This window comes from Schistocerca cancellata, chromosome 5, assembly GCF_023864275.1.
Source record: "Schistocerca cancellata isolate TAMUIC-IGC-003103 chromosome 5, iqSchCanc2.1, whole genome shotgun sequence".
NCBI lineage: Eukaryota > Metazoa > Arthropoda > Insecta > Orthoptera > Acrididae > Schistocerca > Schistocerca cancellata.
In genome coordinates this window covers 557,244,182-557,316,270 of record NC_064630.1, presented here as the reverse complement: position 1 = coordinate 557,316,270, position 72,089 = coordinate 557,244,182, and positions in this window count along the sequence as shown.

The following is a 72,089-nucleotide window of genomic DNA, read 5'->3' as shown; positions in this document are numbered from 1 at the left end:
GTGTTACAGTGTTTTTGGAAACTGAACCCCTAATGGGATGAAATAGGGGATGAGATCTTTAATTAAAATATTTCATTATGAAAGCATATTAAGGTTAAATCCATGGAAAATTTAAATTTGGCTTCTCAGTTAGAAATAAAAAAATAAGTGTATCACTGTTTTTGGAAATTCAACCCCTATGGGGTGAAACGAGGCATGAAAGCTTTTATGGAACTGTTTAGTTTTGCAAGCATTTTTGAAGTTAAATCTTTGAAAATCTGTATTTGGCGTCTCTGTTAGAAATGAAACATACGCGTGTACTGATTTTGGAAACTCGGCTTCTAGGGAGTGAAATACAGTATGGAACATATTATGAAAATTTTCATTGCGAAAGCATTTTTGAAGCTAAATCTCTGAAAATTTGTATTTGGCTTCTCAGATAACGATGAAAAACTACGTCTTTCACTGTTTTTCGGAATTCAACCCCTATGGGGGTGAAGTAGGGTCAGACTGATTCACCCACTCATCATCTCTCAGCCTACACCGCTAAGAATAGAAAATTAAAATTTGGAGAGGAGGTGGATCTTATACTGTAGGAATCGCTTAAGAAGTGATTGTCCGAAATTCCACACATAAAATCAGGAAATGAAGGATGAGAGGTTTTTTGAAAATATATCACTATTAAGGGAGTTCTGAAGCTAGAACTAATAAAATTGGTATTTGGTTTCTCAGACAAAAAATAAAAAATACGTGTTTCAGTATTTTTGGAAATTCAGCAACCAAGCGGCTGAAATAGTGGGCGAAAGCTTTGTTGAAAATAAATAATTACTAAATGATTTTAAGGCTACTTCTATGAGAATTGGTATTTGACTTCTTGGTTAGAAATAACTAATACGTATTTTAGTATTTCTGAAATTTCAACCTCTAAGGGAGTACAATGGAGGATGAAAATTTTTAACAAAATATTTCATTACATTAAAGAATTTTAAAGCTAAATTTCCGGAAATTGTTACTTCACATCTCGGTTACGTATAAAGAAATATTTGGTAGCGGATGAAATTTGCTATGGAAATATCTCCACATGGACGCATAAATAAAAACTTTGGACTCCAGCTACCAGAATCGCTTTTTTGTCAGAAGTACACTACTGGCCATTAAAAGTGCTACACCAAACAGAAACGCAAATGATAAATGGATATTTATTGGACAAATAAATTATACTAGAACTGACATGTGATTATATTTTCACGCAATTTAGGTGCATAGATCCTGAGAAATCAGTACACTGAACAACCACCTCTGGCCGTAATAACGGCCTTGATACACCGGGGCATTGAGTCAATCAGAGCTTGGATGGCGTGTACAGGTACAGCTGCCCATGCAGCTTCACCACGATACCACAGTTCATCAAGAGCAGTGACAGGCGTATTGTGACGAGCCAGTTGCTCGGCCATCATTGACCAGACATTTTCAATTGGTGAGAGATCTGGAGAATGTGCAGGCCAGGGCAGCAGTCGAACATTTTCTGTATCCAGAAAGGCCCGTACAGGACCTGCAACATTCGGTCGTGCACAATCCTGCTGAAATGTAGGGTTTCGTAAGGATCGAATGAAGTGTAGAGCCACGGGTCGTAACACATCTGAAATGTAACGTCCACTTTTCAAAGTGCCGTCCATGCAAACAAGAGGTGACCGAATGATGTAATCAATGGTACCCCATACCATCACGCCGGGTGATACGCCAGTTTAGCGATGACGAATACACTCTTCCAATGTGCGTTCACCGCCATGTCGCCAAACACGGATGCCACCATCATAATGCTGTAAACAGAACCTGGATTAATCCGAAAAAATCACGTTTTCCCATTCGTGCACCCAGGTTCGGTGTTGAGTACACCATCGCAGGCGCCCCTGTCTGTGATGCAGCGTCAAGGGTAACCGCAGCCATGGTCCCCGAGCTGATGGCCATGCTGCTGGAAACGTGGTCGAACTGTTCGTACAGATGGTTGTTGTCTTTCAGATGTCCCCATCTGTTGACTCAGGGATCGAGACGTGGCTGCACGATCCGTTACAGCCATGCGGATAAGATGACTGTCATCTCGACTGCTAGTGATACGAGGCCATTGGGATTCAGCACGGCGTTCCGTATTACCGTCCTGAACCCACCGTTTCCATGTTCTGCTAACAGTCATTGGATCCCGACCAACGCGAACAGCAATGTCGCGATACGATAAACCGCAATCGCGATAGGCTACAATCCGACCTTTATCAAACTCGGAATCGTGATGGTACGCATTTCTCCTCCTTACACGAGGCATCACAACAACGTTTCACCAGGCAACGCCAGTCAACTGCTATTTGTGTAAGAGAAATCGGTTGGCAACTTTCGTCGTGTCAGCACGTTGTAGGTGTCGCCACCGGCGCCAACCTTGTGTGAATGCTCTGAAAAGCTAATCATTTGCATATCAGAGCATCTTCTTCCTGTCGGTTAAATTTCGCGTCTGTAGCACGTCATCTTCGTGGTGTAGCAATTTTAATGGCCAGTAGTGTATTTTTGTCACAGGTAATGAAACGAGGATAACTAATGTAAGAACTGTAAACGGTTCCTAAAGATGAAACCAAACGATTCCAACGTCATTAACCAATAATAATTTTGTGACTAAAGGCGGATTTCATTCAAAACTGCATTAAAATAAAAAGAAATTATTGTATTATAGCTACTGTAATTTTTAATGGATTAAAACAATTGAAAACGCGTATGTGTTACACTTCCGCAAATTTTTTACGTGAAACGCTGCTTGTTTTAGTTTTTTATCATTGAGTTTGCCATTTGTCTTTGTCATTTTAAAAAGGTAGAACGGAACTGGTCCAGAACCACAACACCACATGCTATCAACAGCTTTTTAGCAGTAGCAGCCAACAAAAAGTCGTTATTCAGTCCAGCCGAGAAAAGCACATGGCCGTAGTAGAAGTCAGGTGACGTATCGTTCATGATAAACACTAAATCCACTTAGCCTCAGTATGGTGTCTTTGTACACAGCGCCTTTATAATTGCGTTTAGTTTAATTTCGCTGGTAGTAAAGTAGAAGCCACACGAAATAAATATCAAAAAACAGCTGAGGGTACCTTTCCCCCTTTTCTCTTCAGATATAGCTGTAAATTTAATGAGGACCTCTGAAAGTTTCATTTCCGCAGGCTGGCTTCAGCGTTAATTACGAGAAGGAACGAAAGTGCATTTCTTTGTAGGACTAGTTCCCGTTCAAAGCAGCCTGCAACCCGGGCGTGAATTTTCACAGCATTTCGGTGGGAACCAGCTTGTGTTTATCCGATGTATAACGGCGCGGAAAACTTTTTCCATCTCCTAGCCACTCATCTTTCTGCCGCTTTAAGTGACTCTCGTATTGCCTCTTTCGTTCTCTTGGTTTTCCCGGATCTTTCTGCGATTTTTTATGAAACACTTCATTACCGGATCATAACCAGATTCACTTTACACATAACCAAGTCTGTTGTATTTTCCTGTTTCTACACAAGTATATGGTACTCGTCTATGGATACTTCTTCCTTATGCGTTTCGGCATTTGGCCATTGTCAAAAGAACTGAATGTACAAAAAAGGTCAAGAACACAGTGAGAAGGTTTTCTACATCACAAATCGAACACAACACTACAGACAGTAGAACCTGTACACCAGAGCACTGTTGATAGAAAGTATCCCATCCAGCTACACCACTGGCGATCAAAATTGCTACACCACGAAGATGACGTGCTACAGACGCGAAATTTAACCGACAGCTAGAAGATGCTGTGATATGCAAATAATTAGCTTTTCAGAGCATTCACACAAGGTTGGCGCCGGTGGCGACACCTACAACATGCTGACATGAGGAAAGTTTCCAACCCATTTCTCATACACAAACAGCAGTTGACCGGCGTTGTCGGGTGAAACGTTGTTGTGATGCCTCGTGTAAGGAGAAGAAATAAGTACCATCACATTTCCGACTTTGATATAGGTCGGATTGTAGTCTATCGCGATTGCGGTTTGTTATATCGAGACATTGCTGCTCGCGTTGGTCGAGATCTAATGACCGTTATCAGAATATGGAAACGGTGGGTTCAGGAGGGTAATACGAAACGCCGTGCTGGATCCCAACGGCCGCGTATCACTAGTAGTCGAGATGACAGGCATCTTATCCGCATGGTTGTAACGCATCGTGCAGCCACGTCTCGATTCCTGAGTCAGCAGATGGGGACGTTTGCAAGACAACAACCATCTGCACGAACAGTTCGACGATGTTTGCAGCAGCATGTACTATCAGCTCGAAGACCATGGCTGCGGTTACCCTTGACGCTGCATCACAAACAGTAGCGCCTGCGATGGTGTACTCAACGACGAACCTGAGTGCACGAATGGCAAAACGTGATTTTTTCGGATGAATCCAGGCTCTGTTTACAGCGTCATGATGGTCGCATCCGTGTTTGGCGACATCGCGGTGAACACACGTTGGAAGCGTGTATTCGTAATCGCCATACTGGCGTATCACCCGGCGTGATGGTATGGGGTGCCACTGGTTACATGTCTCGGTCACCTCTTGATCGCATTGATGGCACTTTGAAAAGTGGACGTTACATTTCAGATGTGTTACGACCCGTGGCTCTACCCTTCATATGATCCGTGCGATACCCGACATTTCAGCAGGATAATGCACGACCGCAGGTCCTCAAAATGGTTCAAATGGCTCTGAGCACTATGGGACTTAACATCTGAGGACATCAGTACCCTTGAACTTAGAACTACTTAAACCTAACTAACCTAAGGACATCACACACATCCATGCCCGAGGCAGGATTCGAACCTGCGACCGTAGAGGTCACACGGTGCAGGTGATGTACGATCCTGACTGGATACAGGAAATGTTCGACTGCTGCCCTGATCGGTACATTCTCCAGATCTCTCACCAATTGAAAACATCTGGTCAATGGTGACCGAGCAACTGGCTCGTTACAATACGCCAGTCACTACTCTTGATGAACCCTGGTATCGTGTTGAAGCTGCATGGGCAGCTGTACCTGTACACGCCATCCAAGCTCTGTTTGACTGAATGGCCAGGCGTATCAAGGCCGTTATTACGGCTAGAGGTGGTTGTTCTGGGTACTGATTTCTCAGAATCTATGCACCCAAATTGCGTGAAAATGTAATCACGTGTCAGTTCTAGTATAATATAATTATTTGTCCAATGATTTCTTGTTTATCATCTGCATTTCTTCTTGGTGTAGCAATTTTAATGGCCAGTAGTGTAACTCTTACTGAACATAACTGCAAACTGTGTCGTATGCGGTCATAGAACGATAAAGATAACAGCGACACTATGAGGCGCTAACGTACGGTAAATGGCACTGTCGTGAAAGGAATAAATATTATCCTGCATTTACAAAAAAACAACAAGTGCATATTTCAATATCATATATACGCTATATGTCATTCTCTTAATACATGAAAAATAAGACACTGTACGACATTGCTTTTTGTTCTTGAGTGCATTACGTAATAGTTCTATAAAATAATAGCATCATGTAACCAACCACCCTCGAACCATTACAACTACCCACAGTATTGAGTGAATTTGGTTTCATGATGTCATTAGGTAAATCGAACTGTTATATAGCGCACACCATAGCATAAAAATATGTCATGCGGTGCCTTTTTTATGTAAAAGGCGTTAAGTGAATGACTTATTGCAAGTAAGGTAACATATGATTATAAAATATACATTTGCCACTTTTTGGAAATGCAGAAAAACACGTATTAATTTCACGTCAGTGTCAACTACTGTAGGTTAGCGCCATCTGGTGCTACTGTTATCTTTATCGTTCTATGGTCGCAGACGAGACAGTTGCACTTATGCTTAGTATGTGTTAGTTGGACGCGATACATTGTATGAACAATGTTCTGGCTGGTGCAAGTACTACTGTCTGTACTATTGTGCAGGTTGATTGTAATTAAACTTTTGCTACTTGTCAAGGCCCTCATGGAAAGCGTGTTGTCGTAGACTGTGAATCTTTGTGGAAACATTTGTAAGGGCATGCGGAAAAGAAATAACGAATAAAGCACTGAAAGAAACAAACTTCATTTCCACATGAGAGGGTAACATTTGTTATTTGCGTACCCTGTTTATGTTCCAACTTCCAAACTTTCTCAGTGGGACGACCCTCTGCATGCACTACAGCCTGGAACCTCACTAATGGTTCAAATGGCTCTGAGCACTATGGGACTTAACAGCTATGGTCATCAGTCCCCTAGAACTTAGAACTACTTAAACCTAACTAACCTAAGGACAGCACACAACACCCAGTCATCACGAGGCAATCCCTGACCCCAAAGGGAAACGAACCCGGGAACCCGGGCGTGGGAAGTGAGAACGCTACAGCACGACCACGAGCTGCGGACGGAACCTCACTAGATTGCTCTACTATTGTCCAAAACATCTCAAGCGGGATGTTGGCTACCACCCTCGCTACACTCATCTTCAGCCCCCACCATTTGTTAGTGCCTCTTGATAAACCCTGTCCCACACCCATAAATCACAATAAATCACACGGGTTGAGGTCTGGTGATATTGGTAGCCACGCACTTTGCAACGATCGGCCAGTGATTCAATGCTCTCCAAATGCTGTTCTACATCAGTGGAAAGAGGACCTCTCCATAATGCTTTAATCCGTTGACACTCGCGAAGAGCAACAGCACTATTACTGCTGTTTTGCTAAAACAGCCTTACGAATAATGTCCTGCTCACCTTCTGCAGACCGGTATTGACTGACGGCTACTGTGATACAAAGTGATGCTTGTGTTTCAGCCTTCATGTCACGGTACCACTAGCACCGCCTAATGGCAAGGTATGACACTAACACCACTAACAACACAAATTCTGCAGCGCACAGTCTGAACATCATTCCCATAAAGTTGAGTACCCATATGGCAGAGGCGCTCAAGCATTCGGCTCACGAAAAGTGTCTTGGCATGTGTGACATGGCGCTCAGCCTCGCAGTCATTTCCCCCACCGCCTTGGTACGCTGCCTGGTCGTGTGGAGGGGGGAGAGGAAACTGCGAAACCACTGCATTTAAATGCAATACAGTCGCACTGCGTACGATTTGGTTCTATATTTCACATTTCTCAACAGTGTAGATCAGAAACAAAACAAATGCTAAGTATTATTTAATTATTTTTGGCAAGCTGAAGACAGTTAATTTTTATCTAGTACAGATATTTGGTACGGACAGACACATATAATTTCAAAAATTTTCACTCCCTGATTGCCACGTAATCACAACTTATTTAGTTTCATAATCGAAAAATGTCTTTCACACACATATGTTGATAGAAATATTGTATCACTTTTGCAACTTCACTATGGACACGTGAAAAATCTACCTGAGGAAAACAACGAAGATGTCATTGACAGTTTTAATGTAAACGATTTGTCTTTAAAGCAGGACTGTAGATGAGTCAGATACATCTGCATGTGCTCGGTGGCGCTTTGAAATGAAACAGCGACCGGTCTCGAAAACAGATATAAAATTGAAGTTCCCTCAAAACGTTTAGAAAACTATCCTTTGTAATTCTTTCAAGATCACAATGAATTCTTCAAAACTCGTGTTTTGTTTAACGCTGGTGAGCTTTGGGAAGTGGACGGTTTTTGTCATAATTTGTCCCATCTACTAGGTGATTTTCTTTTTCAGTGTATCCCCATCAAATTACCAATGATGATGATGATGTTTGATTCGTGGGGCGCTCAACTGCGCAGTAATCAGCGCCCGTACCAAGTCCCAATTTTTGAGCAATCCAACTTACACACAGTCCAATTTAGCCACTGTCAGGAATGATGATGATGAGGACGAAACGATGAGGACAGAGCAAACACCCAGTCTACAGGCAGAGAAAATCCCCATACGGCCGGAAATTGAACGCGGGACCCCGCGATGCAGAAGCACCAAAGCTAGCCACTAGACCAAATCACACATTTGTTTCTCACCTTGTAGTGACGTACTGTAGGCAGTGTGCAGTTAACTATACTTAAAATTCGAGGCCTGTAATCCATTCCGGGTGTTCTGATTTCCGTTATTACACTTGTTTGTCCTTCACAAATTTAACAAAGGCGGATTTTAATCGAAAAGGCGTAGCTTTAAACTTGAACAACGTACTTTGCGGAAATACACTCATGCTCATAAATTAAGGATAATCCTGATGCATGGCGAAACAAAGCTCTGGTGGGCGGTTCACGGGTTTAAATCACCTCAGGGTACGATCCACATACGCAGAGGTGTGTTGGTGCATGTCAAAGTACGGTGCAGCGAGTAAGTGTGCAGACGTTTTCAGACGCGCTAATGGTGACTGTGTGTTGAAAATGGCTCAAAGAACACATATTGATGACGTTATGAGGGGTTGAATACTAGGCCGACTGGAGGCTGGTCAAACACAGCAGGTCGTAGCACGAGCCCTCCGTGTGCCACAAAGTGTGATTCAAGATTGTAGCAACGATTCCAGCAGACAGGAAAGTTTCCAGGTGCTACAGAACTGGATGTCCAAAGTGTACAACACCACAAGAAGACCGATATCTCACCATCAATGCCTGCAGACGGTCACGGAGTACTACAGGTAGCCTTTCTCGGGACCTTACCGCAGCCACTGGAACAGTTGTCTCGAGACACACAGTCTACAGACGAGTGGACAGACATAGTTTATTCGCCCGGAGACCTGCAAGGTGTATTCCACTGACCCCTGGTAGCAGGAGAGCCCGTAAAGCCTGGTGTCAAAGACACAGTACGTGGTCACTGGAACTGTGGTCCCAGATTATGTTCACGGACGAGTCCAGGTATAGTCTCGCCAGGTTTTCATCTGGCGTGAACCAGCAACCAGATACCAACCCACTAATGTCCTTGAAAGGGACCTGTATGGAGGTCGTGGTTTGATCGTGTGGGGTGTGAGTATGATTAGTGCACGTACACCCCTGCATGTCTTTGACAGAGGAACTGAAACAGGTCAGGTGTATCGGGACGTCATTTTGCACCAGTATGTCCGCCTTTTTCAGGGGTGCAGTGGGTTCCACCTTAATCTTGATGGATGATAATTCACGGCCCCACCGAGCTGCCATCGTGGATGAGTACCTTGAAACAGAAGATATCAGGCAAATGGAGTGCCCTACCTGTTTTCCAGACCGAAACCCCATCGAGCACGTCTGGGATGCTCTCGGTCGACGTATCGCTGCACGCCTTCAAACCCCTACGACACTTCAGGAGCTCTGACAGGCACTGGTGCAAGAGTGGGAGGCTATACCCCAGCAGCTGCTCGACCACCTGATCCAGAATATGCCAACCCCTTGTGCGGCCTGTGTACGTGTGCATGGTGATCATATCCCATACTGATGTAGGTACATGCGGAGGAAACAGTGGCGTTTGTAGCACATGTGTTTCGGGATGGTTTTCTCAACTTATCACCAATACCGTGGACTTACAAACCTGTGTCGTGTGTATTCCCTATGTGCCTATGCTATTAGCGCCAGTTTTGTGTAGTGTCACGTTATGTGGCACCACATTCTACAATTATCCTTAATTTATGAGCATGAGTGTGTATAAAGTCTCCATATTCTTCTTTCATTTCCAGCAAGAAGTGTTGCGACAGAAAGTGGAATAATGCTTGCGTTATTGAGAATTCTAATCACTCTCTTGTCATTTATCGTGGGCGGCCGTACCTTATGATAGTTTTCCGCCTACACTGACTCAAGTAGTGACAGTTTAGTTATAACGACCCTGTATTCAGTCTGTGATGTAAAAACGAGTCTCGCTGTGTGATTTTTCTTCCTTTGATAACGGCGAAATGCCGAAACACAAAAGAAAGAAAGAAAATAAATATTTTGCAATCAAGAAGACACTTTCATTATGAATACGTTATAAATAATCGTCTATCTTTCTCCCATTCCTTACTCTCACATTTACTATCTCACTCCGTCTGTTCCTGTATACGTTACTGTCCCTCGCATTTGCACATTAGCTCGTGTGCAAATACTGTGAGACAACTTACACGCCACCTGGGATACGACCATCATATCACAGCTTTTGCTTGGTTCCGCATTGTATTACACGTAGACGTGGCGGCGCTAGCTAGCGTGGAGCAGGAAATTTAATACACTGCTCCTGGTAAGTGTTAACACATGTACAAATTTCGCGCCATAGTAAACCGTCGCCCGCAGAGTAAATTTGCAGTGTTACGGAAACATAAACAACTTTCAGATGTAAAATATTCGCACTTCTGGGGAAAAACATCTTAAAGCTTCATGGTCATGTTTCACACGGGTAATGTGAATATGTCTCTTGTTGTGGTCTTCAGTCCAGAGACTGGGTTGATGCAGCTCTCCATGCTACTCTATCCTGTGCAAGCTTCTTCATCTCCCAGTACCTACTGCTACCTACATCCTTCTGAATCTGTTTAGTGTATTCATCTCTTGGTCTTCCTCTACGATTTTTACCCTCCACGCTGCCATCCAATACTTAATTGGTGATCCCTTGATGCCTCAAAATATGCCCTACCAACCTATCCCTTCTTTTAGATAAGTTGTGCCACAAATTTCTCTTCTCTCCAATTCTATTCAATTCTCCCTCATTAGTTTTGTGATCCACGCATCTAATCTTCAGCAGTCTTCTGTAGCACCACATTTCGAAAGCTTCTATTCTCTTCTTGTCTAAATTATTTATCGTCCACGTTTCACTTTCAAACATGGCTACACTCCACACAAATACTTTCAGAAACGACTTCCTGACACTTAAATCTATACTCGATGTTAACAAATTTCTCTTCTTCAGAAACGCTTTCCTTGCCATTGCCAGTTTACATTTTATATCCTCTCTACTTCAACCATTATCAGTTATTTTGCTCCTCAAATAGCAAAACTCATTTCCTACTTTAAGCATCTCATTTCCTAATCTAATTCCCGCACCATCACCCGATTTAATTCGACTTCATTCCATTATCCTCGTTTTGTTTTGTTGATGTTCATCTTATATCCTCCTTTCAAGACACTGTCCATTCCGTTCAGCTGTTCTTCCAGGTCCTTTGCTGTCTCTGACAAAATTACAATGTCATCGGCGAACCTCAAAGTTTTTATTTCTTCTCCATGGATTTTAATACCTACTCCGAATTTTTCTTTTGTTTCCTTTACTGCTTGCTCAATATACAGATTGAATAACATCGGGACAGGCTACAACCCCGTCTCACTATCTTCCCAACCACTGCTTCCCTTTCATGCCACTCGACTCTTATAACTGCCATCTGGCTTCTGTACAAATTGTAAATAGCCTTTCGCTCCCTGGATTACCCTGCCACCTTTAGAATCTGAAAGAGAGTATTCCATTCAACATTGTCAAAAGCTTTTTCTAAGTCTACAAATGCTAGAAACGTAGGTTTGCCTTTCCTTAATTTATTTTCTAAGAATATGAATATATGATGTAATTTTTTCTTTACCATGAAAAAAATGTTCGATATTGGTCAAGAACAGGGCCAAACACAACGTGCCAATTGCAGTTTTGCTAGTGATACTATCATTACATTCTGCTTTGATACGATATCTGTTGTTGATTGCAAACGAAATATAACTACATGTGTTCTATAATTTATGTTACTGAAACGTTCACTCTTCAAACAACTGGGACGCATTGAGTATTCTACTGATCATATTAGACGACTTTTCAAAATTTCTGTGGTTGTACCGCATCACTTACCTTATAAACCTTTATTCTCACTATTAGTGTATTTCAGATTGCCATTGTGTACTTTGAATAATTATCTTATTACATGTTGATGTTGTTCTTTTTTTCGGTGCTTGCTGAGAAAAATTGGAGAGTTATTCCACCTTCTGCAAGACAATCTTTTTTTTCGGACTTGTTTAGGTACTTTTTTTCTGTGGGGCTTTTTTTATTTTTCTGTTTGAAAGTTATTGTAGTATGACAACATTTGAATTACAGCTTAAAGTTATACACAAGTAAAAGCGCACTAATTAGTAGCCGTATTGGCTTACATATGTAGTTAATCACAGATTTCGGTGAACTCATAAATGAAATATTCCATGTTTTTGCTGTGGCGTAAATTAGGCTAGAGCGCTGGGTTTGACTAACAAATAATTATACACATTGTCACAGACCATTATTGATCCAAACAAGTTGTTTTTATGGTGATAGCTTTACAACTATGGTCTATTTTTAAAAAAAAACACACAAACATACAAAACTGTTCTTATTTTCTGTTCCTCGTCCGGTTCATATCGAATACCGCGTTATTAAGCTTCATCCATTCGGTGTTTCATTCCATTGCCTTGTTTACTATAATTTTAGATGTGTTAAGAAACTTACTTTCTTCATAATGGGGTCCACCGGAGTGGCCGTGCGGTTCTAGGCGCTACAGTCTGGAGCCGAGCGACCTCTACGGTCGCAGGTTCGAATCCTGGCTCGGGCATGGATGTGTGTGATGTCCTTAGGTTAGTTAGGTTTAATTAGTTCTAAGTTCTAGGCGACTGATGACCTCATAAGTTAAGTCGCATAGTGCTCAGAGCCATTTGAACCATTTTTTTCTTCATAATGGGAGTTCTGTTTGTTTCACACACACTTTTATTTATTTTTGCACAAAACACAGAGTTTCAGTTTTAATATGTCGTGTTATAGAGGCTGTTTGCTTGTCACTTGTTTAGTTGTGCGTTTACTTGAAGTGTGGCGCACCAATTTCAAAGTGTTAAATAATACAACGTAGGGCTTCAAGGCTGCTTTTGCAATATTCCTGATATTTGTTTAGTGGGCGTAAGACAGTGGTTAAACGTATAATTCCCTACCTAACGTTTCGTCCCTAACGTTTCGTCTTCTACAGCTGGAGATTTCATCTGATGCATTAACGACTCACTATTAAAGACTCATAACAAACTCGTCAATCCGAACACTGTTAATTTTTGTTGCAAGCTATTGCTGATTTCAAGAATTTTCAAATCGCCTTCTATGTTTGTTGGACGGTGATCCTTTGCCATTACATGGTCTGCAACTGTTGAGTGGGAGCTGTTATTTTAATGCCCTTAGATATTCCATGTATCTGATTCTGAAACTCCTATATATTGGCCTACATATACAGACTGACAGGAACTGCAGTGGTCACATGAATGATGAATTTATTTGCAGGATAATTGCTAGATACCAGATTGTCCATACTTACAGTGTGGGTGGTTTGTCTTCCCAGTTTTTTCTGTACTGTGCTATTAGTTCTGAATGCTATGTTGAGGCCCAGTCTTTGTACTGTGTTTCCTATCCTGTTTGTGATTTTTTGTTATATGTTATTATGTGCCATTTGTTGCTCAATTACTGTGGATTTGTTAAGTATTGCGTTGCGTCTGTCGGTGTGCATGGATTATGATTGTTATGCCTCATTCTGTCTTCTGTTGTTTATTTTATCTACTGTCTTCGTATCATAGCCACTCTCCAGAGCTATTTGCGCTGATTGTGTTTAGCTCCACTATGTAGTCATTTTTATTCATGGATGTTCTGTTCAGTAGTATGTATCTGAAGCTAGCTTCCTTATATTTTATTGGGTGATTAGATTGATTGTTGATTATTGTGATACTCGTGGTAGGTTTTCTGAATATTATGAATTCATTTATATATTCTTGTGTATGGTGACGTCCAGGGAGCTTAGTCTTTCTTCTGTTTCTGTCTCTGTGGTGAACTGTGTTTGTGTATGTATAATGTCCATGTCATTCAGAAGCTCGTGTAAAAGTGTGTGGTTAATCTAATAGGCAAATTACGTCGACTACGTACCGGTATCAACATTTTATTTTTTACTTCATAGGTTTTACAGTTTTGCCAAATATCTGTGTTTCTTCGAGTTCCATAAATATGTCTGCCGAGGGCCACTCATTGGTGGCCCACATGTTAGCCCTGCTTGTTGAGAATTAAAGTTGCTATTGAAGCTAAAATAGTTCTGTTTTATGTTGAGCGTGAGAATGGTCAACATTTCTTGTACGTTGTGTGTTTCCTTGTAGCTGCAACCCTACAATCAAGCATCTCCTGACGATGAAGGCGGCGCAAATCTTGGAAACCTCGAGTGTCTACTTCGGTGTCACAGGGTATGAATGTCAAGAGAGTTTCATAGAATACCATCACAAAAAGCTTCATTGTTATGACAAAAGGATACGCAAACACCAGGCCAGAGGTAATAATGTTTCGAAAGAAGTCACTTTTTGTAAAGAGGTAGCAACAATAAACCTCTCAAGCTTCCCTCAGACTTACCTGCCCTGACATTCCGGTGATGTGTCTAAAGTGAGGAAATGTGCTGAGTCCTTCTTGACTGCTTCTATGCTAAACACTCGTAAAACGTATCATCAGTTATTACATCTCATTCTTTATTCACAATATTAACGATCAAGTTTGACCATTGGTTAGGAAATTTGATTTCTATTCTGGGAAGACAGTGATTCAAATACCCGCCTGTCCACCCAGATTCTGGCTTTCCGTGGTTTCCCTAAATCAATAAAAGCAAACACTGGAATTGTGGCTTTGTGAATAAAGTGGAAAATTTTCTTTCATCTATTCGAGCTTGTGCTCCATCTCTGATAGCGTCGTTGCCGACAATACCTTAAATCCTGACCTTCCTTCGGTCTTTGTACTCTGGTCTCCCGTCTGTTTTTCTGTTAGAAAGCTATTAAAGACTTTGACCCTGTCGTTCATTTCTCTTACCTTCATCGTTCCTCCCAGATTTGATTTTGTATCAATATGATCTTAAGAATTTTTAAGGAAAAAAACTAATTTAGTCACAAATGATAAACGAGAAACAGTTAAACTATAATTGAATGGTCTTAAATGGAAATGAAAATGATACAGGTGAAATTTGCAAAAAATAAATAGTATGTTTATTAACAGATCTCATCGAATTTGTGTTACGCAAATTCATTACAGAAAACTGATGTGCTTAATGCTGATTCAACAATAAGAGAGAGGTACAGCGTTATCTCACTGCGTCACAAAAGTATACAGCAGAATGAGGCGTAAAGTGCACCACGCCGTCATGAAAGAAGAATTTTAAAATTACTTCTCAGATCTCCCGCAGCGCTGAACATCGCGGGCTTGTGGCCGGATGATAACGTAGCAAAACAGCAATTAGGGAGTAACGCCTTCATCTTATTTTAATTACGAGGAATCCCTTGGCATAAAAGCGGTTCAGGACCCCTGGATAATCGCATTATCTTTCTTCCCTCGTTTTATGTTTCTTCGCGATGAAGGGTGGGTGCTGCCTTTTGTGGCGCACCCGGCGAAAGATAGCGAAACTGGTGAAAGCGAGCAGGCTTTGTGATGCGTTTAAGACCTTTGATACTAGTTTTTAGGGAGATAAGATGGCAGAAAATTTTGATATGAGTGTCATATTGTTTAATGCAGAGTACGAGATCGTGAAATACACAGTGCATTTATTAAAAGAAACAGTTTAAAGAAACTCTTTGGTTGGCCTTCAGTCCGTATCACAAATTTAGCTTATCTGCTTTCTTCCAGCCAAGTTAAATCGCATACTGGCTAAACGTCTGTTATTTTCCACTCCAGTGTCAGAGGTGGAAATAAATAAATTGTGAGATGCTTAAAACCACACTGAAGATGATATTACACTGTTTGTACTCTCTTTAGTTCCTGTAGCTAATCAGGAAGCTTCACCCAACTGCTATAAATATATAATAAATAATAATAAATATCATGTGTCGATGATTTGTACAGGTCGCTGCTATGTGTTTCTTCCAAACATGTAAAATAATTATCAGTCTATAGCGGTGGCAGTTTCTGCTATGTGTCGTTGCCCTCACGGACTAATCTATAACTATCAGAGCGGGAAACCTCCGCTGTCGGAAAAATAACTTCCACCAAACTGCCCCAATAAAAATTCGATTCTCCCGTCACCCGGGGCACACAATGCACAGGCACCCACAGTTCTTCCCCCGCTTAAAAATTTTCTTCAGTCTTCTCGTCGGCAGTCTGTTTAGCTCTCAGTCACGTTTCGGAGCTGTGCTGACGACGCATCTCCGATTTCTACACTGGATGACCTCTCTCCCAGAGCTGTCTGCATCAGGACATGTCGAGCCGCCTCTGCACTGCACCTGAAACAATTGAAAAGGAATTCTCATTGCACAGCGTCTTGCGCAAAATATCTGACTATCGTGAAAAAATTTCTCTATTTTACATCAAGAGGTGCTATACGTAATGTTAGCATTGTTTTTCAAATGATGTAGCTGTCGTCTGTCGTTTTGTCACATTGGATGTATGAATGCTCTAACTGAAGGGCCATAAACGTAATGACTCCACATATTACAAAGACTGTGGGAAAGATACCAGTAAACGAAGTAAAATGTTTGTAGAGTTCTAACTTACCACATGATTTATTTTTTAGTCTGGGAAAAGAAGTTGTCACTTAAGACCAAAGACAATTCCTAACAAATAATGGAATGAAGAACTGAAGTTGACGAGCCAAAAGTTAATACGTACCGAGGGCATATTATTAAGGAACATAGCGGGAGAATATCAAAGCGCACAACGCAGTCAAACAAACAAACACTCACACACACACACACACACACACCAGGGCGTATTTTTATTACGAAATTCGAAATTCTGGTCCAGAAAACGCAAAAGAAGACGGTGGAACAAGTGAATATCACGAAAAGACTATGATGGTACTTCACTGACTGCATGCTCAACATACCTTGTACAGGAATAAAAAAGCGGTATCAGCTAAAAGTAAGTACACTCAATTTACATACATAGCCAGCCCCTCCCACTTACCACTTTAAAAAGTCATTCATATTTAATACATCCCCAAACACTTTTTCGAAAACTATTAAAACTAACAAACCATATTTAAATAATGAAGCAACAAATTGGGGTTCACACAGAATGTACTATGAAGACATTTCTATAATCTATCAGTAGCAAAGCAGAAGAAAGCAACAGTTTCATTTTCGGGCTAACATTTTAGTAAATGCACGTACCATAATACTGAAATATCCTGATACGTTGCACATGACAAACTGGATACGTACACAAATGCCAGACAGACACATAAACATCAGTACTTGATAAAAAGCCACACATTTTTTCTGTTAATAATTTTATAGATGTAACTACCATAATTTCAAACTGCATGCATTATCAAGTATGAATTCTTTACATGTTATTTGACAGATAATAAATGAATCCACTGACAAAGGTGAAACTTCTTCGAAACATGTTTGGGTGTTAAACAAGAAGAATTTGTGTTTGCTCAAGGCAAATAATTATGGAAGGTACAACGGGCATAGGTGCATGTATTTAGATTGGTGACTGAAAACGGTGTGCTGCAAAGCATCAGTATTTACATCATTTGCAGACTAATAATTACAGCTATCACCAAGTCACGTGTTTTCAGGTTAGGTGACATCTCCAGGTACGACTGGCAAGAGAAAGCCATTAATGCATATTTTCCCCGGGCAGCAGGTCAAGTATTTCAGTGGAGACGCGTCGATGTTAAACGGTTAGCTTATACTGTCGGGTGTAGTCCACTTGGAGTTGCAGTTACGACAACGCAGGAAACATCCGGTAATAAGGTTTGTGACGTATATGTGGGGAGCGACGCAGGAAAAAAAAATCATGTGTGTACAAGTTAAGGTACCACATACGAGAATATCTGCACTTGTACTCGTTACATCTCATATATTTTGAAATTCCTTTAGTGTGACACATTCAGCTGTTAATGCTAATGTGAAGGACCTAGACACCTGCTGCAAGATCACTCAAGACTTTGGTTGTGAGTGTTGGTCATTGTTGGCAGATGAATGGTCCGATCCAGTTAAGTGACAGCCACACACAGAACATACACTTCTGCTGTCTCGCATGAAAGCAACGAGTCACTTAATGACAATGCACTGTCCACACAATGCACAGTAACGAAATCCACAGCCAGTGTCCCATTTGTCTCAAAGTTACGGGTAGCTAACACCTAGTTAACTTCAAGAAGATTGCCATTAATAGAATATGCATATTATTTTGTGGTCTTCAGTCCGAAGACTGATTGGATCCAGCTCTCCATCCTTACTCTATCCTGTGCAAGGCTCTTCATCTCCGAATAGCTTCTGCAAGCTGCATCCGCTTGAACCTGCTTACTGTATTTATCTCTTGGTCTCCCTCTACAATTTTTCCTCTTCCCCTCTCCCCAACACACACACTTCTTTCCAGTACTAAACTGATGATTCCTTGATGTCTCAGACTGTGTCTTATCAACCAGCCCCTTCTTTTATTCAATTCCTTTTCTCCCAAAATCGATTCGAAACCTCCTCGTTAGTTATCTTACTTACCCATCTAATCATCTGCAACGAGTGAGGTGGCGCAGTGGTTGGTACACTGGACTCGCATTCGGGAGGACGACGGTTCAAACCTGCGCCCGGCCATCTTCATTTAGGTTTTCCGTGATTTTCCTAAACCGCTTCAGGCAAATGTCGGGACGGTTCCCTTGAAAGGGCACTCCTCCCCTAATCAGATGGGACCGATGACCTCGCTGTTTGGTTCCCTCCCCCAAATCAACCAATCAACCATCAGCACGCTTCTGTAGCACCTTCCCTTGTCAGTCTACGTTTTATATCATGTCTTGTTCAGGCCATCATCAGTTATTTTACTACCTAAATATGAAAACTCATATATTACTATTTGTGTCTCCTTTCCTACTCTAATTCCCTTAACATCGTCTGATTTTAATCGACTACAGTCCGTTACCCTTGTTTAGCCTTTGTTGATGTTCATCGTATATCCTCATTTCCAAGACACTATCCATTACGTCCAACTGCTCTTCCTAGGTCCTTTGCTGTCTGTGACAGCATTACAATGTCATCGAAAAACCTCAAAATTCTTGTTCTTTTCTCCCTGGACTTTAATTCGTTCTGCTCGTTTTACTTTGGTTTCCTTCGCTGCTTGCTCAATACACTGGGGTATGCTACAGTCCTGCCTCACTCTCATCTCAACCACTGTTTCCCTTTCATGCCCTTCGACTCAAATAGCTGCCATCTGTTTCCTGTACAAGTTGTATATTTCTATAACTCCCAGAATTTTACGCCTAGTACCTTCGGAATTTTAAAGATTGCATTCCAGTAAAATTCAAATATTATTGTGGTATTTTTAATCTTCTTCTGTGGTGGTAGATTTTAGTCATTTTGCTTTGAACAGAGTAAGATAAGAAAATTTTCTTAACTCGGGCTCCGAATCACAGTGAATCTTCTATGTATATACCAGTCACAGCCTGAGGTAGGTGGGCAACAAGTTAGAGAGAAATGAATCTATGAGTTACTGAGGATTGAACCCAGCACTGCTTCGCTTAGCCCAGCACTGCTTCACTTAGCTACCGAGCCGCACTGCCAGTGTAGGTTAGTCTATTAATTAAATCCAATGCGGGTAAATGAAATTAGAATAAGAGCAGTTATAACGCATTTTTAAATACATTGTTACAGCTGGTGCATCTTTTTACTTTTACTGAATACAGCTACCACACTCGTGCATTATTTAAGCAGTGTGTCCTATTGCAACTTGCTGCGCTTCGGCGCATTATTTGCATTAACAGATGAAATTAACAGAAATAATTTCCACAATCTGGACAGCACGGTAAACACACCACCGAATACAACAAAATTCATAATACATTACCGTATGGCGATATTTCTAAGTGAGGTCGTACGACCGTGATACGGACCTATCAGATAATAATAATGATAATCTCTCCCTCCTCCTAAATTCGAGGCCCTGCGCCTCCGATAATGATGGTGTGATGTTACGCTCTCCGTGGGTGGTGAACCATTATCAACACTTCCGAATTCGGTTAGTTAGAGATAACAAGCTTTTGAGGCTAGCAACGATATTATTGTATGAATTAACTTTGGCTGCAGTTTTATTCGTGGATTAACTTGTTTTGCGAGTCAGAATGAGAGGTAATAGTAAAGATGCCCCGTTACAGAGGTATCACGCGTAATTTCGCTGCTCCTAATTGCGGTTATCCCAGAAGAGTACTTTTCGGCAGGATGGCGCTTTCCGTTATAATGTGCAAAGTCGCAACAACGGGTCTTCACGCTCGAGCACTCCAAACAGGCGGCAGAAAACCGGTTCAGATCGTCTGGCAGACTAACGTAACATAGCAAGAGCTCTGTCTCACTGAGATCTCAGTTTTCGAGTCGTCAGTCTTCTGACTGGTTTGATACGACCCGTCACGAATTCCTCTCCTGCTCCAACCTTTGCATCTCGGAATAGCACTTGCAACCTATATCCTCAATTATTTACTGGATGTATTCCAGGCTTTGTGTCCCTTTACAGTTTTTACCATCTACAGCTCCCTCTAGTACCATGGAAGTTATTCCCTGATGTCTTAATATATGTCCTATTAGTCTCTTCCTTCTTCTTGTCAGTGTTTTCCACACGTTTCTTTGCTCTCCGATTCTGCGCAGAATCAATCCACCTAATTTTCAACATTCGTTTGTAGCACCACATCCCAAATGCTTCGATTCTCTTCTGTTCCGGTTTTCCCACAGACCATGTTTCACTACCATACAATACTGTGCTTAAAACGTACATCCTCAGAAAGTTCTCCCTCAAATTAAGGTCTTAAGTTTGATACTAATCGACTTCTCGTGGCAGTGAATGCCCTTTTCGACACTGCTAGTTTGCTTTTTATGTCCTCCTTGTTATTTCCGTCATGTGTTATTTTGCTGCCTCGGTAGCAGAATTCCTCAACTTATTCTACTTTGTGACCACCAATCCCGATATTAAGTTTATCGCTGTTCCCATTTCTCCTACATCTCAATACATCCGTCTTTCTCCGATTTACTCTGAGTCTATATTCTGTACTCAGTAGACTGTTCAATCCATTCACCAGATTCTATAATTCTTCTTCACTTTCACTGAGGACTGCAATGCCGTCAGCGATTCTTATCATTCATAGTATGAAGGCTTTCACGACAGGATGACATATCTTCTGGTAAACCTTCCGGGATGTAAGGTCGTGGTCCATGAAATTCTTCAGCTCCTAACGTTTCGTCCAGAGCTGCGCTGGACATTTTCAGAGTGGCGTTTCTCCTCCGGTGAGTCTTTCCGACTGACGGGTCGGACGTCTGAGAGCGACTTATATATCGTAGAAAGTGGGCGTGACCAGAGTTACACGTGATATGCAAAGATAATCTTTGTCAGAGATAAAACTATCGATCGTAATCTCGTCACGGGTAAAACTGTCCAGCAATTCTGTAGTGCTACTGTCCAAATATCACTAAGTTTCATGGTCTCTTCTTTCCGATTAAAATTATCCCTATGTTTATATATTTCAATTGCTTCTCTACAAAGCCGTGGGTAATAGTTCGTCGTCGTAGATAAAATTTTTGATTCGGAAAACTTCGCTTGATGATTTCCTGACTGAAAAGCGTGTTCTGCTACAGCCGATTTATCTGTTTTTCCTAATCGGCAAAGACTTCTGTGTTCTTTTAACCGTGTATTTACACTTCTTTTTGTTGTTCCAATATATAAACATAGGGATAATTTTAATCGGAAAGAAGAGACCATGAAACTTAGTGATATTTGGACAGTAGCACTACAGAATTGCTAGACAGTTTTATCCGTGACGAGATTACGATCGATAGTTAAGTTTTATTTCTGACAAAGATTATCTCTGCATATCACGTGTAACTCTGGTCACGCCCACTTTCTACGATATATAAGTCGCTCTCAGACGTCCGACACGCCAGTCGGCAAGACTCACCGGAGGAGAAACACCCCTCTGAAGAGGTCCAGCGCAGCTCTGGACGAAACGTTAGGAGCTGAAGAGTTTCATGGACCACGACCTTACATCCCGGAAGGTTTACCAGAAGAATCTTATCATTGATATTCTTTCAACTTGAATTTTAGTTGCATTCCTGAATCTTCCTTTTGTTTCCGTCATTGCCTTTCAAATGTATAGATTGAACAGTAGGGGTTAAAGACTACATCCCTGTCCTACACTCTTTTTAAACCGACCACTTCGTTCTTGGTCCTCTACTCTTTATAGTTCACTCCTGGGACTCGTACATTTTTTTTTTATTTTGCCCGTCTTCCGCTATAGCTAAAACCGACTTTTCTCAGCATTTCGAACATCTTACACCATTTTATATTGTCAAACGCTTGTTCAGGGTCGACAAACCCAATGAACATATCTCGATTTTTCTTCAGTTTTACTTCCATTATCAACCACAGCGTCAGAACCGCTTCTATGATGCCTATACCGTTCCTAAAGCCAAACTGATGGTCATCTAAAAGATCTTGAGCTTTTTCCTCACTCTTGAGTACATTTTTCTTGTCAGCAACATGAATGTATTAGCTGTTAAGCTGATATTGCGAGTTCTCGCACTTGTCGGCTGTAGCAGTCTACGGAATTGTGTAGATGATGTTTTTCGGAAAGTCTGATGGTATATCGTCAGTCTCACATATTCTACAAACCAACGCGCATAGCAGTTTTGTTGCCCATCCTTTTAGAAATTGAGATGGAATGTTAGCTATTCCTTCTGCCTTATTTAATATTAAGTCTTCCAATGCTCTTTTAAATTCCGTTTCTTATACTGGATACCCTATCTCATCACTAACAACTCCTATTTCTTCCTCTGTCACATCATCAGACTTTTCCCTCTCGTACACACCGTCAATGTACTCTCTCCCTCTATCTGCTCTCTCCTTTTCATTTTAAACCGCAGTTCCCACTACAGTCTTGCTTTTAATTTCACCGAAGGTTGTTCTGACTTTTCTGTATGCAGAGTCCGTCCTTTCGATAGTTATTTCTTTTTCGATTTCTTCACGTTTTTCATGGAGCTATGTCTCCTTAGCTTTCCTGCACTTCTTATTTACTTTGTTCCTAAGTTATTTGTATTTCTAAATTTCCCTGAACATCTTTTTACTTTCTTCATTCTACTGCCACGTGCCATCATTATACTGTATCTGTCTCACTCGCGCAGGCCGCTGTGGCCGAGCGGTTCTAGGCGATTCAGTCCGGAACCGCGCTGCTGCTGCGGTCGAAGGTCCGCCCCTGCCTCGGGCATGGATGTGTGTGATGTCCTTAGGTTAGTGAGGTTTAAGTAGTTCTAAGTTCTAGGGGAATGATGAGCTCAAATGTTAAGTCATTTAGTGCTCAGAGCCATTAGAACCATTTCTTTTCCTTTTTTTTTTTTTTGTCTCGCTCGCCCTCAATTTCGTCTTTTACTTCCTCGCTCTGTACGTATCCCTGACTGGATATATGGTTTCTCTTTATTGTGGGAGCATCGTCTTCCGGTGCTGGAACATCTGTCTCGTTTCCAGGTACTTTTGGCATCAATTTTAGTGCCTTTTTACCTTTTTCAGTTATTCTGAGCTTCATCATTAATGTATTTGCAGATCCTTACCTCTACTCATAGCTTATTCTGTAGCCCACTCTTATTTGTGCACCCCCTTAGCTGAGTGGGCAGCACGACTGACTGCCATGCGAAGGATCTGGTTTCGATTCGCGGTACTGCCAAAGGACTGAAACGGTGTGTCCTCAGCTGCTTGATGCTAATTGAGGTACTACTTGAACGAATAGTAGCAGCTCCACGTCAGAAATACCAACAACGGCCGAGAGAGCAGTGATATCTGGTGTTCCCCTGGGAAGCGTCCTGGGACGGCTGCTGTTCCTGATCTACATAAATGACCTGGGTGACAATCTGAGCTGTTCTCTTAGGTTGTTCGCAGATGATGCTGTAATTTACCGTCTAGTAAGGTCATCCGAAGACCAGTATCAGTTGCAAAGCGATTTAGGAAAGATTGCTGTATGGTGTGGCAGGTGGCAGTTGACGCTAAATAACGAAAGGTGTGAGGTGAGCCGGCCGCGGTGGTCTAGCGGTTCTAGGCGTTCAGTCCGGAACCGCGCGACCGCTACGGTCGCAGGTTCGAATCCTGCCTCGGGCATGGATGTGTGTGATGTCCTTAGGTTAGTTAGGTTTAAGTAGTTCTAAGTTCTAGGGGACTGATGACCACAGATGTTAAGTCCCATAGTGCTCAGAGCCATTTGAACCATTTTTTGGTGTGAGGTGATCCACATGAGTTCCAAAAGAAATCGGTTGGAATTCGATTACTCGATAAATAGTACAATTCTCAACGCTGTCAATTCAACTAAGTTGGAAAGACCACATAGATAATATTGTGGGGAAGGCGAGCCAAAGGTTGCGTTTCATTGGCAGGACACTTAGAAGATGCAACAAGTCCACTAAAGAGACAGCTTACACTACACTCGTTCGTCCTCTGTTAGAATACTGCTGCGCGGTGTGGGATCCTTACCAGGTGGGATTGACGGAGGACATCGAAAGGGTGCAAAAAAGGACAGCTCGTTTTGTATTATCATGTAACAGGGGAGAGAGTGTGACAGATATGATACGCGAGTTGGGATGGAAGTCATTAAAGCAAAGACGTTTTTCATCGCGGCGAGATCTATTTACGAAATTTCAGTCACCAACTTTCTCTTCCGAATGCGAAAATATTTTGTTGAGCCCAACCTACGTAGGTAGGAGTGATCATCAAAATAAAATAAGAGAAATCAGAGCTCGAACAGAAAGGTTTAGGTGTTCGTTCTTCCCGCGCGCTGTTCGGAAGTGGAATGGTAGAGAGATAGTATGATTGTGGTCCGATGAACCCTCTGCCAAGCACTTAAATGTGAATTGCAGAGTAATCATGTAGATGTAGATGTAGATGTGGCCGGCCAGTATGGCAGAGTGGTTCTAGGCTCTTCAGTCTGGAAACGCGCTACCGCTACGGTCGCAGGTTCGAATTCTGCCTCGGGCATGGATCTGTGTGATGTCCTTAGGTTAGTTAGGTTTAAGTAGTTCTACGTTCTAGGAGACTGATGACCTTAGATGGTAAGTCCCACAGTGCTCAGAGCCATTTGAACCATTTTGAAGAGCATTGTGCCAACCCCAAGATACTCCATACCGCATCCAATGACGCCGATGGCAGAGAATGACATGGCGCTCGGCCGGTACCAATGGGACCGCCAGGGCCTGTGGACGGAGTCTGCGCTACGTCGCCGCTTATTTAAGTAGAACTGTACTAATCATACCGTTCTTAATCTATTGTGAAGCCTGGTCTACCCCACTGCCTTTGGGAAGACAGGGTGTGATCACGCCTGTAGCAAGAAATGAATTCGATGCTTTAGGCATGTTCAGGGGAGTGAGTAAGGTAATTAGTGGTCATTTACGAACCACACAGCTAGGAATGCGGTTTCACATTTTCACAGAGTATTACAGTAAACGTAAACGTGAATACCACTTACAAGTTAGGCTTGAGGCCTGTTACGACTGGCTGACTGTTGCCTGCTAGACAGTGCGATGAGTGATCTATGATCGCATGATATGCGATCAGCATGTCGCTAATCTCTTCAGTTGCTAATGCCGGTAGTTGAATCCTGATGTTGCCACTCCTTTATTCCAGCATCTCCCTATTTGACCTCAGGTATCTAACAAAAGGGCCAAATGGCAACTGGATTTTTGCATTTTACATATATAGACCTCAAAGTATACCTCTTCCAAAGCAGATCGGTGCTACTCTCAACTCGATAAAATCGACTTTGAAGTTTTCTGACCATGTTTAATACGCTAAAATAAGGTAATTATTGATTAGCAACCAGTGTGGCTCTGTGGTGAAGTGCTCGCTAGCTGGGGGATCTGGTTTTGAATCCTGGCGAAATCGAATTTTTAAACAAATTTGCACGTTCTATGAGCATTTACTAGAAGCACAAGCAGGATCGGTATTTAGGAATGTCTGTTTGTAATGAAGACTGGATCTTTGCGTGGAATATTAATTAGAAATAAGAAGGTGTGTGTTTTTCACAAAAATGTCTGTTAGATGTGTTAAGTAGAATACATTTGAAGAATTATTTACTTAAATGACGTAGGTATTCGAACTGAACGGAAAAAACGGAAGAAAAAACGACCAGAAACAAGACTCGATGTAGTGATTACCAGTCTCCTACGCCTCATTTGTTGTACACTCCACGAAAATGTTCATAGAACATGCACCTTTATTTAAAAATTTCATTACCCCTGGCATCAGATCCAGAATCTGCACTTACCAAGTGAGCGCTCTACCACAGAGCCACGCTGGTTATCGAAAACATTTACCTTATTTCAGCATCTTAAACTTGTTCAGAAGAACTTCAAAGGCGACTTTCTCGAGAAACTTAGAGATATGTATCAAGCTGCTTTGGCAAAGGTACACATGATTTCTCAACTTTACGAGCCATAAACATAAAAAATTTAAAAAATCTGATGTCGGTGTGGCCCCCCTGTGATTGGGCCTCGTTTCTGACTTCCCAACTTCAGAAAAAAAAGTCCGGCGGTGTCCCGGGAATCAAACCTAGCTCCTTCTGCAGCGGCGCCCACCATTAACATACGGACTAAATTAGAATTACATTAATTCTGACGGGCGTTGATATATATCAACAGGGACAGGTGAAATTGTGTGTCTCGACCGGGACTCGAACCGGTATCTCCTGCTTACATGGCAGACGCTCTATCCATCTTTTATTTTTATTCTTTAATCTCCTTTTGTTCATTATGGTTCGTTTAACTGTTCCCGGCGGACGTCACCTGACGCCCGTTGAAGTTCGTTATTGGTCCATTCACTTAGTTTTTTTATTACAGAGGGCAACTAACCCTCTGACCGAACACGCTGAGCTACCGTGACGGCGTCCATCTGTGCCACCGAGGGCACAGAGGGTAGTGCAACTGCAGGTACTATCTCGAGCACGCCTCCCCTGAGACTCACATTCTCACCTTGTATGTCCACATTCTACATTAGTAGTGTCCCACCCCAACACACTCATTACTCGTGGAAGACATTCTTACCAAGTCCCGCAAGAGTTCGGAGAATATGTGTGCGTCCGCACAGAAGAAGGTCATGGCCGGTATTGCCAGAACAATATACTTATATGGATATGGTGTCTGTTCTTTCGGACATCTCTGAAAGAACAGACACCATATCCATATAGTATATTAACATTCGGAGGCGACGTAGGTATTACTCTAATGTAGCGACCTGATACACAGGTGGTGCTGCCGTCAGGAGAGAAAGAGAGACTCTTAGGTGATTTTGGTAACATATCCTTAGGCCTACATATCGGCAGAGAAGGAAAAGGCTGCAGCAGAATGGGAGTGGGGGCGTGTGGCAGTGCACCGCATGCGGACTATTGTGTCGCACCGCGGCGCGTGGTTGAAGCGGTCGGCGCCAGGGGACCACTCGGCCGCCAGGCCCGCATTCCACGCGCAAAGCAATATTCGCATTCCCGGAGGAGGCAGCGCCATCTCTGCGGTCGCTCAGCTCTGCTGCGGCGGCGGGCGAAAAACACCGCCTCGCTTGCGGGGACGTTAATGTGAACCACAGTCTCCTTTCTAGCTTTCTGCGGACACCCGTTGTGGCTGGCTCTCCACTGCGAGAACGTATGAGCGTGTTCCAGTTTCTAGATGTGTGTGTGTATGTGTGCATGTGTGTGTTAGAGAGAGAGAGAGAGAGAGACAGACATAGAGAGTTTGAGAGAGGGTGGGGGGGAGTGAAAGAGGGAGGGAGAAAGAGATAGCGCGGAAGAGTAAGGAAAGAAGCTAGGAGGAAAAGTGGAGAAAGCGAGTGAGCTGGAAAGAGAGGGGGGAGGAATAGACGGGAAGGTATGCAGAGAGGGAGGGTAGCGGGAGAGGCAAGGAGGAGTAAAGAGAAAAATGGAAGAGAGAGAGGATGGCACAAGGAGGAGGGTGGAGGGGGGGACAGACAGAATGAGAATGTAGAGTGATGAAATTTGATGGATATATACAGAGAGGAAGCGAAAGAGGGGAAAAGGAAAAGAGACAGAAGGTGGATTAACAGAAGGTTTACAGAAGATACAACGAAGAGCAGCACGTTTCCTCACAGGGTTGTTTAGAACACGCGTAGGCAGTACCTCATTCATGGTAGCATCATCCCATTGACTGATTCTTTATGCCACACAGTGTTCCTCTCGAGAATTCTTTGTAGTCCGAAGCTCCGATCCCTCTGCTATTCAGGGACACCAGTGCAATCCTAAATAAGATCCCAGCAGACGGATCGGAACCTAGAACCTTCCAGGGTCACCAGTAGCATCCTGAAGATAATTCCAGAAGAGGGATCGAAACGCTGAGCTTTCGGTAAGTTTGAAGAGGAATATGACGTGGCCTGCTGACACAAGATTTCATCATATTAAAACCAGCCACGGATGCCTGTAGACTTACAGATCATATTTTCTCTAGCATATGTCTAGTGAACCCCCCCCCCCTATGAACCATGGACCTTGCCGTTGGTGGGGAGGCTTGCGTGCCGCAGCGATAGAGATAGCCGTACTGTAGGTACAACCACAACGGAGGGGTATCTGTTGAGAGGCCAGACAAACGTGTGGTTCCTGAAGAGGGGCAGCAGCCTTTTCAGTAGTTGCAGGGGCAACAGTCTGATGATTCACTGATCTGGCCTTGTAACAATAACCAAAACGGCCTTGCTGTGCCGGTACTGCGAACGGCTGAAAGCAAGGGGAAACTACAGCCGTAATTTTTCCTGAGGGCATGCAGCTTTACTGTATGATTAAATGATGATGGCAACCTCTTGCGTAAAATATTCCGGAGGTAAAATAGTCACCCATTCGGATCTCCGGGCGGGAACTACTCAAGAGGATGTCGTTATCAGGAGAAAGAAAACTGGCGTTCTACGGATCGGAGCGTGGAATGTCAGATCCCTTAATCGGGCAGGTAGGTTCGAAAATTTAAAAAGGGAAATGGATAGGTTAAAGTTAGATATAGTGGGAATTAGTGAATTTCGGTGGCAGGAGGAACAAGACTTCTGGCCAGGTGACTACAGGGTTATAAACACAAAATCAAATAGGGGTAATGCAGGAGTAGGTTTCATAATGAATAATAAAATAGGAATGCGGGTAAGCTACTACAAACAGCACAGCGAACTCATTGTTGTGGCCAAGATAGATACGAAGCCCACGCTTATTACAGTAGTACAAGTTTATATGCCAACTAGCTCTGCAGATGACGAAGAAATTGAAGAAATGTATGATGAAATAAAAGAAATTATTCAGATAGTGAAGGGAGACGAAAATTTAATAGTCATGGGTGACTGGAATTCGAGTGTAGGAAAAGGGAAAGAAGGAAACGTAGTAGGTGAATATGGATTGGGGCTAAGAAATGAAAGAGGAAGCCGCCTGGTAGAATTTTGCACAGAGCACAACATAATCATAGCTAACACTTGGTTTAAGAATCATGAAAGAAGGTTGTATACATGGAAGAACCCTGGAGATACTAAAAGGTATCAGATAGATTATATAATGGTAAGCCAGAGATTTAGGAACCAGGTTTTAAATTGTAAGACATTTCCAGGGGCAGATGTGGACTCTGACCACAATCTATTGGTTATGACCTGTAGATTAAAACTGAAGAAACTGCAAAAAGGTGGGAATTTAAGGAGATGGGACCTGGATAAACTGAAAGAACCAGAGTTTCAGGGAGAGCATAAGGGAACAATTGACAGGAATGGGGGAAAGAAATATAGTGGAAGAAGAATGGCTAGCTTTGAGGGATGAAGTAGTGAAGGCAGCAGAGGATCAAGTAGGTAAAAAGACGAGGGCTAGTAGAAATCCTTGGGTAACAGAAGAAATATTGAATTTAATTGATAAAAGGAGAAAATATAAAAATACAGTAAATGAAGCAGGCAAAAAGGAATACAAACGCCTCAAAAATGAGATCGACAGGAAGTGCAAAATGGCTAAGCAGGCATGGCTAGAGGACAAATGTAAGGATGTAGAGGCTTATCTCACTAGGGGTAAGATAGATACTGCCTACAGGAAAATTAAAGAGACCTTTGGAGATAAGAGAACCACTTGTATGAACATCAAGAGCTCAGATGTAAACCCAGTTCTAAGCAAAGAAGGGAAAGCAGAAAGGTGGAAGGAGTGTATAGAAGTCTACATAAGAGCGATGTACTTGAGGACAATATTATGGAAATGGGAGAGGATGTAGATGAAGATGAAATGGGAGATATGATACTGCGTGAAGAGTTTGACAGATCACTGAAAGACCTGAGTCGAAACAAGGCCCCCGGAGTAGACAACATTCCATTGGAACTACTGACGGCCTTGGGAGAGCCAGTCCTGTCAAAACTCTACCATCTGGTGAGCAAGATGTATGAAACAGGCGAAATACCCTCAGACTTCAAGAAGAACATAATAATTCCAATCCCAAAGAAAGAAGGTGTTGAAAGATGTGAAAATTACCGAACAATCAGTTTAATAAGCCACAGCTGCAAAATACTAACACGAATTCTTTACAGACGAATGGAAAAACTAGTAGAAGCTGACCTCGGGAAAGATCAGTTTGGATTCCGTAGAAACACTGGAACACGTGAGGCAATACTGACCTTACGACTTATCTTAGAAGAAAGATTAAGGAAAGGCAAACCTACGTTTCTAGCATTTGTAGACTTAGAGAAAGCTTTTGACAATGTTGACTGGAATACTCTCTTTCAAATTCTAAAGGTGGCAGGGGTAAAATGCAGGGAGCGAAAGGCTATTTACAATTTGTACAGAAACCAGATGGCAGTTGTAAGAGTCGTGGGACATGAAAGGGAAGCAGTGGTTGGGAAGGGAGTAAGACAGGGTTGTAGCCTCTCCCCGATGTTATTCAATCTGTATATTAAGCAAGCAGTAAAGGAAACGAAAGAAAAATTCGGAGTAGGTATTAAAATCCATGGAGAAGAAATAAAAACGTTGAGGTTCGCCGATGACACTGTAATTCTGTCAGAGACAGCAAAGAACCTGGAAGAGCAGCTGAACGGAATGGACAGTGTCTTGAAAGGAGGATATAAGATGAACATTAAAAAAAGCAAAACGAGGATAATGGAATGAAGTCGAATTAAATCGGGTGATGGTGCGGGAATTAGATTAGGAAATGAGATGCTTAAAGTAGTAAAGGAGTTTTGCTATTTGGAGAGCAAAATAACTGATGATGGTCAAAGTAGAGAGGATATAAAATGTAGACTGGCAATGGCAAGGAAAGCGTTTCCTAAGAAGAGATACTTGTTAACATCTAGTATAGATTTAAGTGTCAGGAAGTCGTTTCTGGAAGTGTCTGTATGGAGTGTAGCAATGTATGGAAGTGAAGCGTGGACGATAAATAGTTTGGACAAGAAGAGAATTGAAGCTTTCGAAATGTGGTGCTACAGAAGAATGCTGAAGATTAGATGGGTAGATCACATAACTAATGAGGAAGTATTGAATAGGATTGGGGAGAAGAGAAGTTTGTGGCACAACTTGACCAGAAGAAGTGATCGGTTGGTAGGACATGTTCTGAGGCATGAAGGGATCACCAATTTAGTATTGGAGGGCAGCGTGGAGGGTAAAAATCGTAGAGGGAGACCAAGAGATGAATACACTAAACATATTCAGAAGGATGTAGGCTACAGTACGTACTGGGAGATGAAGCAGCTTGCACAGTCTTAGGACTGAAGCCCACAACAACATGGTAACTTCAAATCTATTGAACCGATTGGCATGATTCGTTGTTTCCGACGAAGCTAGCAGTTGTACCACTTTTATTCCGATCTGCTGGTAACACTTTAGAAGTCATGAGTGATTCTTTCCGTTGATTTCAAGCGATTTTTTACAGGCACCCTGCGCAATGCGGTGCAGCCCGTGTCCATCTGTGCATGAGGTCTGAGGTCTGCCTGATCTTGGGTTATCTGTGGTTGTTCCTTCACGTTCTCACTTCACAGTGCAATACTTCCCACCTCCTATAGTACTGACTGTTCCGACTCTCCTGACATGCAATAATCACTTCGTCAGTAGAAAGAGGTAAAGGATATTTTTTTATCAGACAGTGTACATCTCTGAGAAAATATTTCCAGATGAAGGCATGAATGAAGGCCTAGTGCATATCTGAGTATCTCTTTGGCGATGACAGAGACCTTGACGACGTGTACACTGTGCCTGATTTGCAATCCACATTGTGTGCTAACTAATACACTACTGGCGATTAAAATTGCTACACCAAGAAGAAATGCAGATGATAAACGGATATTCAAAGGACAAATATATTATACTACAACTCACATGTGATTATATTTTCAAGCAGTTTGGGAACACAGATCTTGAGAAATCAGTACCCGGAACAACCACCTCTGGCCGTAATAACGGCCTTGATACGCCTGGGCATTGAGTCAAACAGAGCTTGGATGACGTGTACTGCCCATGCAACTTCAGCACGTTAACACATTTCATCAAGAGTAGTGACTGGCAAAATTGTGACGAACCAGTTGCTCAATTGGTGAGAGATCTGGAGAATGTGCTGGCCAGGCCCGTACAGGACCTGCAACATGCGGTCGTGCAAAATCCTGCTGAAATGTAGGGTTTCGCAGGGATCGAATGGAGTGTAGAGCCAAGGGTCGTGACACATCTGCAATGTAACGTCCGCTGTTCAAAGTGCCGTCAATGCAAACAAGAGGTGACCGAGAGATGTAACCAATGGCACCCCATACCATCACGCCGGGTGATACGCCAGTAGGGCGATGACGAATAAACGCTTCCAATGGGCGTACACCACGATGTCGCCAAACACGGATGCGACCATCATGATGCTGTAGACAGTAGCTGGATTCATCCGAAAAAATGACGTTTTGCCATTCGTGCACCCAGGTTCGTCGTTGAGTACATCATCGCAGGCGCTCCTGTCTGTGATGCGGCGTCAAGGGTAACCGGAGCCATGTCTCCGAGCTGATACTCCATGCTGCTACAAACGTCGTCGAACTGTTCGTGCAGATGGTTGTTGTCTTGCAAACGTCCCCATCTGTTGACTCAGGGATCGAGACGTGGCTGCACGATCCGTTACAGCCATGCGGATAAGATGCCTGTCATCTCGACTGCTAGTGATACGAGGCCGTTGGGATCCAGCACGACGTTCCGTATTACCCTCCTGAACCCGCCGATTCCATATTCTGTTAACAATCATTGGACCTCGACCAACGCGGACAGCAGTGGCGCGATACGATAAACCGCAATCGTGATAGACTACAATCCGACCTTTATCAAAGTCGGAAACGTGATGGTACGCATTTCTCCTCCTTACACGAGGCATCACAACAACGTTTCACCAGGCAACGTCGGTCAACTGCTGTTTGTGTATGAGAAATAGGTTGGAAACTTTCCTTATGTCAGCAAGTTGAAAGTGTTGCCACCGGCGCCTACCTTGTGCGAATGCTCTGAAAAGCTAATCATTTGCATATCACACCTGGCGGTTAAATTTCGCGTCTGTAGCACGTCATCTTCGTGGTGTATCAATTTTAATGGCCAGTAGTGTATTATTACATTTAGAAACCTGCTAATACTACCATACATTTTTCAAACGTGTGTTTGTTTAATGACGCAACATACTACGACCAAATCTCTCCGGGCAACCTTAGCCGCAATATAGCCTCCGTCTGCAGAACATTTCCTAGTCTGCGTTTGACTCCCGACCCCCGAGATGATATTCGGATGGGCTCTTTGTTCTCTCGCTCCCCTCTGCATATGACATAGGGGTTCGTTTGACATAAAATGTCTCATAGCTCCCAGCCCCGGGCTGAGAAGGGCCGGATATCTGCGGCAAAGTGACTTACGGATTCGACATTTCTCCGTTACATCGCCGCGCCCGGCTGTAAATCATTCTCTGGAAACCCGAAGAGGCGCCGCGGTGGAGCAATCTCGCTACGTAATGGAGGAGCGCCATTTGTTTTTTATGAGGCGACGCGGGAGCTGTGCGGGTCGGACCGAGACGAACCGCCGCTGTTTGCATGGCGGCAGCAGCACACAAGCGGGGGCGTACACACGGCAGGTGCCGTGTGTCACGGCGCGACCGCCTATCAAAGCAGCATCCGCCCCGGATTTGAGCCTCTGCTTTTGTTGCAGGTATTCCTTTTTGCACCGCGTTTCAGGATCACGCACTGCGTTGTGCTGCATATTTGCAAGGCCTAGTTGTAAAAGGAAAGAAAATTCATGCCATCCGCCATACTCTCGCAGAATTATCTTCGTTTGTTTGTTATTTTTTCCGCCCGTATCTCTGAAAGCCGCACCCAAGTCTTCTGTTCTCCACACATAAGCCATGCAGCCTGTCACCATTTGTTTTATTTACGTACACGCTTAATATGTGTCTGGAGGCATATTATGCATTTATTAGATGAGTACTAGGCATTTCCCATGTATGTATTTATTCCAATCTTCTATTTGTCCCTCTCGTCCTCCACCCTTTCTCCGTCTGTCCATTTCAACCTCCCCCTCTCTCTATCCATCTCCTACTCTTTCCCCCGCTCTCTGTTCGTCTTCTCCTCTTCTCTTTCTCCGCCCATTCCCTTCTCCACACTCTCTGACCACCTCGTCCTCTCCCTGTCTACGTCTTCCCCTTTCCCCCTTTCTGTTCATCTCCTCCTTCCCCCTTCTCACCCAATCACTTCGTTGTCATCCCCACCCAAACAGGAAGTTCAGGTTCAAATGGCTCTGAGTACTATGGGAATTAACTTCTGAGGCCATCAGTCCCCTAGAACTTAAAACTACTTAAACCTAACTAACCTAAGGACATCACACACAGCCATGCCCGAGGCAGGATTCGAACCTGCGACCGTAGCAGTCGCGCGGTTCCAGACTGTAGCGCCTAGAACCACTCGGCCACCACGGCCGGCAGGAAGTTCAGGGTTCTCACCCCTATAGTATTCATTTCCAGATAACAAGTAACATGAAACTTCCTGGCAGATTAAAACTGTGTGCCCGACCGAGACTCGAACTCGGGACCTTTGCCTTTCGCGGGCTGTGGCTAAGCCATGTCTCCGCAATATCCTTTCTTTCAGGAGTGCTAGTTCTGCAAGGTTCGCAGGAGAGCTTCTGTAAAGTTTGGAAGGTAGGAGACGAGGTACTGGCAGAAGTAAAGCTGTGAGTACCGGGCGTGAGTCGTGCTTCGGTAGCTCAGTGGTAGAGCACTTGCCCGCGAAAGGCAAAGGTCCCGAGTTCGAGTCTCGGTCGGGCACACAGTTTTAATCTGCCAGGAAGTTTCATATCAGCGCACACTCCGCTGCAGAGTGAAAATCTCATTCTGGAAACAAGTAACATATTTGCCAAGATTGGCTGAAATCGACGTAAGAGTTTTAGCGGTGCTATTTACCCTCACCGTTGCTCGGGTTTTCACATGTCAGATATGCTGTATTTCACCCTTATTTAACATATTTGCACTCATATTTCACCGATATCTCCAGCGAATTCCGCCTTGCAGTACCGTTTCCACGCAGCTCAACATTTATGACATCGTTTAGTGGCATGTGTGATTGTCTTCAAAATTTGTTGCGAATAGAATTAGTAGTAAAGAAGTAATAAATGAAAACGTCATGCCTGATGAACAGTTTTACTGCACGAATAGCGAAAATGTAGTTACCGATAAACTTTTTTCCTTTCATCATTCTGTGAGGTATCGAAAATGTTTGAAAATATTTCTCAAGTTTCTGGCAAGTCACTAAGTGCTCTCACTGTCAAATACCGAATAAATACAGTGTGGATGTTTCTATGTTGTGAAGTACGCTTCTTTTTAACAGAACCCGCACCACTTTGAGAGAAAGTGGTTTTATCCAGACAGTAAGCGATCTGTGTAACAAGCTCAGTGTTTAACGAGGTGTGGAACATGCATACACACATTTTTATAATAATCATGAATTTTTCGTATGGCTTTATTGCAAATCACGTTATTAAACATAAACTAAGAATAACATCTCTAATGAAACACTTAACTATTAGTCTAATTCAAAAAAGTTTGCAAATTGCCCCGTATAAGCTTTTACTGAGCATTTGTGCACTATATACTGCATTATCTGCCACAGTCGCACTTCGAAGATAAGTTTAGTTTCGATTCATACAATGAGTCCGAACATTTGCCGTGGTTGCTTCCAATTATGTTTAGAATTACCTAGGATTTTCCTGGGAGGTGGAAGCCGGTCGGTTTTTCAGAGGTATATCGCAATTTCTTGAGATGCGCAGTGCCTGTTTCTTCTCAGGTTTTCCTCCAGTACTGCACAATATGAAAGTTGTTTTCTAAGCGTATACCACAAATGATGCCTTTCTGGAGCTGAGTTTTTCCATATTTATGTAGTCGCTGAAGGAATGTAAAAGACGTAGTTGATTGTTTAAAATTTTTCTATACTCTTTAAGAGGAGTTTGTTCTCTCACGTGTGTGTGTGTGTGTGTGTGTGTGTGTGTGTGTGCGTGTGTGAGAGAGAGAGAGAGAGAGAGAGAGAGAGAGAGAGAGAGAGAGAGAGAACAAACAAGGTGCAGTTTTCATCGAGAGAATCTGACAGATGTCATGCTACATCCGCAAAGAACCACAGACGACATAACGACAAAGAAACAAATCGAGAAAGCAGCATCATCGTCAAGACTCATCTGCTGGCAATAACGGTTGGAGGGATTGGTGACATGCTGGTCACTGTCACTGTCCCACTATCATAGATAGCTCCTCGTACTGTCTTGTAGGCAGACGGCAGCCAGTCGCAGCATGCCCACGTCGTAATACGTGACTGATGTTTACGTTGACGTACGTGTACGTCTATTTTGTTGGTGTACGGGCTGTTAAGCCAGAATTGGCAGCAGTATTCTGCTACTGAAAAAACCAGAGCTAAAGCTGTTGAGCTAAAGCTGCTGAAGAACCCCATTTGGTGCCTCATAGCTTTTGTATGCTCTTATTCCAAGTACGAAGTTTTCCAGCAGTCTTTCTCAGGTGTTCCTTACAGCTTAACGTTCCGTCTAAAGTAACTCTTAGAAATTAAGGAGTTTTGTGTGAGTTAAGATGACGCTGATGAAAAGAGTTCTTAGTAGCACGTTTGCAAGACTGTTTGTTCAGGTGAAAGCATGAAACCTTCGTCTCAGTTGAACTGGGCTGGAGCCTACATTTACGGAAATCGTAACCAACTGCAAACAAATCATTTGATGGAACATCTTCTGTTTTCCTAATTTGCTTGTTTTGTGTTTCTAGTACCCAGCTGTCGGCGTATTCACTAAATTTTAGAGATATTATTGCAGGCGTTTCAGCAGTACACGAGCAAAAGAATAGAGGAGCTAAGACAGAGCCTTGATGAAGAGCACTATTCAATTTCACTTACTTGCTCTATGTTTTCCCAATAATCACTTGGAATGTTCTATTGCTAAGCATATTTTCTAGCAGTCTTACAATCACACGAAAGGGAACAATACGAAGGAATTTACATATTAATCCTCGTCATATGTTGCTTGTTCTTCTTCTTCTCCTTTTTCTTCTGCCTTTGTCCCACCCCCTGGGCGGAATATGTGCACCCCAAATGACTGCGTGTAGTATTATTCATGTGCAGCTGAAAAAATGGTTCAAATGGCTCTGATCACTATGGGACTTAACTCCTGAGGTCATCAGTCCCCTAGAACTTAGAAATACTTAAACCTAACTAACCTAAGGACATCACACACATCCATGCCCGAGGCAGGATTCGAACCTGCGACCGTAGCGGTCTTGCGGTTCCAGTATGAAGCGCCTAGAACCGCTCGGCCACAGCGGCCGGCTGTGCAACTGAGTGAACTGTTTCTAATGTTCAAGAGACTTAGATACCAGTCCAGTATCCACCTACTGGGATGTGGGAAACCACCTAAAAACCACATCTAGGCTGGCCATCATACCGACCCGCATCGTTAACCCACTGAGTATATTCGATCCAGGGCCGGCGCATCTCTCCATCCTGGGGTCGGCGCTTTGACACGCATGGCTATCCGAGCAGATGCGGTGTCTTGTGCTGCTGTTATCATATTATTTCAGTTGCTTTCTAAAGCCATCGTAATAAAAGTAGTTACAGAAAGATCAAAAAATACTCTTAAAATATTGCATTACAGACATTAGGAGTCCCATGGAATCAAATAAGTCGACAGAACGATTGTCACTGTTCAATGAACGACTACTAAGAACTGTAACAACTGATGATTATCAGTTAGGCGAGACGTAACTGTTAATGGGGAAATAAAAATTCTACCGTTAGCAAATTCAAGTGGTTGCAGTCGTTTTTAAAAGCCTCAACTAACCATACTGTGTAAAAGGTACTGTTTCTAAGAGTTAAAACTATTGTAAGATACACTGTTCACATGCCTGTACATGACGCTGCTAACACCTATATTATTATTATTTTCAGATTTCACACTCAAGCGCATTTACCTTATACTTAATAAATAAGATTTACATAAATTAACTCCAGTATGAGGGCTTATATAAATGAGTCGCTGCATAATTGGCGTCCATTACTATACATACATAAAACACATTTTTTTCTGGAAGCAGGTTCGTTATATACACGATTCCAATACGCCATACTATTCCCACTCTTTTGGCTACAAAAGATTATATTTCAATATAATCTTCGTTCAATTCCCCGTTCTTACGCCAACTTACTGGGAGATCCGGGCTGTAGGGTGAATAACAGTCCAGTCAAGTTTTTTTAACTCGTCTAGGGTGCGCAGACTTGTGCGTTGTCACGGAGAAGGAGGGGTTCATTTGCATTTTTGTGGGGATGAACACGCTGAAGTCGTTCCTTCCATTTCCTGAGTGTAACACTTCAGAGTTAATCGTTGCAGCACGCGTGAGGGAGTACATGTTGGTGAGGGAGGACATCAAACAGAATAACCCCTCCCAGAAGACCGCCGCCATGCCTTAACCAGAGGATGGTATGGCTTTTAACTTTTCCCTAGGAGGAGAGACGTTGCAGCGCTACTCCATGGATTTTTGTTCCGGTTCGAATTAATGAAACCAGCCGAGGTAGTGCAGAGGTTAGCACACTGGACTTGCATTCGACGGTTCAATCCCGCGTCCGGCCATCCAGACTTCCGTTATTTCCCTAAATCCCTCCAGGCAAATGCCGAGATGGTTCCTTTAAAAGGGCGCGGCCGATTTCCTTCCTCATCCTTGACACAATCCGAGCTTGTACTCCGTCTGTAATGACCTCAATGTCGACAGCATGTTAAACCCAGTTTTCTTCTGCCCTTATCGCCTGTGATAATGTTCAACAAAAATTGTCACGATCTGCCCCGTAACGCGCAATCACTTCCGTGCAGTTGGTCCTTCGTTGCTTTCTATGGCCTACTGTCCGGCAGCGAGAAAGACGTACGAGTGTGTCAGCACTACTAGCAGAGACATCTAGTAGTGCAGCGAGGTGTTTGCATGTGATCCGTGGGTCACCTCGAATGAGGGAGTCTGCACGTTCCAGAATTGCAGGAGTCACAGCTGCGTGCACCCGGAAAGCACGCAGAAGATTGGGCAGATCTGTGTGATCTTGTTGCGATGATGACAGCCGCCTCGCCCAATGACTCGCCACGCTTTGGTTCACTCCCAGGTATGTAGGTCGGTGTAAAAAAAATATTTTCGTATTCGGAGGAGAATGATGGTGATTGAAATTTCGTGAGAGATTCCGCTGCAACGAAAAACGGCTTTGTTTTAATGATGACCACCACAATACCTGTGTAATTTCAGTGACACTCTCTCCCCTATTTCGCGATAATACAAAACGTGCTGCCCTTCTTTGAACGTTTTTCAACGTACTCCGTCAATCCAACCTAGTAAGGAACACACACCGCGCAGCAGTATTCTGAAAGAGGACGGACAAGCTTAGTGTAGGCAGTCTCTTTAGTAGGTCTGTTCATTTTCTAACTGTCCTGCCAATAAAACGCAGTCTTTGGTTAGGCTTCCCTACAATATTTTGTATGCGTTCTTTTCAATTTAAGTTGTTCGTAATTGTAATTCCTAGGTATTTAGTTGAATTTGCGGCCTTTAGATTTGACTAATTTATCTTGTAATCGAAGTTTAACGGATTGCTTTACCTCACATTTTTCGTAACTTAGGTTCAATTACCAAGTTTTGCACCATGCAGATACCTTTTCCAAATCGTTTTGCAATTTGGTTTCATCTTCTGATGACTTTACTAGCGTTAAACGACAGGATCATCTACAAACAACCTAAGACGGCTGCTCAGTTTGTTTCCCAAATCGTTCATACAGGTAAGAAACAGCAAAGGGCTTATAATGCTGCCTTCGGGAACGCTAGGAGTCTCTTCTGTTTTGCTCGATGACTGTCCGTCAGTAACTACGAACTGTGACCTCTTTGTCAGGAAATCACGAATTCAGTCACAGAACTGAGACGATATTCCATAAGCAAGCAATTCCACTACAAGCCGTTTTTGTGGTTCAGTGTTAAAAGCCTTCTGAAAAGCTAGAAATGCGGAATCAATTTGAAGTCCCTTGTCAATAGCACTCAACACTTCGTGCGAGTAAAGAGCTAGTTGTGTTTCCCAAGAACGATGTTTTCTAAATCCGTGTTGACTGTGTGTCAATAGACCGTTCTCTTCCAGGTAATTAATAATGTTCGAATCAATATATGTTCCAAAATCCTACTGCATGTCGAGGTAAATGATATGGGCCAGTAATTTAGTGGATTAGTACTACTACCTTTCGTGAATATTGGTGCGACATGTGCAACTTTCCAGTCTTGGGGTACAGATCTTTCGTCGAGCGAACGGTTGTATATGATGGTTAAGTATGGAGCTATTATATCAGCATACTCTGAAAGGAACGTAACTGGTATACAGTCTGGACCGTAAGACTTCATTTTGTTAAGTGATTTAAAATGCTTCATTACTCAGAGGATATCTATTTCTACGTTACTCATGTTCGCAGCTGTTCTTGACTCGAATTCTGGAACATTTACTTTGTCTTCTTGGTGAAGGAATTTCGCAAGGCTATGTTTAGTAACTCTGCTTTGGCAGCCCCGTGGGGCGCAGAGATGGCATTGATTGTTTCTTGCCGCTAACATACTTCGCATATGACCAGAATCTCTTTGGATTTTCTGCCAGGTTTCAGGGCAAAGTTTCGTTGTGGAAACTATTGTAAGCATCTCGCAATGAAGTCAGCGCTAAATTTCGATCTACTGTAAAAGATCGCCAATCTTGGGGATTCTGCGTGTGTTTAAATTTGGCATTTTTGTTTCGTTGTTTCTACAACAGCGTTCTGACCAGTTTTGGGCACCAAGAAGCATCAGCTCAGTCTTTTGTTAATTTATTGGTGTGAATTTCTCAATTGCTGCTAATACTATTTCTTTGAAACCATAGGGTCTGAAGTGGGAATATTCCACAATGTCCCACAGTAAATTCTCCACTTTGTCAAGACACACTGGCCAAGAAAGAAAAGTGTTCCATTACGTATTGAACACATCTCTTAAATTCCCTGCAGGGGTTATCTAACTGAATACTGCATGACCAATGAATGTCGTAATGTTCAAGTTTACAATTTGTTTTAGGACGCTACAACAGACAGACATCTTAAAGAGATAAAGGTGTAGTTCTGGTGCGCCTCTGCATCCACGTAACAACAAGAACAAGACGTAAGTGCTCCAATTAGAAGAACACCCGCCACTGCCGCGACATCCCTAACAGCCGTACACGACGACGTCCCTCGCTGCGACGCTGCCGCCAGGGAAGGCGTGGGCACAGCGGGTGATGCGACGCGTCCTGACGTCTTAATGGCCGCCCACCGCTCCAATTACCGCCTCGTGGGCCAGCTTCTCATTCCGAACATCCGATCCTTTGCAGCCGTGTGATACCAACACACCAACCCTCCTTCCCTTCGCTCTCCAGTCTGTCAACCACGACTTGGTATACTGGTACACGCTTCTCGTACAGCTCCTGCCTTATTCGAGACATCCAAAGGAAAAAATGTCACACTGTTTAATTAACTTTTTATTTATCAAGATACTGCAGCCATATTGTTATGAAGGGGCGGACTGATGATGTGACAGAAGGTGAAACAGTGTTAATGAAATCCTAATCAGAATGTAAAAGAGCGTTGGAAGATTTAAGATAGAATAAGGCAAAAGAGATAGATAACATTCCGCCGGAATTTATGAAATCATTGAGGGAAATGGGAACAGAACGATTATTCACGATAGTGTGAGGGGAATCTTTAAATTGTCGTGTGACTAGGGCCTCCCATCGGGTAGACTGTTCGCCGGGTGCAAGTCTTTCGATTTGACGCCACTTCGGCGAATTTCGCGTCGATGGGGATGAAATGATGATGATTACGACAACACAACATCCAGTCCCTGAGCGGAGAAAATCTCCGACCCAGCCGGAAATCGAACCCGGACCCTTAGGATTGACACTCTGTCGCGCTGACCACTCAGCTACCGGGTGCGGACGGGGACTCTATCAGACTGGCGGTACACCATCAGACTTTCGGAAGAACATCACCCTCACAATTCCGAAGATAGTGAGAGTTGAAAAATATGAGAATTTTCGCGCAGGCGGCTTAATAGCTCACACATCCTAGTTGCTGACGGAAATAATATACAGAAGACTACAAAAAAAACTGAGGATCTGTTAGTTGATGACCAGTTTGGCTGTAGGAAAGGGAAGGGCACCAGAGAGGGTATTCTGGCATTGTTGCGGATAATAGAAGCAACACTAAGGAAATATCAAGACACGTTCATAGGTTTGTCGGCCTGTAGAAAGCGTTTGGCAATGTAAACCGGTGCAAGACGTTCGAAATTCTGAGAAAATAAGCCTTAGGGGAAGACGGGTAATCTATAATATGTACAAGAAACAAAGAGAAATCACAAGACCGGAAGACCAAGAACGATGTGCTGGGATTACAAACGCTGTGAGGTATGGACGTAGTCTTTCGTCCCTACTGTTCAATCCATACATCGAAGAAGCGACGGAGAAAATAAAAGAAACGTTGAAGAGTGGTGTTAAACTTCAATGTGAAAGGAAGTCAATGATAAGATACGCTGATGAATTTGCTAATCTCAGTGAAAGTGAAGAATAATTACAGGATCTGTTGAATAGAATGAACAGTCTAATGAGTGCAGAATATGGACTGAAAGCAAATCGAAGAAAGATAAAAGTAATGGTAAGTAGCAGAAATGAGAATAGCGAGAACCTTAAAATTGAAACTGGTGATCACGAAGTAGATGAAGTAAGACATTACTGCCCTCCTAGATACCAAACTAACCTAATGACGGACGAAGCAAGGAGGACATATAAAGCAGACTAGCACTGGAAAAAAAGGGCATTCCCGGCGAAGAGAAGTCTACTAGTAGTAAACATAGGCCTTAATTTGAGTAAGAATTTCTCAGAATTTGCGTTTGGAGCACAGCATTGTATGGTAATGAAACATAAGCAGTGGGGAAACCGGAACAGAAGAGAACCGAAGCACTTGCGATTTTGTGCAACAGAATTGTTGAAAGTAGGTAGACTGATTAGGTGAGAAATGAGGAGGATCTCCGCAAAATTGTTGAGGAAAGGAATATATGGAAAACACTGACAAGAAGAAGGGCCAGGATGATAGGGCATCCGTTAATACATCAGGGAGTGACATGGTAATAGAGGCAGCTGAAGAAGATTAAATCCTGTAGAGGAAGACAGTGATTCGAAAACATCCAGGAAGTAATAGAGGACGTAAGTTGCAAGAGAAAAGTTTGTCACAGGACAGGAATTCGTGGCAAGCCTCATCAAACCATTCGGAAGACTTATGATTTAAAAAAAAACTAAATGCAAAGATTCACGTTTTTAATGTCGTTCAGGTGGTCTTGATAGAAAGAGACGAAAGGAAGTAGCAACACCAGAAATCAACGTCCCATCGACAGAGAGGTTACCAGAGACGGGTTACAGGCTCGGATTACGAGAAAATGGGGAAGGAAACCTGCTGTGCCCTTTTCAAAGGAACATCCCCGAATTTGTTTGGAGCGATCTACCGTAATATCATGGAAAACCTAAATCTGGATGGTCGGTCGGTGATTCGAACCGCCGTCCTTCCGAACGCGAGTCCATTGTGCTAACCGCTAGAAAAAAGGAAACGGTGTGTCAGTCCATTCTCTTGCCGTCCCCGACGATCTATGTAGCTGTTTGAGGAAACGGTATCATCAAGCTACATTCTTCAGAACTCCAGGCATCATACCGGTGTCATAGTCGAGGAAATAGCTAAATCTGATTGAAACAGCCACATTTTTAAGAGCACTAGCCCATTCTTTTTGTATTACTCTTTCAAAGATTCCGATTGCGACTGTCGGAGAAATTAGACATCCTTCCCTCAACAAGATGCAAACTATACGGTTTTTTTTTTTTTCGGTGTAAGTTTAATGTGACGTTTCTTACTTCATTGTGTGACGAGTAATCCGCCCAAGGCTAAAAATCCGAATCGCTGTGTACAAAACAACTTCCAACGTCCCCTTCAAAATGTATAACTTTGTTAAATATTTAATATTAATCTGGTAAAATCTTTACAATTGAAGATGCGACACCCAAACACTGGATGAGCACAGTTCGGGATATTTGCGCTCCGTTTTAAGAAAAGCTAGTTTTCACGCGTCTCAATGATTATAGCATCATATGTCCTGATCTGTATGTCGTACAATGATATAATTTTGTAGATAAATTGAATGCTATGTGTGGTTATCATCTGAAAAACGAATTTCAAATATCCGTAGTAGTAAAGGAATAATAAATTAAGTCCTGACTGGTGCTGAAGTTTTTCTGCACGAACAATAAACAAGTGGTAAGCGGTAAACTATTTTCCGTCCATTATTTTTTGAGAGTTGTCAGCGAGAAAAAGTTTCGAAAAGGGATGAAATTATGTATTAACTGTGTTGGAAGTCATTAGGAGTTCTCATTCTCAAATACTGGATAGATATAGCTTTCAAGGAATATTCGCGAAATGTTCGCCGGCCCTGAAAACATGTTTTGTACCTAGGCAATAAAAGATCCACTAGATGTCAGTAATGTACATCTTAGCTCACAATTCTAACTGGTTCTTAATAGGACGTCAGTTGCAAGCAACCGGTGTTTGCGGGAAGAAAGAGCCTTGGCAGTGCAAGAGAAGTTCTAGTATATTCTCACTCTATAGTATTTGCTTATGAGTAATATAATGAACTGTAAGAGGACATTTTGTATCTGAGTTTGTATGGTGCATAATGAGAATTGACGCAAACAAGGTGTCAGATGTCTTACACCGTCTTCATCACGAGAAGTACATGAAGAGGCAAGAGACGCTGCAAACACTATCTTCGGTTTGATCAAGAAACGTGAAAATGCTACTGTCACTGAAATCCTGGAGAACGAAAAACGGGTGCAAATGCAATCCAAGGATATAACTAACGTCGAAACAACTTTTTTGAGTCATCAGGCTTCCGACTAGTTTAATGCGACCCGCCACGAATTCCTCTCCTGTGCTAATCTCTTCACCTCATAGTAGCACTTGCAACGTACGTCCTCAATTATTTGCTGGATGTTTTGCAATCCTGTACAGTTTTTGCCCTCTACAGGTCCCTCTAGTACCATGGAAGTCACTCCCTGATGTCTTAACAGATGTCCTATCATTCTGTCCCCTCTCCTTGTCAGTGTTTCCCACATATTGCTTCCCTCTCCGATTCTACGTAGAACTTCCTCATTCCTTCCCTTATCAGTCCACCTAATTTTTAACATTCGTCTGTAGCACCATATTTCAAATGCTTCGATTCTCTTCTGTTACAGTTACCCCACAGTCCATGTTTCACTACCATACAATGCTGTGCTCCAAACGAACATTCTCAGAAATTTCTTCCTCGAATTAAGGCCGATATTTAATATTAGTAGATTTCTTTTGTCCAGGAATGACCTTTTTGCCATTGTTGGTCTCCTTTTGATAACCTCCTTCCTCAGTCTGTATGTGGTTATTTTACTTAACTTAATCTACTTCGTGACCTTCACTCCTAATGTTACGTTTCTCGCTGTTCTCATTTCTGCTATTCCTCATTACTTCCGTCTTTCTTCGATTTACTCTCAATCAATATTCTGCACTCATAAGACTGTTCATTCCATCCAGGAGATCATGTAAATCTCCTTTATTTTCACTCAAGATAACAATGGCATCAGCGAATCGTGTCATTGACATCCATTCACCTTGAATTTTAATTCCTCTTCTGAAACTTTCTTTTATTTCCATCATTACTTCTTCGATTTAAAGATTGAACAGTACAACCGAAAGACTACATCCCTGTCTTGCACCCCTTTTAATCCGACCACTTCGTTCTTCGTCGTCTACTCTTATTATTCCCTCTTGGTTTTTGAACATATTGTATATTACCCGTCTCTCTCTATAGCTTACTCCTGTATTTCTCAGAATTTCGAACCCTTGCACCATTTTACATTTCCGAACGCTTTTTACAGGTCGACGAATCCTATGAATATGTCTTGATTTTTATTTAGTCTTGCTTCCATTATCAACCGCTACAACAGAATTGCTTCTCTGGTGCCTTTACCTTTCCGAAAGCCAAACTGATCGTCTTCTAACACATCCTCAATATTCTTTTCCATTCTTCTGTATATTATTCTTGTCAGCAACTTGGATGCATGTGCTGTTAAGCTGATTCTGCCATAATTCTCGCACTTGCCAGCTCTTACAGTCTTCGGAATTGTGTGGATGATATTTTTCCGAAAGTCAAATGCTATGTCACCACGCTCATACATTCTACGCACCAATGGGAATAATCTTTTTGTTGCCAATTCCCCCAATGATTTTAGAAATTCTGATGGAATGTTATGTGTCCCTTCTGCCTTATTTGATCTTAAGGCCCCCAAAGTTCTCTTAAATTCTGACTCTAATACTGGATCCCCTGTCTGTTCTACACTGAAGAAACATAGAAATTGGTATAGCTGCCTAATATCGTATAGGGTCCCCGCGAGAACCCAGAAGTGCCGCAACACGACGTGACATGGACTGGACTAATGTCTGAGGTAATGCTGGAGAGAATTGACACCGTGAATCCTGCAGGGCTGTCCATACTTCCGTAAGAATTCCAAGGGGGGGGGGGGGCGGGGGGGAGATCTCTCCTGAACAGCACGCTGCAATGCATCCCAGATACGCTCAATAATGTTCATGTCTGGGGAGAAAATGAAATGAGCGTATGGCATCGTCGGCCGGGAGACCCCATCCGGGGAAGTTCGGCTGCCAAGTGCAAGACTTATTTCAGTCGACGTCACATTGGGCGACTTGCGCACCGATGATGAGGATGAAGTGATGATGAGGACAACACAACACCCAGTCCTAGAGTGGAGAAAATCTCCAACCCGGCCGGGAATCGAACTCGGGCCCACTTGCATGGGAGGCGAGAACGTTACCACCAGCTAAGCATGCAGACACGTCTGGGGAGTTTGGTGTCCAACAGAAGTGTTTAAACTCGGAAGAGTATTTCGAGAGCCACTCTATAGCAATTCTGGACTTGTGGTGTGTCGCATTGTCCTGCTGGAATTGCCCAAGTGCGTCGAACTGCACAATGAACATGAATGGATGCAGGTGATCAGACAGGATGCTTATGTACGTGATACCTGTCAGAGTCGTATCTAGACGCATCAGGGGTCCAATATCACTCCAACTGCACACGCCCCAGTCCATTACAGAGCCTCCACCGGCTTGAACAGTCCCATGCTGACATGCGGGGCCCATGGATTCATGAGATCGTCACCATATCCGTACACGTCCACCCGCTCGATACAATTCGAGACGAGACTCGTCCGGCAGGCAACATGTTTCCAGTCATCAACAGTACAATGTCGGTGTTGGCGAGCCTAGGCGAGGCGTAAATCTTTGTGTCGTGCAGTCATCAAGGGTACCCGAGTGGCCCTTCAGCTCTGAAAGCCCATATCGACGATGTTTCGTTCAAAGGTTCACACGCTGACACTTGATGGCCCAGCATTGAAATCTGCAGCAGTTTGTGGAAGGGTTGCACTTCTGTCACGCTGAACAATTCCCGTCAGTCGTCGTTGGTCCCGTTCTTGCAGAATATTTTTGCGGCCGCAGTGGTGTCCGAGACCTGAGGTTTACTTGATTCCTGATATTCACGATACATTCGTGAAATGGTCGTACGAGAAAATCCCCACTCCATCGCTACCTCGTAGATGCGGTGTCCCATCGCTCATGCGGCGACTATAACACCACGTTCAAACTCACTGAAATCTTGATAACCTGCCACTGTAGCAACAGTGATCTATCTAACGACTGCACCAGACACTTGTGTTATATAGGTGTTGCCGACCGCGGCGCCGTCTTCTGCCTTTTTACATATCCCTGTATTTGAACAAGAATGCCTATACCAGTTTCTTTGGCGCTTCAGTGTAGAACCAGGTGTACATTTATTGCATTAATAGCAAGGTGAAGACAGGTAACTTAACCGAACGGACTTTTCCTGTACTTCCGGCTTAAGTCCGACCTAGATTCGTTCCTCGTCGCTCTAAACCTGCTGTTCAGCAGACGTATGAATGTACTTTCGTCTGAAACTTCCTGGCAGATTAAAACTGAGTCGCAGGAGAGCTTCTGTAAAGTTTGGAAGGTAGGAGACGAGATACTGGCAGAAGCAAAGCTGTGAGTACCGGGCGTGAGTCGTGCTTCGGTAGCTCAGATCCGGCCGGCACATTTCAAATCCGCGGATGTCGAAATAAACATATATTTCTCCTAGTCTTCTACTAGCAACAGCAGCAGGGCAATCATTCGAGATATGTAAAGATGTAAAAGCCCATTTGCTAATAAGCCACTTATGTCCAGGTTATCGAGAAGACTAGCCTAAAGTACAAACGAAAGCGAGACGTGAAGTGAGTAACAGTCTGAACAGAATTACCGAAACCACATTACTTTCCTTCCTTCTTTCACAATGTTGTGAGCAAATACAGCTTCGCTTCGACTGCTGCGCAGCACAGCGTAACGGGATCAGTTTTTTACCTATTCCCAATATTCCCATTATAGTAACTTTTCACTTACATGAAGAACGATCTTTATATTTTTGTTCATTGTTTCATAACTCTGCACAGCCTACGGCAAAGAAAATTATTTACAAGTCGTTGAACCCAAGTTGCCGTTCTTACGAAACGCCAGCATGCCAGTATCAAAATTCTGGCTCCAAGCCAAGCACGTTGTCGAGATTGAGTCGCCTGGTGTGCAGTAATAAGCTATATGTCTCCCCTGCTGGCCCTGTGTCCTTTATCTGTCGTTGCGTCGAGCTGTTTCCCGTTTAATTTGCTTTTTGCTTGTGGCATTCCGAATAATTTCCGTTCACAGCACGCAGACGTTCTCCACCCCCTTTGCATAAACAACCCATTGGATCTCCTGTTTCTTGATGCTTGGCTCCTCTTGTTCCATTTTAGTTTCTCGCTGTACTCACCGTTAAATACACGCTTTTGCTGGTACGCTCGGCGTTACGTATTGCATGTCAGGCATCGTAGCAGCCACTTCCGCTACATAATTAGTTTCTTCCGCCGTACTGAATTAATTTAGAATCTTGACTCTGTGTGAATCCAACCTCGCGTGACTTGGCCTGTTTTGTCAATTACTGTACCCTTGTATAAAAGATTATCGCTGTTCTAGTGACATCAGTTCTGATTCTGGTATTAATTTAACTCGCAAGGGGAAGGATGGAACTTCCTAAACCGTTGAGACAAACTCCGAACTAGCATGCCTAAGAAATGAAATTCTTGTCTGCACTGTTACGGACGCGAAAAATTTGTATTTTCCTCTATTTATACATGGTGTTACAAAAAGGTACGGCCAAATTTTCAGGAAACATTCCTCACACACAAAGAAAGAAAATATGTTATGTGGGCATGTGTCCGGAAACGCTTACTTTCCATGTTAGAGCTCATTTTATTACTTCTCTTCAAATCACATCAATCATGGAATGGAAGCACACAGCAACAGAACGTACCAGTGTGACTTCAAAACCTTGTTATACAGGAAATGTTCAAAATGTACTCCGTTAGCGAGGATATATGCATCCACCCTCCGTCGCATGGAATCCCTGATGCGCTGATGCAGCCCTGGAGAATGGCGTATTGTATCACAGCCGTCCACAATACGAGCACGACATTTGGTACCTGGGTTGCGTAGACAAGAGCTTTCAAATGCCCCCATAAATGAAAGTCAAGAGGGTTGAGGTCAGGAGAGCGTGGAGGCCATGGAATTGGTCCGCCTCTACCAATCCATCGGTCACCGAATCTGTTGTTGAGAAGCGTACGAACACGACGCGACGCGCATGCGCTGTAGCTTACGTAATTTTTGTAGCCCAGTTTGAGGTAGTTTTCCGACTTGATACGGCACAGGTGTCCTGCATCAAACTGTTCGTCTCAACTTCTTCACTATTGTGGTACATTGTATACAACGACAGTGTCTGAATAACATAGAAAATAAATAACAATTAAACGTGTTCTATCTTGCAATCCATTCAGAATAATGCATATGTCCATATGAAGTTTTTTGTTCGGAATCATTAATGCTATCACCCCTCAGAGCATGTACCTTTCTTCCTAACTCATCCTGTATAATGCACAAGGAAATTTGCTTCGTTGCCTGCCTACGAAAATTAGTCAGACTCCAGAGGAAACCATTGTTATTTTATTTCATTTTTGTCAAACAGCTGAGATCTGCACTGCAATTAGTAGAGCTTAAATTAACGACTAAATTTTAAGCTGCATGTATCGACAGCCCATGACGAATCACTCACCCTTATGCTATCAAATTCTCACACTTAAAAGACACTTTTTTTTTTAAAAAAAATTGGACTTCAAATTAAATATGAAGAAGTGCACTATACAGGGTGTTACAAAAAGGTACGGCCAAACTTTCAGGAAACATTCCTCTCACACAAAGAAAGAAAATATGTTATGTGGACATGTGTCCGGAAACGCTTACTTTCCATGTTAGAGCTCATTTTATTACTTCTCTTCAAATCACATTCATCATGGAATGGAAACACACAGCAACAGAACGTACCAGCGTGACTTCAAACACTTTGTTACAGGAAATGTTCAAAATGTCCTCCGTTAGCGAGGATACATGCATCCACCCTCCGTCGCATGGAATCCCTGATGCGCTGATGCAGCCCTGGAGAATGGCGTATTGTATCACAGCCGTCCACAATACGAGCACGAAGAGTCTCTACATTTGGTACCGGGGTTGCGTAGACAAGAGCTTTCAAATGCCCCCATAAATGAAAGTCAAGAGGGTTGAGGTCAGGAGAGCGTGGAGGCCATGGAATTGGTCCGCCTCTACCAATCCATCGGTCACTGAATCTGTTGTTGAGAAGCGTACGAACACTTCAACTGAAATGTGCAGGAGCTCCATCGTGCATGAACCACATGTTGTCGTACTTGTAAAGGCACATGTTCTAGCAGCACAGGTAGAGTATCCCGTATGAAATCATGATAACGCGGTCCATTGAGCGTAGGTGGAAGAACGAAACTAAAATGAGCTCTAACATCGAAATTAAGCGTTTCCGGACACATGTCCACATAACATCTTTTCTTTATTTGTGTGTGAGGAATGTTTCCTGAAAGTTTGGCCGTACCTTTTTGTAACACCCTGTATACGCTGGTGTCCAAAATTAAAGCAACAGACGGCGATTTCCCAGTGCTGCGTCTAATTCACGATACAATCATACGAACTGTAAACAGATGTTCGCACGATCGTGCTCTGCACGGAAGATAGCATTCTGGTCAACCTACAACCACACCAACGATGACGTCAGGCACCTACCAAACGACGTAGCGTTTGCTGAGTAGTCTGAATTCACAATCCCTGTGCATGCGGCCATAAAAGGTGCTGTAAGGCACATTGAAGACGCTTACCAGAATCTGTGTGGTGGAGAGACGTAGGAAGGTTGGAAGCAGGACTCGCAAACTGATGTGACCCGATGGTTAAACGTGAATCGTTCTGTTGTCTTCCGGATGTGGCGACAGTTAACAGAGGCAGGGCCGACCACATGTGGCATCAGAAAGAGAGGACCATTATTTGGCTATAATTGGACGGTGGTACTGCCTTAGTACTGCACAAAAACCGGCATCTGACTTCGCAGCATCCACTGGGCGTGTTTTATCGAGGTAAGCTGTGTACAGCAGGCTTCTGCAGAGTGCCCTTTATTGTCGGAGACCTGCTGTATAGGTACCTCTGAAGCGTCTTCACAGAAGGAAACGTCTAGTGTGGAACCGTCAACAAGGTATGTGGGCAGTCGAACAGTGACCAATGTTCTTTTCGCAGACGAGTCTCGATTTGGTCTGGAGAGTGGTTCTCGACAGATTCGCATCTGGAGGGGACGTGAAACACTATTTCTGGAAACAAATACTGCGGAAAGAGACCGATATCGAGGAGGGTCCCTAACTGGTGTGAGCAGGGATTGTGTTGACCACTCGAACACCTCTTCATGAAGTTGTACCGTCGAGTCGATAATGCTCGATCTCATAGAGCAAGAGTGGTTGATAGCTTCTTGCAAAAGGAAGAATTTGCATGCATGGCGTGGCCTGCTCGCTCTCCCGATTTGAATCCCATAGAGCATGTCTGGGATGCACTTAGGGACATCACGTTAGCATCCACCAACCACTCTGCAAGACTTGCGAGAAGAATGGGCGTAATTGTCTCATCGTGGGATTGATGATACCATTTACAGCATTCCCCATCGTTGTCAGGCCTCTACTGCTGCCAGAGGTGGTCGCACCCCACACTGAGCACATTAATAAGTTGTCGGAATGTGTGTCTAAATCTGTTAAGTTGGTTAAAAACGAAGAACACATTTGTCTACCGTTATGCATGTTTCAGTTTTTTACGTTCTACATATTTTTAAAATTGTTTATACTTCTCTATCACCTGTTTATACTGTTCTGTGGAAAAATAAACACAACTTTGCAAAATTTCTGTTTGTTGCTTTAATTTTGGACACCAATGTACAATCTAATAGGGGGCCAGTATTTTTAAAACAAAGACGGAACAATATGGATTACAGAAACTTCTGTAATTTACATTGGTCGAAGTCAAACATGATGCAGCCGTCACCGAGAAGGTCTACTCTAAAATTTCTATATGAATAAACATTTAAGCACTGGTTTGCTGATCGTCTGCAACGCCATTTGAATGTGGCGGTGTTGCGCTGTTATTGCTACTTGGTGTCGTTGTCTCTTTTTCCTCAGAGTGTATAAATGCTTGTTCTGCTACGAGTTGCGCCATTTCTACTTCGTCAGGATTACTTTTAGACCTCGATTTTGTTCTGTATAAGTAATAAAGTGTCGTAGAGATGAGGGCGATTCCATGGGATCCTACTGAGACGCTAATCTGAAGAGCGAAACGGAGCAACGTGTTTCGCAGACTTCTTTCCAAGATCACTCCTGAGTCGTTTATTTTCTTTTCGCCTAAACCCGAAATGTCACGGGCCGATTTGTAAAAGACAGTCGCAGTCACCCTGCGGGAGTAACGGTTTTCGCACTACAACAAGCGGCTCTTACGTCATGCGTGAAACAACCCGTCGTCACATGCTTACGTCAACATACTCGTTAGTTAATGACAAGCGTTTTGAACAAAGTGGTGGAATGGCTATGGGTAGCCACTTATCATAGTTACTAACTTATTTACGGAGGGCTTTCGGGACAGAGTACTTAGGACAATAACCTTAAAACCAACATGTTCCTGGAGCTATGTTGACGAAATCCTTTTAGTTCGGCCACATGGAGTTTATAATGGAAGTGCCTATTGACAGGAAACTCCAGTTCATGGATGTTCTCGTCTACCAACGGAATTATGGCGGTCGGACATAGCATATGCCGAAAACTTACACGTACTGATCGGAACCAACATGCGTCCAACTGTCACCCAATATACGAGTACCAATGCACTAGAGCGCTCAGTACGCTGGTCCGAAGAGTATGTACCGCTTCTGATGTGGAAGGCTTACCATAGAAAACTTAACACCTAAAATCTGTATTCCAGCGGAAAGTACAGGAAGATGAATCTACATTAGTTGCCTTCCTACCATATTCTGGGAGCGTACCAGTTAAAATGCGGGGAATTTTAAAATATTTTAACGTCACCATTTCCTTTCATCCACTAGCCAAGATTAAAGCCCTTCTAGGTTCGAGTAAGGCTGACCTTGTTCAAATGGTTCAGATGGCTCCAAGCACTATGCGACGTAACATCTGAGGTCATCTGTCCCCTATACTTAGAACTATTTAAACCTAACTAACCTGAGGACATCACAGACATCCATGCCCGAGGCAGGATTCGAACCTGCGACCGTAGCGGTCGCGCGATTCCAGACTGTAGCGCCTAGAACCGCAGGGCCACCAGGCCGGCGGCAGGATTCGAACCTGCAACAGTAGCAGCAGCGCGGTTTCGGACTGAAGTGACTAGAACCGCTCGGTCACAGCGGCCGGTCCAATGTTTGTCGTAGAGCACGTTGTTGTTATGGTCTTCAGTCCGAAAACTGGTTTGAAGCGGCTCTGCACGCTACTCTACCCCGTGCAAGCTTCTTCATATCTCAATAATTACTGCAACCTACGTCCTCTTGATCCTGCTAACGGTATTCGTCTCTTGGTATACGTCTAGAATTCCCCCCCCCCCCTCCTCCACACACACACACACACACACACACACACACACACACACACACACACACTTCCTTTCGATACTAGAATGGTGATTCCTTGATGTCTCAGAAAATGTCAACAGATCCCTGTTTTTACTCGAGTTATTCCATAAATTTATCTTCTCCCAAAATGTATGTAACACTTCCTCATTATTTACGAGATTTACATATCTAATCTTCAGAAATCTTCTGTAGCATTCACACTAATATTCAGGGAAGGTAGTAGGAGTAATCCACTTAATTACAGGCCCATATCGTTAACGTCGATATGCAGCATGTTTGTGGAACATACATTGTGGTCGAACACTATGAATTACCCCGAAGAAAACGATCTATTGACACACAGTCAACATGGGTTTAGAAAACATCGCTCCTGTGAAACACAACTAGCTCTTTATTCACATGAATTGCTGAGTGCTATTGACAGATTGACAGGGATTTCCGATCGATTCCGGATTCCTGGATTTCCGGAAGACTTTTGACACTGTACCACACAAGCGGCTTGTATTGAAATTCCGTGCTTATGGAATATCGTATGAGTGATATGACTGGATTTATGATTTTCTGTCAGAGAGGTCACAGTTCGTAGTAAAACAGAAGTGATTTCTGGCGTTCCCCAAGGTAGTGTTATAGGCCATTTGCTGTTCCTTATCTACATAAACGATTTGGGAGACAATCTGAGCAGCCGTCTTCGGTTGTTTGCAGATGACGCTGTCGTTTATAGACTAATAAAGTCATCAGAAGTTCTAAACAAATTGCAAAACGTGTTAGAAGAGATATCTATATGGTGCAAAAATTGACAATTGACACTAAAAACGACAAGTGTGAGGTCATCCACATGAGTACTAAAAGGAATCCGTTAAACTTCGATTACAATAAAAGCAATGTAAAGGTCGTAAATTCAACTAAATAACTAGTAGTTAAAATTAGGTACAACTTAACTTGGAAAGAACACACAGAAAATGTTGTGGGGAAGGCTAACCAAAGACTGCGTTTTATTGGCAGGACACTTAGAAAATGTAACAGATCTACTAAGGACACTGCCTAGACTACACTTGTCCATCCTCTTTTAGAATACCGCTGCGCGGTGTGGGGTCCTTACCAAATAGGACTGACGAAGTACATAGGAAAAGTTCAAAGAAGGGCGGCCCGTTTCATATTATGGCGAAATATGGGAGAGAGTGTCACTGCAATGATACAGAATTTGGGCTGGACGTCATTAAAAGAAAGGCGTTTTTCGTTGCGACAGAATCTTCTCACGAAATTCCAGTCACCAGCGTTCTCGTCCGAATGCGAAAATATTTTGTTGACACCGACCTATGGGGAGAAACTATCACGATAAAATAAGCGAAATCAGAGCTCGTACGGAAAGATATAGGTGTAAGTTCTTTCCACGCGCTATACGATATTGGAATAATAGTGAATTGTGAAGGTGGTTCGACGAACCCACTGCCAGGCAATTAAATGTGATTTGCAGAGTATCCATGTAGATGTAGATTTCTAAAGCTTCTACTATCTGAACAGCTTACCTCACACGCTTCCCCTTCGTACAAGCCTACACAGCAGACAAATAACGCCAGAAAAGACTTCCTGATAATTAACCTCATATTCCGTGTTAATTTCTCTTCTGCAGAAACATTTTTCTTGCTATTGACAGTCTACATGTTATATCCCATCTACTTCGGCTTCATCGTTATTTTACTGCCCAAAAAACAAAACTCATTTACTTCTTTTAGTGTCTAGTTTCCTAATTTAATTCCCTCACCATAGATTGATTTAATTCGACTACACACCATTAGACTCGTTTACATTTTTTATGTTCATATTATATCCTCCTTTCAAGACCCTGTCCATTCCGCTGTCTCAGACAGAATTATAGTATCAACTTGGTCTTTGTTTTCCATTACTGCTTCCTCAGTGTAGAGACTGAATGACATTGGGGGTAGGTTATAACCCTGTCTCACTCCCCTGTCAACCACTGTTTCCCTTGCATGCCCCTCGATTCTTATAACGCCGTCTGGTACAAGTCGTAAATAACCGTTCGCTCCTTGTATTTTACCTCTGCTACCTTCAGAATTCCGTAGAAATATTGGAACTCGTGAGGCAATAATGAGCCTACGACTTACCTTAGAAGAAAGATTAAGGAAAGGCAAACCTACGTTTCTAGCACTTGTAGACTTCGAGAAAGCTTTCGACAATGTTGACTGGAATACTCTCTTTCAAATTCTGAAGGTGGCAGGGGTAAAATACAAGGAGCGAAAGGCTATTTACAATTTGTACAGAAACCAGATGGCAGTTATAAGAGTCGATGGACATGAGAGAGAAGCAGTGGTTGTGAAGGGAGTGAGACAGGGTTGTAGCCTCTCCCCGATGTTATTCAATCTGTATATTGAGCAGGCAATAAAGGAAATAAAAGAAAAATTCGGAGTAGGTATTAAAATCCATGGAGAAGAAATAAAAACGTTGAGATTCGCCGGTGACATTGTCATTCTGTCAGAGGCAGCAAAAGACTTGGAAGATCAGTTGAACGGAATGGACAGTGTCTTGAAAGGAGGATATAGGATGAACATCAACGAGGATAATGGAATATAGTCGAATTAAGTCGGGTGATGCTGAGGGAAATAGATTAGGAAATGAGACAATGTAGAAAAGGAGTTTTGCTATTTGGGGAGCAAAATAACTGATGGTCGAAATAGAGAGGATATAAAATGTAGACATTTTAACATCGAGTATAGATTTAAGTGTCAGGAAATCGTTTCTGAAAATATTTGTATGGAGTGTAGCCATGTATGGAAGTGAAACATGGACGATAAATAGTTTCGACAAGAAGAGAATAGAAGCTTTCGAAATGTGGTGTTACAGTAGAATGCTGAAGATTAGATGGGTAGATCACATAATTAATGACGAGTTATTGAATAGAATTGGGGAGAAGAGGAGTTTGTGGCACAACTTGACTAGATGAAAGGATCGGTTGGTAGGACATGTTCTGAGGCATCAAGGGATCACCAACTTAGTATTGGAGGGCAGCGTGGAGGGTAAAAATCGTAGAGGGAGACACTAATCAGATTAAGAAGGATGTAGGCTGCAGTACGTACTGGGAGATGAAGCAGCTTGCACAGGATAGAGTAGCATGGAGAGCTGCATCAAACCAGTCGCAGGACTGAAGACCACAACAACAACAACCTTCAGAATTTCACGAGCACAGGAGAGGCGCTGCTGGCGATGTCGTGCTGTTAGCAAATGCACATAGTTCATTAACGACAAATTTCGCCGCACTTCCCTGAAGGACACCTTCGTCATAGTCCCACATCGATACCTGCGATTATTTCCCACAGTGTTGCTTCCCCGTTGGCGCTGATAACACTATGCAAATGCCGCTGCCCTCGGTCGGTAAGTGAAGGCCGTCGGCCATTGCCAGGTCCGTGTTGAGAGTTAATGCCTGACGTTCGTGCGTGGACGTAGTCCGTGGTTTTGCAGTCGCGATGACCCAGCGGTTTGAACGTGGTGTGCGAGGCCATAGGCTCTTAAGGATGGGTACTGCCAGCTTGGCGAATGGAACTCTTGATTATGGGCCCCCTTGTTCGGCCGGCGTTAAGCTCAGAAGAGAACCATAACTGTGAATACCCAATGCCGACTGCTTCGCAAGTGGCCGGACAGTGTCCTTTATAAAGCAGACCGGCGAAGGAATACCAGGAAATCGTGATATTGGCAAGTGACTCGTGGGGGTGAAATAGGGTCGACGGTAGCGGTGCTGCATACGGAGAACGTAACGCCACTAGGTACCGTAACGGTTGGTGGAGGCGTGACGTCCCGCGGCTGTGGTACTGACGCCTAGGAAGTGCGGCAACTTGTGGTACATAGATGTGTGGTTACTGGCAGACCCATAGGCGCCAGAATAGGTTACAATTTGCTTTTTGCTTTTACTGGTACCTCATCCCGCGGTTTCGCAGGGTGGGCATGGTTAGGACGGATTTGGCAAGGTTAATTTTTACGGGGTGGCCGGATGCCTTTCCTGCCGCCACCCCGTACTCCCCAGCTGTCTGCATCTAGTGTAACCCATGGAATAGTGCGAACATGTTCAGATGTCTACGAGTCGTGTAACTGAGGCGGAACGGGGAGACCAGCCCGGTATTCATCTAGCAGGATGTGAAAAACCGCCTAAAAACCACATCCAGGCTGGCCGGCGCACCGGCCGACGTCGATAATCCGTCGCGCGGATTCGATCCGGGGCCGGCCTGCCTACCCGAGTTCAGGAAGCACCGCATTAGGGCTCTCGGCTAACCTGGCGGGTCCACCCTAGGTTACAGTAATTGGTATAAAATACAGGAAAATATATTTAAGTGTGTACAAGAGCCAAGAGCTAAAAATAAGAATGGAACACCAAGAAAAAAATGCTCCGATTAAAAGGGGTATAAGACAGGGACGTAGCCTTTCGACTCCACTGTTCAATGTGTACAGCTGAGAAAGAATCATGTAAATAAAAGGATGGTTACTAAGTAGGAAAAAATTCATAGTGAGAGACTATCACTGGTCAGATTGGCTGATGATGATGTCATCTTCACTGAAAGTCAGGAATAATTACACTTTCAATAGAATGGACAGTATAATGAGTACAAATAATATTCCGATAATAAACCAAAGAAGTACTGAAGTAATGAGAAAATGTGAATAGCGATAACCTTAACACAAAAACTGAGGACAACTTAGTTCACAAAGTGAGGTAAATTTCTTACTTTCGAAGCAAAACGAGACATGTTGGACGCAACAAGAACACAAAAATCAGTCTAGCACAGACAAACAGACCATTTCTGGCCAAAGGAAATCTTATAACTGAAGCCTTGTCTTAAGGAAACAGTAATCTGTTTTGTTATAATAAATAAACAAACACAGACTGGATCACTTTTTATATTACCGATTCCGGTTTCAATCTGCACGGCAGATTATCTTCAGGTCTGATAGTGGAAGGCAGAGATGGAAGTACACTTAACAAATAATTGAGGACTTTGGTTGTAAGCGCTACTCTTAGATGAAGAAGTTAGAAACCAGGTGAAAAAAGGTATAATCATGTGGTATCCTCGTGGAGGACGCTATACAGGGTGAGTCTCCTAACATTACCGCTGGATATATTTCGTAAACCACATCAAATACTGACGAATCGATTCCACAGACCATACGTGAGGAGAGGGGCTAGTGTAATTAGTTAATACAAACCATAAAAAATGCACGGAAGTATGTTTTTTAACACAAACCTACGTTTTTTTAAATGGAACCCCGTTAGTTTTGTTAGCACATCTGAACATATAAACAAATACGTAATCAGTGCCGTTTGTTGCATTGTAAAATATTAATTACATCCGAAGATATTGTAACCTAAAGTTGACGTTTGAGTACCACTCCTCCGCTGTTCGATCGTGTGTATCGGAGAGCACCGAATTACGTAGGGATCCAAAGGGAACGGTGATGGACCTTAGGTACAGAAGAGACTGGAACAACACATTACATCCACATGCTAACACCTTTTTATTGGTCTCTTTCACTGACGCACATGTACATTACCATGAGGGGTGAGGTAAACGTACACACGTGGTTTCCGTTTTCAATTACGGAGTGGAATAGAGTGTGTCCCGACATGTCAGGCCAATATATGTTCAATGTGGTGGCCATCATTTGCTGCACACAATTGCAATCTCTGGCGTAATGAATGTCGAACACGCCGCAGTACATCTGGTGTAATGTCGCCGCAGGCTGCCACAGTACGTTGTTTCATATCCTCTGGGGTTGTAGGCGCATCACGGTACACATTCTCCTTTAACGTACCCCACAGAAAGAAGTCCAGAGGTGTAAGATCAGGAGAACGGGCTGGCCAATTTATGCGTCCTCCACGTCCTATGAAACGCCCGTCGAACATCCTGTCAAGGGTCAGCCTAGTGTTAATTGCGAAATGTGCAGGTGCACCATCATGCTGATACCACATACGTCGACGCGTTTTCAGTGGGACATACTATATTCCACTTCGTAATTGAAAACTGAAACCACACGTGTACGTTTACCTCACCCCTCATGGTAATGTACATGTGCGTCAGTGAAAAAGACCAATAAAAAGGTGTTAGCATGTGGACGTAATGCGCTGTTCCAGTCTCTTCTGTGCCTAAGGTCCATCATCGTTCCCTTTGGATGCCTACGTAATTCGGTGCTCTCCGATACACACGATCGAACAGCGGAGGAGTGGTACTCAAGCGTCAACTTTAGGTTACAATATCTCCGGATGTAATTAATATTTTACAATGCAACAAACGGCACTGATTACGTATTTGTTTATATGTTCAGATGTGCTAACAAAACTAACGGGGTTCCATTTAAAAAAAACGTAGGTTTGTGTTAAAAAACATACTTCCCTGCATTTTTTTATGGTTTGTGTTAACCAATTACACTAGCCCCTCTCCTCACGTTCGGCCTGTGGAATCGATTCGTCAATATTTGATGATGTGGTTTACGAAATATATACAGCGGTAACGTTAGGTGACTCACCCTGTATATGTAGACAGCCCTTCAAGCGAAGCCGAAGCATCCTACAGACTGAAACTGTCACGAATGACTTCCGTGTGTAATCTACGAGTTCTACCCTGCGGATAAAGCTGCGTCCACAACACTGTGGTCACCATCGCATATGTGGATGTCTGCTGTCGATTTTCTTCCGACGTATTTATATTGTTGACAGTCTTAAGTGGACGACATCATTAGTCGACAATATGTATTAATAGCTATATATCTGCCGCACTTCTTTTTATTTTAAACAAAAGCTTTGCTGTTTTGAAATATGCTTTATTACTTTTAAGACTTTTGGAACAGAATCTGTCACACAGCTGTAATCTGCTTGGAAGTTTCAAACTGGTACACTCCTTGCTGCAGAGAAAAAAAAATTCGGGAATCCAATAAACATTTAAAAATCTATTTCAATTGATTTTTTTATATTTTTGTTTTTTACTGTGGCTCTGTGGTTCACTGACAGATTATAATTTCAAAGATTTTGGGTTAGGTCTCTTGTCAGTCCTAGGATTTTTATCCGTTGTTCATCACTTTCTATAGCTGTGGTAGTGTTCGTTTACATGAGAAATGCCGAGTAAGGCTATGGTTCAGAATCCACATTAATCTGATAAAAGGGTCTACAGTTCAAACGTCTGATGAATACAATGGCATCACCAATAGGACGACGGGTAATAAAGGATTGTGTTGTTAGTGATAGATTAATCTTGTGTTACAAATGAGTAACTGAAGTAAACTGTGTATATATTTTTTGAAAAGTCAGGTTTAAGTGGAAGCATAGATGAACAGAATCTGAAGAAAGTTTTTTTTTTTTTAAATATTTCACTGTAACTTCTTACATTTTTTTATGTCAGGTTTAAATGGAAGCATAGATGAACAAAATCTGAAGAAAGTTTTTTTAATATTTCATTGTAATTTCTTACATTTTTTTATGAGTATGCATTGATTTCCTGGTGTTTGTTCTATCATTTAGAAGTACAGTGCTTTGTCAGTCAAACTGACAAAAAAATTACGGCTTTAAGTTTTCGGCGTAGATTTTTATATTTTCCTATTGCAGCATCTGTAAGGGGTCAACGTGTGGCCAAAACCGATTATAACTGATATTATATTATGTGACTGTGTCTTAAATAAAAAGAAGTTTTAATACGGCAATTGACGTTTGCTGGTATTTAAACAGGGCCTGAGGGAACTTCGGAGACTTTATATTTTCTACATATGAAACTTCGGCCTGGTGTGATTGTCAATTTTCTGTGTGTGACATACTTTAGTAGGAGCTTACGGGCATTCAATACCGAGGTTATCAGCGTGTGAAATACTTTATACGTCTGCAAATAAAATTAGTGTCTGAGTAGACAACGTAGATAAGTATCTTCCGCGTCTTATTTTATAGTTATTGTTGGAAAACACAGTGTGTCCGGAAAGTACCTATATCTTCAGAAAAAAACAGTAAATTGTATACTGTAAATTGTATACTAGAGTAGATACACATAGAAACTACTTATCCAGTGGATCTCTATGGGTATCGTCATGAATTGCACTGCGTCCTATCTCTCTCCATATCCTGGACATCTTGCGCAGCGTCTCAGAAAGTATGCTTTGAAAGGCTTGCTCTACGCTTTTGCTCAACTGTTCATTAGTTTTTAACCAGTCTTGAACCTCACTGGGAAAAGTTTATTCTCCATAATGAGTTATCTAACTTGGTAAGGTCTGGAATTCGTGGGGGCCATTTCAATGGGGCTGGAGCTGTTGCTGAACCACTCCCAATACACCGGTCTCCAAACTGTTAATCAAGGAACTCATGCACTTGCATAGCAAAGTGTGCTGCAGCTCCACCCTACTCCAACCACACATAAACCATGACTCCTTTGTCTTCGCGCTGACCTGTTAATGAAGTTCGCAACGCGTCCAAATATAAATCGAGTTACGTTGGAGACACTTTTGTACCTGAAGGATAGTGCACCTTCGAGCGCATGATGTTTCTTAGTCAGTGTTTCAATTTCGAGACCGATTTTGAAAAGACATATAGAAACGCGTGCCACAGACCGCTACAAAGTTTCCGGCATTTTCTACTACTTTTGTTGTTATGAGATGTTATGAGATGTGATGAGATGTGAGGCTGTGTTTCGTGCAGTAATTGTAAATAACACGAATTCTACATATTTAAGTTCTGTCTAACATGTTAAACTTATTTTGAGGATATTTTCAGTTCTTCAGCTACAGAATATTACGGCGAGTAAAATTCTGGGTATTTTTTAAAACTAACAACGTAATGTGCGGAGTAGCCACACGTCATCAGTGGCACACCATCTTATATCTTCAAGTACACTCCTGGAAATGGAAAAAAGAACACATTGACACCGGTGTGTCAGACCCACCATACTTGCTCCGGACACTGCGAGAGGGCTGTACAAGCAATGATCACACGCACGGCACAGCGGACACACCAGGAACCGCGGTGTTGGCCGTCGAATGCAGCATTTGTGCACCGCCGCCGTCAGTGTCAGCCAGTTTGCCGTGGCATACGGAGCTCCATCGCAGTCTTTAACACTGGTAGCATGCCGCGACAGCGTGGACGTGAACCGTATGTGCAGTTGACGGACTTTGAGCGAGGGCCTATAGTGGGCATGCGGGAGGCCGGGTGGACGTACCCCCGAATTGCTCAACACGTGGGGCGTGAGGTCTCCACAGTACATCGATGTTGTCGCCAGTGGTCGGCGGAAGGTGCACGTGCCCGTCGACCTGGGACCGGACCGCAGCGACGCACGGATGCACGCCAAGACCGTAGGATCCTACGCAGTGCCGTAGGGGACCGCACCGCCACTTCCCAGCAAATTAGGGACACTGTTGCTCCTGGGGTATCGGCGAGGATCATTCGCAACCGTCTCCATGAAGCTGGGCTACGGTCCCGCACACCGTTAGGCCGTCTTCCACTCACGCCCCAACATCGTGCAGCCCGCCTCCAGTGGTGTCGCGACAGGCGTGAATGGAGGGACGAATGGAGACGTGTCGTCTTCAGCGATGAGAGTCGCTTCTGCCTTGGTGCCAATGATGGTCGTATGCGTGTTTGGCGCCGTGCAGGTGAGCGCCACAATCAGGACTGCATACGACCGAGGCACACAGGGCCAACACCCGGCATCATGGTGTGGGGAGCGATCTCCTACACTGGCCGTACACCACTGGTGATCGTCGAGGGGACACTGAATAGTGCACGGTACATCCAAACCGTCATCGAACCCATCGTTCTACCATTCCTAAACCGGCAAGGGAACTTGCTGTTCCAACAGGACAATGCACGTCCGCATGTATCCCGTGCCACCCAACGTGCTCTAGAAGGTGTAAGTCAACTACCCTGGCCAGCAAGATCTCCGGATCTGTCCCCCATTGAGCATGTTTGGGACTGGATGAAGCGTCGTCTCACGCGGTCTGCACGTCCAGCACGAACGCTGGTCCAACTGAGGCGCCAGGTGGAAATGGCATGGCAAGCCGTTCCACAGGACTACATCCAGCATCTCTACGATCGTCTCCATGGGAGAATAGCAGCCTGCATTGCTGCGAAAGGTGGATATACACTGTACTAGTGCCGACATTGTGCATGCTCTGTTGCCTGTGTCTATGTGCCTGTGGTTCTGTCAGTGTGATCATGTGATGTATCTGACCCCAGGAATGTGTCAATAAAGTTTCCCCTTCCTGGGACAATGAATTCACGGTGTTCTTATTTCAATTTCCAGGAGTGTAGAAGGGTTCTGCATGATGGGACACACGTTATTTTCAAATGAACAGAGTTTATTTAATGTCTCAACAATTTTCCCTGTCTCGAAAATGGAAATTTGTGTTACTTGCAACAGCTCCTACAGCAAAACGTTTTTAACTTGTAATTGGTTTTTGAGGATACTTTCTAACTTGACTGCATTTACTGATTATGGGTATGTTGTAGACTAATAGTGAAACACATAGTCTATTAAATATAACATTGTCAATATTTTCTGCATCCAACACTGTTAAATTTAAATACAAAATATACTTGACATTTGTACCTTAGACTAGTTTTTCACATTCGGAAAAAATCTGACTTTTCCGGAGTCGTTTTTTTAGTTGCGGAAAGGCTGCAGTATACATGAAGTGAGTGCTGTCGTTTCAAAATGGAATAAGAAAATACACTGAGGTGGTGAAAGTCATGGAATAGCGATATGCAGATGTACAGATGGCGGTAGTATCGTGCAAGGTATAAAAGGGCAGTGCATTGGCGGAGCTGTCAACTGTACTCAGATGATTCATGTCAGAAAGTTCCGTACTGATTACGGCTGCACAACAGGAATTAACAGATTTCGAACGCGGAATGTTAGTTCTAGATAGACGCGCTGCAGCTAGACGAGTTGGAGCTAGACACATGGGACATTCGATTTCGGAAATTGTTAGGGAATTCAATATTCTGAGATACACAGTGTCATGAGTGTACCGAAAACACCAAATGTCAGGCATTAACCCTCACCACGGGCCTGGCGGTGGCCGACGGCCTTCACTTAACGACCGAGAGCAGCGGCATTTGCACAGAGTTATCAGTGCCAACAGAGAAACAACACTGCGTGAAAGAACCGCAGATATCAATGTGGGACTATGAGGAAGGTGTCCTTCAAGAAAGTGCGGCGAAATTTGGCGTTAATGAACTATGTGCATCTGCTAACAGCACGACATTGCCAGCAGTGCCTCTCCTGTGCTCGTGACCATACCGATTGGATCCATGACAAATAGAAACACACAGCCCGGTCAGATAAGTCCAGATTTCAGTTGATAAGAACTAATAGTGGAGTTAGTGTGGCACGGATCCCATAAAGCTATGGACCTAAGTTGTAAGCAAGGTGCTGTGCAAGTTGGTGGTGGTTCCATAATGCTGTGACCAGTGTTTACATGGAATTGACTGGGTCCTCTGTTCCAACTGAACCGATTGTGAACTAAAAATAAAATGTCGTGTGACTAGGGCCTCCCGTCGGGTAGACCGTTCGCCGGGTGCAAGTCTTTCGATTTGACGCCACTTCGACGACTTGCGCGTGGATGGGAATGAAATGATGATGATTTTGACAACACAACACCCAGTCCCTGAGCGGAGAAAATCTGTGACCAAGCCAGGAATCGAACCCGGGCCCTTAGGATTGACATTCTGTAGCGCTGACCATTTTTTTTCGCGTTGTGTTTGGTCGTTGTGGACGTCACATGACATCCATTCAAGTTCGTTTGTTGATCCTCCACTCAGTTTTGTTATTACAGACGCCAACTGGCTCCCTGACCGAACACGCTGAGCTACCGTGCCGGCAGAATTATGGTGATTAGGACAAAACAACATCCAGTCCCTGATCGGAGAAAAATCTCCAACCCAGCCGGGAATCGAACCCGGACCGGGGACGGACGATTGTTAATTGTAATTGGTGATGTGCGGCTACTTGCAAACCATTTGCAGCATTCATGGACTTTAAGCTCCCAAACGGCGATGGAATGTTTATCAATTAGAAGCACCATGTCACCAGGGCACAATTGTTCAAGACTTGCTTGAAGAATATTCTGGATAATCCGAGCGAATGATTTAACCACTCAGATCGCTCAACATAAATCCCATCGAACATTTATCGGACATAATCGAGAGGTCTGTTTTCGAACAAAACCCTGCGCTGACAACACCTTCGAAATTATGGTCGGCCATAGGGGCAGCATGGCTCAGTAGTTCTGCAGGGGACTTGCATCGACTTGTTGACTCCATGCCGCGTCGAGTTGCTGCACCATGCCAGGCGAAAGAAGGTCCGACACGATACCAGGAGGTATTCCGTGACTTATGTCACCTCAGTGTATATTAAACTCTATTGCTGGGCCAGCTAGAGGCGGATGTCTGAAAAATGTACCAAGGTAAAACACTCTCCCCATCCTTTTTTAAAAAAAATGACCACACAGGTATCTTAATGATATCCCAAGTTCGTTTTCGAATCTTATACATTATAGGGATTTTTATAGATTATAAAAACACATTTCTTGTGTTGCAAACTGTTGTATACCACATATTTATCAGAATATGACACTCTTGAACGAGATAAGCAATTTGGAAATTGTGCCAACAAACCATGACAATCTGCAACACACTGTCATTCACTCATAAACTTCGGACTAAATCCTTTCATCTTCAAATATTTTTTTTAAAGCGGTCATGTATTGCTAATCGCGATATTCAAAGGTCAGCTGCTGTTTTTAGAATTTATTTCACTGGAGACTGGTGAGCTGGTTGAGCGACAGCGTTTCCTCTCGCGTTTTCTACTTCCATTACTCAGTCTGTCTTTGACATCACTTGAAACAAAAGTACTTTTCTTGGATTGCTTTACGAGATGGAGCCTTACCAAAGCGATTCCTACACTAATTATCTCTATCATTGTTTTGAACGTTCGTGCAGCCAAACGCAAGCCACTAAACGCCCTCCAACAGTGTCCACTCGAATCAGCTGTAGCTTAGAAATAAAATAAAATAAAATAATTCAATACTGTCAATAAAGCTTTTTGTCGGCTTCAAAGCTGGAATACTAATAAGAAAAACTATTTATTTTATGTAAATGGAAGGTGAAGGAGGGACAAAGGAAGGGAAAGGGAAGGAACTGATAGTATGAGCTGCATCGGGACGTTGCGCATCGGAGGCAACGAGTGAAAATGTGTACCGAACCGGGACTCGAATCCGGGATCTCCTATTTACTAGACAGTTGAGATAACCACTTCTCCACCCCGACACAGTGTTTATCGTAAATGCGCGGACTATCTCGGCACCCTCCTGGCCGACTCCCACTCCCACCTAGCGCAACCTATCCGCAGTACCCGTTCATGTCCACCATGCTCGCTAATTTTAGATTCCCGCTGGAAGTCGAAGGTAAATGTGCGTCCGCCCTGGATTAATTGCCCAACTGCGCAAAGTAAAGAGGGGTATGAGGATTTCTATTCTGTAGGTAGTACGAGAGTAATCCCAATAGTAAGGTCTCCTATTTTTTTATAAGTACATACACCTGTTTATTTCTACACTGGTTTACATCAGTTAACAGCTTGAACATTTAGCTATTTTTCGACATAATCACCATTTCTGTCGATGCATTTTTGTAGACGCTGTGGCAATTTTTGTATGCCCATGTCATACCAGCTCTCCGCCATGCTGTTCAGAAAGTTATGAACCTCTTATTTCACCTCGTAGTCGGAGCTGAATCGCTGGGACCACAATTAGCGCTGAAAGGTACTGTGGGACTCTGCAAAAACTCAAACGGGCAATTCAGAACCGGAGAAGAGGAATGTTGAGCAAGGGCGTACACATTCTTCATGACAACGGTCGCCCACACATCGCTCGGCAAACTGTTGCTCTCCTGCATCAGTTTCAGTGGAACATAATCACCCACCTACCCTATAGTCCTGACTTGGCGCCCAGTAACTATCACCTGTTCCCTAGGTTAAAATAACATTTGGCCGGAAAGCGATTCAGCTCCGACAACGAGGTGAAAGAAGAGGTTCATAATTTTCTGAACAGCATGCCGGCGAGCTAATATGACATGCATACAAAAACTGTCACAGCGTCTAAAAATATGCATCGACAGGAATGGTGATTATGTTGAAAAATAGCTAAATGTTCAAGCTGTAAACTCATGCAAACCATTGTAGAAATAAGCAGGTCTATGTACTTATAAAAAAAATTGGAGACCTTACTTTTGGGATTACCCTCGTAGGTGTAGAACGCTAGAGATTCTGTGTAGCAACTCGACATGCAAATTCGGCTAGTGCCGGTGGAATTATGTCGAACAGCGATATGTGCGTTCTTCATTCATCTGCGTCGTAATCGCTCGTAGGTGTGAGAGCCACCAGTAACCAGGACACGTGGCGCTGTCCGGTAGCGCAAATGAACACGAGAACTCCATTCGCCTGGCTCCCTGCTGATTCGTGCGTGGGCTTGACCTCCAGCGTCCCCGTGGCTGTGGTAGAGCGACGCAGCGATATAGTTGAACAATGTACTGTCAGGCGCTCTGTGGACAAGTGTTGCCAGATGCAGTCTGCAGAAAAATCGGGACTCCAGGACTCGTGGTTTAAAATATCAGTGGAAAAAGGAAAGTAGGAACATAAAAATCTAATATTAAATCGTTAGTTAACTTTTTCCTTAAATTATATTATGGGAAAAGATGGTAGACTGCTACAACTACAGGGTGGTCCATTGATCGTGACCGGGCCATATATCTCACGTAATAAGCGTCAAACAAAAAAACTACAAAGAACGAAACTTGTCTAGCTTGAAGGGAAAAACCAGTTGGCGCTATGGTTGGCCCGATAGACGGCGCTGCCATACGTCAAACGGATATCAACTGCGTTTTTTTAAAATAGGAACCTACATTTTTATTACATATTCATGTTGTACGTAAAGAAATATTAATCTTTTAGTTGGACCACTTTTTTCGCTTTCTGATGGATGGCGCTGTAATAGTCACAAACGTATAAGTACGTAGTATCACGTAACATTTCGCCAGTGCGGACGGTATTTGCTTCGTGATACATTACCCGTCTTAAAATGGACCGTTTACTAAATGCGGAAAAGGTCGATATCGAGTTGATGTATGGCTATTGTCATCAAAATGCCCAACGGGCGTGTGCTATGTATCCTGCTCGGTATCCTGGACGAATTCATCCAAGTGTCCGGACCGTTCGCCGGATAGTTACGTTATTTAAAGAAACAGGAAGTGTTCAGCCACATGCGAAAGGTCAACCATGACCTGCAACAAATGATGATACCCAAGTAGATGTTTTAGCTGCTGTCGCGGCTAATCGCTACATTAGTAGCAGACAAACTGCGCGAGAATCGGGATTCTCAAAAACGTCGGGGTTGAGAATGCTACATCAACATCGATTGCACCCGTATCATATTTCTATGCACCAGGAATTGCATGGCGACGACTTCGAACGTCGTGTACAGTTCTGCCACTGGGCACAAGAGAAATTACGGGACGATGACAGATTTTTTGCACGCGTTCTATTTAGCAACGAAGCGTCATTCACCAACAGCGGTAACGTAAACCGGCATAATATGCACTATTGGGCAACGGAAAATCCACGATGGCTGCGGCACGTGGAACATCAGTGACCTTGGCGGCTTAATGTATGGTGCGGCATTATGGGAGGAAGGATAACTGGCCCACATTGTATCGATGGCAATCTAAATGGTGCAATGTATGCTGATTTCCTACGTAAGGTTCTACCAATGTTACTACAAGATGTTTCACTGCATGACAGAATGGCGATGTATTTCCAACATGATGGATGTCCGGCACATAGCTCGCTTGCGGTTGAAGCTGTATTGAATAGCATATTTCATGACAGGTGGATTAGTCGTCTAAGCACCATACCATAGCTCGGACGTTCACCGGATCTGGCGTCCCCGGATTTCTTTCTGTGGGGAAAGTTGAAGGATATTTGCTATCGTGATCCACCGACAACGCCTGACAACATGCGTCAGCGCATTACAATGCACGTGCGAACATTACGGAAGGCGAACTACTCGCCTACTCGCTGTTGAGAGGAATGTCGTTACACGTATTGCCAAATGCATTGAGGTTAGACGGACATCATTTCGAGCATCTATTGCATTAATGTCGTATTTACAGGTAATCACGCTGTAACAGCATGTGTTCTCAGAAATTATAAGTTCACAAAGGTACATGTACCACAATGGAACAACCGAAATAAAATATTCAAACGTACCTACGTTCTGTATTTCAATTTAAAAAACCTACCTGTTACCATCTGCTGGTCTAAAATTATGAGCCATATGTTTGTGTCTATTACAGCGCCATCTATCACAAAGCGAAAAAAGTGGTCCAACTATAACATTCATATTTCTTTACCTACTACACGAACATGTAATAAAAATGGGTGTTCCTATTTTAAAAAAACGAAATTGATATCCGTTTGACCTATGGCAGCGCCATCTAGAGGGCCAACCATAGCGCCATCTGGTTTCCCCCTTCAAGCTAGACGAGTATTGTTATTTTTAGTTTTTTCTTTTGATGCTTATTTCGTGAGATATTTGGCCCGGTCACTATCAATGGGCCAACCTATACAGTTACAGGAACGGTAATTATAAAGTCCATGGAACATTTTAAACAATTAGTATGGATAAACTGTCAAAAACATCGTAACAAATAATGCTGTAAGTAAAAGACAAACTAAAACTTCTTTTACAACGTTTATGAATTTTCTGTCTGTTCTTCCTTCACCACACAGCATATACCTCATCTACATCTTCATACATACTCCGCAAGCCATCGTAAGGTGTATGGCGCAGATGCTATATACCAGTACCATCGTTTCTTTTCCTGTTCGACTCCCAAATGGAGTGAAAGAAAAACAGCTGCGTACATGCCTTCGTACGAGCCCTAATTTCCTTATCCTGTCTCTGAAGTCCTCACGCGAAACGTTGACAGCTGCAGTCAGCTGCAAATGCCTGTTCTCTAAACTATTCTCAGTTGTGTTTCGAGAAGGGAATGTCTTCCCTCCAGATATTCTCATCTGAGTTCGCGAAGCATCTCCCTAATACTCGCATGTTGATCGAACCCACCGATAATAAGTCTAGCAGCATTCCTCTGAAGGGCTTCGGTGATTTCCTGTAACCCAATCTAAAGGGGATCTCAAACATTCGAGAAGTACGTAAGAATGGGTCGCACAATTAGTCTATACGCTTTCTATTTCATAGATCAGCCAAACTTTGCTAAACTTCTCCCAGTAAACACAAGTCGACCATACGCATTCCTTACTACATTCCTTATGCGCTCGTTTCATTTCATACTGCTTTGCAACGTTATGCCTAGGTATTTAATCTACGTGCATGTGTGAAGCAGCACGCCATTAATACTCTATTCGAACACTACAGGATTGTCTTCCCTAGTCACCTACGCTAAATTGCGTTTTTCTACACTTAGAACAAGTCGTCAATCATCACACCAAATACATGTTCTGCCTAAGTC